Source organism: Aplidium turbinatum, chromosome 2 (assembly GCF_918807975.1).
Source record: "Aplidium turbinatum chromosome 2, kaAplTurb1.1, whole genome shotgun sequence".
In the NCBI taxonomy this organism is placed as follows: Eukaryota; Metazoa; Chordata; class Ascidiacea; order Aplousobranchia; family Polyclinidae; genus Aplidium; species Aplidium turbinatum.
In genome coordinates, this window is record NC_137473.1 from 48,505,341 (window position 1) to 48,569,708 (window position 64,368).

General features: G+C 37.0%; 3 protein-coding genes, 1 non-coding gene and 1 pseudogene across 6 annotated transcripts; 2 read left to right on the forward strand and 3 right to left on the reverse strand.

Annotated features, from left to right (window-relative positions):
- The first annotated feature begins 3,114 nt into the window (after positions 1-3,114).
- Positions 3,115-29,929, forward strand: LOC145787901 (armadillo repeat-containing protein 8-like). 2 transcript variants are annotated; one of them, XM_082599742.1, is made up of 14 exons: positions 3,115-3,293; positions 9,976-10,124; positions 16,201-16,365; positions 16,587-16,752; positions 20,534-20,690; positions 21,012-21,166; positions 22,314-22,520; positions 23,284-23,439; positions 24,015-24,116; positions 24,410-24,616; positions 25,621-25,755; positions 27,874-28,137; positions 28,634-28,791; positions 29,312-29,929. In XM_082599742.1, the coding sequence occupies exons 1-14, from the start codon at positions 3,234-3,236 to the stop codon at positions 29,358-29,360; spliced, it is 2,130 nt and encodes a 709-aa protein (XP_082455868.1). In that variant the 5' UTR covers positions 3,115-3,233; the 3' UTR covers positions 29,361-29,929. The 2 variants fall into 2 exon arrangements, with proteins under 2 accessions (XP_082455868.1, XP_082455874.1); XM_082599748.1 differs by lacking the exon at positions 22,314-22,520.
- A 14,378-nt stretch (positions 29,930-44,307) lies between these two features.
- On the forward strand, positions 44,308-49,342 carry LOC145765335 (CCN family member 2-like). Its single transcript, XM_082577139.1, has 5 exons — positions 44,308-44,505; positions 44,935-45,441; positions 47,151-47,353; positions 47,832-47,953; positions 48,632-49,342. The coding sequence occupies exons 1-5, from the start codon at positions 44,334-44,336 to the stop codon at positions 48,822-48,824; spliced, it is 1,197 nt and encodes a 398-aa protein (XP_082433265.1). The 5' UTR covers positions 44,308-44,333; the 3' UTR covers positions 48,825-49,342.
- Positions 49,343-49,537: 195 nt separating this feature from the next.
- On the reverse strand, positions 49,538-49,678 carry LOC145765787 (U4 spliceosomal RNA). Its single transcript, XR_014288659.1, has one exon. It is a non-coding gene; the product is annotated as a U4 spliceosomal RNA (small nuclear RNA).
- Positions 49,679-50,377: 699 nt separating this feature from the next.
- On the reverse strand, positions 50,378-61,581 carry LOC145765371 (carbohydrate sulfotransferase 1-like). Of its 2 annotated transcripts, none has more exons than XM_082577185.1 (6): positions 61,470-61,581; positions 58,563-58,840; positions 56,891-57,151; positions 52,960-53,134; positions 52,025-52,173; positions 50,378-51,855 (listed from the first exon to the last, which is right to left on the reverse strand). In XM_082577185.1, exons 2-6 carry the CDS (start codon positions 58,820-58,822, stop codon positions 51,441-51,443), a joined length of 1,260 nt encoding a protein of 419 aa, XP_082433311.1. In that variant the 5' UTR covers positions 58,823-58,840; positions 61,470-61,581; the 3' UTR covers positions 50,378-51,440. The 2 variants fall into 2 exon arrangements, with proteins under 2 accessions (XP_082433311.1, XP_082433310.1); XM_082577184.1 differs by lacking the exon at positions 61,470-61,581 and adding an exon at positions 60,672-60,728.
- On the reverse strand, positions 56,017-56,112 carry LOC145765796 (U6 spliceosomal RNA; annotated as a pseudogene).
- Positions 61,582-64,368: the final 2,787 nt, after the last annotated feature.

The following is a 64,368-nucleotide window of genomic DNA, read 5'->3' on the forward strand; positions in this document are numbered from 1 at the left end:
TCTGAATGAGTGCTGTAAGGGTCACAATTGGACGGTGGCCTCTTATAACACGTTCTGATTGGTTGGCGGTTGCATTGTAGTCAATTTCAGTGGCAGAATTTCGACTTGTTAAAGTGGCTACCGCTTCATACAGCTGGTAAAAAACAACTGGACAGTGTTGCCACCAAAAAAGATCAATGATTAATTGAAAAACGATTAATCAACAAAACGTTTCCCTGTAGTACAAATAATGGTAAAAGTGTAAATTTTTGAAATTGTAACCTTTAAACTGTTCATCGTCTTGTGTTTCGATCGTCCAAACAAAATCGGAAGTCAAGCTTTCCAAATCCAATCTCCACTCAATTCAATTTTACTTTTTATTGCTGGCGCGAACATGTAGAGAACTACAGTATAAATAAACACACAAATTTGGCACCAACACTAGTAGAAGATGACAAACCAAAAGGTTCAAAAGTATCTCTACAACTGCACTGTAGTGAAAGAAAAATAACCTCCAAGCACAAGTTCGAAAGAGTTATCCTGTATGTCCTCTGTTTACACTTACAGTTAATTGGTGTAAAGTAAAGTACCGATAGTCCATTTATGTCATTTCGCTGCTTCCTGTCGTCTGTTGTATCGCAACTGTGTTCGCAGTGTACTGTATGTTTTCGCAATGGGCGCAAACAAAAACACGATTATTATTACGTTTTGTTTGTATAATTTTGAAGGGGTGAAGATGAAATTGCAACAATAAGCAACACTGATCCCATACATGACTTGTTGTGGTCTGCTGTTTATGCTTTTCTCTGCTACTATGCAGGCACGTTTCAAACCTTTCAAGGTTTTGCCACCTTTTTCCGTTCATTGACGTGCTGGTAGGCTTATATCGACTATTGTAGTTAGTACCGTAGTATCTTTTACGTCCCGGACGCGCTAACAGGCTTGCCAGATTGGCCTTTTCACGGCCAACTTTGTCAAATTTGGCCTTTTTTGAAGTGGTTTGGCCTTTTGGCTTTTTTTTGGCCTTTTTTAAATTTCCTGATTGCCACAATCATTTTGTTTAGATTTTCTATGAAAACTGCAAGAAAAAATACTCAGGCAATAGGTGTGCTAGAGAAAGGCACGTTGGCAGCCCACTGTGGTGCCATGACATAAAAAATGATAGCAAATAGGATTGTAACAGGTTCTATTTGATATGAATAATAACAAAAAAAACTATATTGTTGCAGTTTAAAATATATTAGCACTTTTGTCTTATACTTTGGTAGATTTTTACTTCAGCTAAACTTTTATATGAGATGCTGCCTAAAAAGTGGAAGACCAGTTATGACAGTGGCCGTAGGCAGGGGCGCCGAAACGATTTTTGACTGGGGGGCCAGGGTTATGAAAAAGGGCACTTTTGTAGCTGAAAGGCCAATTTTTTTAAGTTTTAAAATAAAGCGATAGGCCTAAATGTTCATTATCGAGTAATGTGACAAGTGTCAGTCAGTATACAAAGAACAATGGCACGGAAGGGCATCATGCTATGTTATAATGATGTCACTGACAATGATACAGAATTTTGTGTCGTGAATATTATTTTGAGGCAAAAATGAAAAATTATAATTAGGCTAAAAGCGAATAGCAGAAATTGTTTTATTGCAAAATGTGCAGTAGTTTACATGACCTCATAAGGGCACCATTGCTCCCCTGCCCTCCATCCTTAAGCTCCCGGTTCCGGTACCCCTGGCCGTAGGTATAATTCCAATTGGAATAAAACATATTTTTGGGTGAAGTTCAGTTCAGTTTATTTTTTGTTTTATTGGCGAAAAAGAAAGACACAAAAAGCAGAAACACAATAAACACAAATAATTCGCACAACAAGGATGGCAGCGAAAGACCAAAAGGTCACCAAAGTCAGCTACCACCCAAAGTCAGCTACCACCCAAAAGAAGAAAAGCTGCAGGTAGACCGGAAAATGCTTATTGCAGGCTTTGTCACATTACTATAGCACCAAAAGCGAGTAATCTTTTGAGTCATTAAAAATTCGAGAAGCACAAAAAAGAACATCTGATAATTTGCAGATGCTGGGTGTGAGTGGCTTATAATGTAGGGCTGTAGGCTAGGTTTCTTCGTTCTGCAAATGCTCTAATAACTTTTGTATAATTTTGCCAAAAAATCTTTGCTGATGATGTTACTGAATCTTTTCTTGTGCATGTTTGCAAATCTTTGATGATATGTGATAGGCTAATTACTGTTTTCAAACTGGGTTATTTGCCTCACAAATACTGTTACAATGTTTATTTTATCTTGTTTGAGTTTGGCTTTTTTGTAGCCTTTTTTTCTAACTATTTAGCCTGAAGTTGGCCTATTTTTTGTTGAGTTGTCTGTTTTTGCAAATTTCAATCTGGCAACCCTGCGCGCTAATAACGAAAAATAAAGCAAATAACTGAATGATTTCCAGTTCATTAGCAGCAGTGTTGCCAGATTGTGAAAGCTGTTGAAATTTCAAGGAGGGTGAGAGACTCTGAAAACTTTTCAACGGACAAAGGGAGTACTTACTTCAACAGGAGGTAACTTTTTAGAGAACACGTCACATTCAGCTGGGCAAAAAATAATTTAGAGTAGTTAAAACAAACTGAAAAAAAAACGAAGATAAATTGGTGAAATTTTGTTGTGTTCAGAAATTTGCTTGAAGGCAGCAGGAAAAATTTTTTGCGCTGTCCGGGAGTAGTAGGGTCGACATAATGGTGCACATACCGGTATCATATGTGGTGATATGGCGTTTCAACATTCTTTAAAAGTGTTATTACATTCACATGCGTGTACTGCATGTGACGACATTTTTATAGCATAGTCAAAACGTTTTTTTTTATTGATGTTAAATGTTGTATTGCTGCTCAGTTACCGGTAAGTCTGGTATGTCTGTTTTAATAATAAAGTGGGAGCTGGAAGCTGGTATACAAGTCCATTGGCAACTCATGACAAAGAGGAATTGACCAAAACATGTGGATTGAAATGTGTGAACAGTAAAGCAAAGGTAAAGTAGTTTTACCCTATATGTTTGGTTGAGTCCTGTCTTTGTCATGAGTTACCAAGAGGGGGGGACTTGTATACCACCTCCATAAAGTGTTACCCTGACTGTTTTCAGGTTACTTTTATAATAATCATTACGGTACTATTGAAACACAAATTTTAGGCTGCCACACTTGCAAAGTTTCTGTTTCCATTGTATTCCCACTAAATTTCCCAAGTTTAATTTTAGTTTCACGAGTATGGAAGTTGACCAACAAAATATTGTTGAAGTGTTTCCGCATATGCATGGAGTACTATCGGTGAGTTCAAGTTTTTGCTCTTTCCCTTTGTATCTAGCTTGTGTTTGCACGAAGTCATTTGCACAGCATATGTAACACCCTTGTTAGGAGCTGGTGTGCAAGTTTATGCTTTGGTCAAAATATTATGACCTATATATAGATAAGAATTGACCAAAAATATTGGGTGAAGTACCGGTAGCTGTTTTGTGTCTTGAATACTTTACCTTTGCTGAACTATCTTCTAACCCCAATCGAAACCATGATCTAACCCTGAAGGTTAGGGTTACAAACTAGTGAAGTAAATCGAAACTAGTAACGGCATAGACAACTTGAATGCTGTTTGTACACTTCACCCTAGAGGCATTCCACTATAATTCAACAAATCCAAATAACCACTAAGTCTTCAATTTTGATGACTAAAGCATATGTTATAGTATGTGAAAAATGAATCTCGGCAAAAAAAAATTTTGAATATTGGACAAGCGGTTTTTGAGATATCACGTTCTGAATTTTTGTGGCTGTCACTAGGTGGCGCTGTTGATGTGCCCAATGTTTTTTGATTTTAGGGTTATATTTGAGGTAGAAAGTCGGTTGAAGTGTCTATTCCAACATTTTTCATGATGCAGAATCGGGGACATGGTGAGTATCGGGAAAGAGAAGGGCGATTGTAGCAAACAACTATTTTTGCACAAATAGGTTGCTCGTAACCGTTCCACTGCATTTTAATGCGCAAAAAGCATACATGACTATTGTAGTTGAAAATATAAATTTATTGCAGGTTTGTAAACATATAATATTATACGGTGTTAATATATACGCGCACTAGTCCAGCACAACATTGAATGCACTAAAGCACGTACGTAGACTACTGTCATTGACACATTATAGTTACGCATGTTACCTAACACTATTAACAGCTACACAGTAATGAAAACGATAACATATCTATTTTCGTACGTTTTGTCAATCAATACAATTGACTTCTTCAAGAAGATACATCAGATTTTTTTTTTTTGTCGTATCCAAGCTTACGCCCGGTGGTTGAAGATTTAGATTAAGCGGACGGGAAGGCAAGGAAGCCAATCTTCGTGTCCACCTTCAGGCATGCCTTTAAGTGTCCTGCCACAGACACAGCTGCATGCTCTTGAGCGGTGTCGAACCGGCGCCCTCTCGATTGCTGTTCCAGGGTTCTCACCACTCGGCTATGCAGCCGACATATGCAGCCGCATACATCAGATGGTGTAACATGACAGAGCACAATACCATGCAATAGTGACAATCAAGGAAGCAAGTGATAAGATTGATGATACAAGCAATTTGAACAACGTAATTAATGCTTCTAACACCTTGATCAAATCTACCCAAGTCAAATATTCTACAGTGTAATTGTCTACTTTATATCGCCATTTAGATTACACTAACTTATGTTTCGTAATATAGACAAGTAGACGTAAATATACAACAGCAACTTCACCAATACTCACTTCATACGATTGGTTGTAAATAAATGTGAAGTAAGCATATAATAAACATTACAGTACAATACCAAGCAAGCTTGAAAAAACTGTTCAGGTGTTTGAGAGTAGCAACTCTATTGGCTGTGAGGTATAACAAATAAGAATAAAGTAGCAATAAAAACGTGTAAACAAAACATAACTAACTTTTGTGTGTGCCTTTTTAAAGTAAGTTTTCGAACCTTTTGATTAGTCACCATTGTGGAAGGTGCAATCTCCGGGGCATTAAATCGTTTCAGTTCATTTTTAGCGAAACAGTTAAATGCAGTGCACACAATTAAGTTAAAGTCGGAATGTCCATTACCACACTTTTGCTGAACTAAATCGCCAATACCACGAGACTCTTCGACATTCAAGATTGAAGAAGTAAAAATAAAACGCTAATTCAACAAACTAAACAGTTTAGACTTAGCCAAGTCATCACACATTATAGCAGTGTAATATTGAACAGCCAGCGCTGTCACTGCAAAGCAGTATTCTGTGGGAGCGGATAAACCACCACGGTCAGCTATTTCAAAAAGATGTGCACGATAATGTGGTACCGACTCAAGGAGACTCGGCCCATCAACATTTTTTACCAATAACATCTTACAAGCACTCGAGAGATACTGTGGCCAAAGTATCCGCTCACAAAATACGTCACATTAGCATCAGCATCGGAGAGGTCATTCACATTAACCGCAGAAAAAAAAAAAAGTAAACCGTCAAACATCTGTAAACGGAACAGTTGACATCGAAACGTCAAAGCCGAGTGGAAAAGCATCAAGGGTTGTGAGGTTGCCTACTGCAAGAAGATCATGTTGCTGCAACAAACTAAAAGTGCAAATTTTTTTTCAGCTTCCAGAACTTGTTTTAGAAACATGAAAAAATTACCACCATTGGCTTGCTGATACCACCCAAACCGTCCTTCTATTGAATTGGACAAAAATTTTCCAGTGAGAACATAGGTGAAATGATGGTTGGTTATCAATGTTGCGCCAACTCTGGAACAGCACCCATGGTCTAAATGCATGCAGTAAATGTCTGTGAAGTGAGCCCAGAAAGGTTTCTTTTTTCCAAAGTATAAATAGATCTCTAGCTTTTCCCAAGAAGGTCAAACTCGGTTGTTGTTTGGTTCCATCAGCTTCAATTGGAGAACACATCTCATCTCTTTATCGAAAAGCTGAAAAAATGCAGTGCACATTAGTAATTTCTGAGTAGTGTACTACTGTACACCCAACCCATTGGTACACAACATACAATTTAGACCTACTATCCTTGCCAGAACGAACCTTTTTTGCCTCGAATCAAAGTCAGAAGACGGTGAATAAATGAGAAAAAAACTTATTTGCTGGGCCGTAATAAGTACTGTTGTCACCAGGGTTGAGAAAAACCCGTTTTTTTTTTTAAAAGCCCAACCCGCCCGGGTTTTTAAAAAAAAACGGGTTTTTTTGTTTTTTATTTAAAAAGATGCAAAAAAGGTAGATTCAGGCTTATTTCACCTCAAAACTACTTTTTACCAATGAAGTGCCTTTCACTCACAGTACATGCTTGCATAACTCAATAAAATAATGTACTAGGACTGTTGTTGCTTGAATGTTGCATCATCCATTAATTTCAAGATCAAGTTGGATGGTGTATCACCCACTGATTTCTATACCAAGTTGATGCTACCTTAGTAGAAATCACATTATTGCATCATTTGCTTTAGATTTGGAGGCAAGGAGCATTGATGCCATCATGTTTAAATATTTTTTTATCATTTATATATAAGTTATATATATTTATATATATATATAATTTTATCATTTATATACAGTAGAATAGTACTTTCACCAGTTTAACTATAAGGCCTTCTTGCATAAATGAGTTTTAGTGTAGTATACACAAAGTGGCATTATTTGATTTTTGTGAACTGTATCATACAATATCCACTGCGCTTTCAGTTTATTCTTGGAAATTTACTTCACAATCACATCCTTAAGTCATAATTTAAAGTTTGTTTTAAGTGCCTTCTAATGTTTTTGTTCAATTTTTTAATTTTCTAATAAAATCTGGACAAATATGATGCTCTGGGTTTTTTTTGGGTTTTTTTGGGTCGGGTAAAATACCGACAACCCTGGTTGTCACTCTACACAATTTCAACCTAATTAAATAAATTTAACAACCAAACTAAAGCCATTCTTTTGATCTTATTCTTACCTTTTGTAGGTGTTGTAACAGACATGATTTTCCACACATTGCAATTAAATTTATGAAACAAGCATCTTGCTCATCTTCTTTTCAATTCTTCATCTTTCGGAAATCAGAACATTGGTACTTTTACTACAGTCTTGCAAGACTTGTACCACTTTTACAGCTTGTTACACAACACACAAACCCCATTTCACAAATATAGATTATTAAAGCATTGAATTTATCACAATAAAACCTAAATGAAAGATCAGATTAAAACCTTGGATTGCTACTAAAATTTAACATATGTATACTTTTGTTTATAAATAACTATCTGGACTACTAGCAAGCTAGCCCTTTAGTTAGCCTATACTGATGTACGGTACTTCATATTATAGCATAGGCCTACAGCTATATCCGTACAGAGCCACTTTAGGGGGTAAAAATGTGTGCAATTTTAATGAAAGTGCCCAAATACCAAAACAGCCATCGACTGAGTTTAAGAATATATAGGCCTAGCGCATATTATAACTACAGCTACTGTGAAACTGGCCAACTCTGCACTTTACGTTCACTCTGTCTGTTATGCAATAGACTACTAAGACCTTCGTCCTTTAGAATAAAAAAATAACTATGGTCAGGTCAGTATGATATTAACAAAGTATCATATTGTATTAGCTAGTATTAAGCTAACAAAGTATATATTCAAAACTGATGAGCAGAGCTGCATGTCAATTTTCTCTAAAACAAGGTCTTTCCATAATATATACATATTTCTTATTCCTAAACTGAAGAAATGTTTCTGTTTCATAAAGGAGTGATTGAAAGTTTTTAACATTTTTAATCAAGTAAACAATTCTTCAGGTGGACATGAAGTAGCAAAAAGTGTAGGCCTATTCAGTATGTTTACAGGTTTTTGCAATTTCTATTTTGGGCAGATGCACAAAGGTTTACAAATGATTTTATGTCTGTGGGTACAAATATTGCTATCCTGTTGTGGAGTTGTAGCCTACAAACAACAAATTAACATAGCCTACTTTATCAGATTGTGCTAGTTTTGTAGTTTCCCAAACATTGCTTAATTACATACATTTTTGCCAAAATTAGTGACTTTGTTGATGATAGAGCCCTGGGCATTGGGCAACTGCTTCACCTGCCTATGGCCTAGCACAACTTAATATGCACAAAGCTGCATTGGATTAGTCAATGATACTAGTCAGTGTATGGATGGTGTGATGTATTGAAATCAACCCATACTCTTACTTACTACTAGCTCTTGTTCTGACAAATTAACTCTTGAAAGCTCTCACTACAATGACAAGGTTACATATCCAATGTACCGTAGGCCCACAAACTAATCATTTGTATAAAAAGTACCCTCAGACCTCAGTCATGTTTTTAATACAAAAAAGAAACCTTAATAATCTCAGAACTGCCTGTTTTGTTTCTTATTATTCCACTTTGCACATAAAACAACACTGATCACACAAATTTACTTCAATGGACATTACAAAATACCGTAATGTTTTATAAACCTAGTCTAAATCCACTTGTAAAGTAAATAAATCAATAGCTTTTTTTCCTTGGTCTGAACCTTAAAACATTCGACCAGGCTAACACACACAATAGTATTTCAATAAGATTTGATTTATGTTATGGAACCAGTTTTCTTCCATTAGGAATCGTCAGCATAACTGAGTCGAAATAAAAATTAGCCTACATCAATAGATGTCAGCACAACTGAGTCAAAATAAGAATTAGCCTACAATATCAATAGATGTCAGCACAACTGGACCAAAAACAAACGAAAAATTACAAATTAATTAAATAAATAAAAATGTTCATGACCTCCAATCCTTCATATTCATTTGTTTATTTCTGCCTTTTCTTCTCTTCATAGTTTTAGCAAAACGCAACTATCGAATATTATAATTTCAATTTGACCTAGCTTGAGCAAGTATAATGGCAAACACTTGAAAATTCAAATAAAATTTACTAAGCAGAGGATTATAGAAATACTACGTCGGTGAAATCTAGAATAAATGCTTCTATTACATCATCATGCTAAACTTGCAATTGTGCAAAAATTTAAAGCAATCAATGCGGCAGAATAGGTGACAAGGTTTGGAAAAACTAGAAAAACCATATCTATGATCAAAAATTAAATGAATTAAATCTTAAATAAATTAAAAAAATTAAATAAATTAAATGTTATTGAAATACTATTGTGTGTGTTAGCCTGGTCAAATGTTTTAAGGTTCAGACCAAGGAAAAAAAGCTATTGATTTATTTTCTTAGTGATATTGCTTTCTGTATTAGGTAGATCGCCCATTTGAGGAAGTGTCATAGTACCAGATCACCTTTTTCAGTTGGTTTTCCCATTTTTGATCATAGATATGGTTTTTCTAGTTTTTCCAAACCTTGTCACCTATTCTGCCGCATTGATTGCTTTCAATTTTTGCACAATTGCAAAATTTCAAAACGCGATATCTCAAAAACCGCTTGTCCGATTTTCAAAAATTTTTTTTTGCCCAAGTTCAAATTTTTAAAAGAACAAAATGTATCAAAACCAACACCTTTTGAAACCTAGTGGTTACATTTCTTTCTAATATTTGTTGAATTATAATGGAATGCCTCCCTATATATCTCGGTCGATTCCAATCTTTGGGTGGAGACTTGTACAACAGCTCCCTTGTTATTATTTACCATATTGCTGCTGTTTAAGACCCCAAACTTTTTTAACACCAAGCCAAAATAGTGATTGCAGGGCTTGTAGGTTGTATGTGAATGCACTTATACTAAATGCTATTCTTGCTTCAATGTTTCGATTGGAGTGTTCACTGTTCAGTCAATGGCGTTTGAAAAAAGGCGCTGCTATATAAACGATTGACTTGCTTTGCAGAGTATTTTCATTTAGCTCGTCTACTCTCAGACAACTGTATCATGCTGATGTGACTCACAATGATTTTTTTGTAGACCAGTGTAATTAATTTAATCTTAAAGATTCTAAACAGCCTTTTGATTTGTTGTTTCAGGAGCTATCAGCTATGTATCAGCCGTATGTGAAAAAATTATTTGATGACGATATCAACGTTGTTATAGAGGGATTGAAACAAATAAAAAACTTTGTCATTGGCAACAACAAGCAGAAGACAAACTTTATAGTGTTAGGTGCAGTTCCCAGGTATTTCTAAGTGGAGATATTAATAGATTATATGAGGGTGCATCATTTCCCCTTCATTTTGGAAATTCAACTTGTGCCACTGAGGAATGGCGACCATTCCAGGTCAAATTCAACCAAAAAATATGGGGTCACTGGACCACCTCCTCAGCCCTGAATTTGGTTTAGTAAAATCGCTATAACTTAAAAACTAAACAAGATAAAGTTTGGTGCTAAATTTATAGTGTTTGGTGCTAAATTTATTTCAGCTAGGCCTACTAGATTTAGTTCAAATATATATGCAAAGAATCATTCTGATTCAGTCGTTCTAGCAAGCGGACGTATTTTTCTTCTCTGATCAAGCGACCGCATGGTTTGCTAGCTTCTCTAACAGCACGACAGGGAAAACAACTAGAAAGCTACAAGCATTGTGCCATGTCGCAGAAAAGCAGGAAAACTAACACAGAGCAAGGCTCATTTGAAAGTATTGTTAAAATGCTGGAGAATTTTGAGAACAAGTTCACCAAAAAACTTGAAGAAATCGAAAGTAGACTTTCGGAACAGGTTAGGATTCAAATGGAGTCTATAGAGAAACTGAACAGAACTACTACTGCCCTAGAAGTTAGAATTTCCGGCCAAGATTCACAAATTAAAGCGTTAGAAAACTCAAATCAAGCTCTAGAACTCGAACTCAATCAATTTAAAGAAAAAAGTCGAAAAGAAACTTTAGCTAAGGAGCATTACGAAAAACGGCTGAACATCTTAATCCACGGAATCGAAGGAGATAAAGACGAAAAGAAACACCAAACAACAGAAATCGTCAAACAACTTTTAGAAAACACCCTTGATTGTAATAATATTGAACTGCTGGACTGCCACAGACTGGGCTCTAAACAAACTTCAAGTAAGTCTAACCAACGACCAATCATATTCAAAATTTCTAGTGTGTTGGTAAAAGATAAAATCTTTAAGTCACTGAAAGTTCTCAAGAGTTATAATCAACGACATAACTGTAAAATATTCTTCACTGACCATCTTCCGAAACAAATATACATAAAAAAAAAAAAATTGCTCCCACGATTAAAGGAAGCTAAAGAAAATAATGAAAGCTTCAAGTGGGTTACCTCCCCCGGTGATATAAATCTTTATATCAACGGTAAGCTTGTTGATGTTTAGTGTACCTAAGATATGTGTTTAGTGTATATGCAACATTCACTCAATTGCATCCCATAGCAAAATCAGTTTGTGAAACTAAGCAGGTGTGTTTCGCTTTGGTTTTAGAACCCTTCCGGCGCTTGCAAGCACTGATTGTTTCCTTCGGTGCCGTAGGCATTGTTGGATTCCTTCGGTGCTCCGGGCACTAGTTTTCGTTCGGTGTTTGTGGGCACTGGTTGATTCTGTTTTGCTTTAAGTGTAGAAGCAATGAAAATCATTGACATTATGTTTTTAAAATAGTTTCCCTTGAATACTCCGGACATTCATTCAACGGCCTAGTTTTGTAGACACGAATGTGTACTATACTTCTTTATGTTCCATTACCCTGGCATGAATAGCCTATGCATACTTGCCTGCGAACTGTGATTAACTTCTGCTCTCTCTGTGTTGATTTTTGTTAATAGTAACATTTAATTTTTTACAAAACCTTATCATTTGTTTGCTTGTTATTTGTCTAATGTCTTTCACTCATGCATCTGCGTGGATTATTAGTGATGATTCAATGTTTTTTTAGTGCTGAATTGATGTCTGGCTACATCACATTTGGCCTTCCGCGATGCCACGTGATGCTATTCTTTTGCGTGCTCTACATATCTTGAATAAACCCTGCGTGCTGATTACCGCGTCAAACTGTGCTGATCCACATATCTCGTAATTAACTGTACCAATAATGACATTTCAGAGACCCATGTGTCCTCGAGTCAGGCTGCTGCTCTTGATTCAGACGCAGAAAATGCGTTCTACCTATGCGATTCTCTTAATCGGTCACTAACTCGCAACTTCAATAACTGCGAATACCACAACATCAACTCTCCTACTTTTGAGACAATTCGTAGTGCATCATTATTTGTTATTCATGTAAATATCAGGTCATTACAAAAAAATTTTGACTCTTTGTACGATTTTCTTGCTAACTTCGACAAACTTCCTGATGTTATTTGCATAACTGAAACTCGTATTAAAGTCACTCCTCTGTCAAATATTACTCTACCTGGGTACGAGTATAAATACGTTAACTCCATTACTTCTGCAGGTGGAGTTTTGATTTACGCATTAGAAAAATATAATATCACACCCCTGAAACCTTTTGAAGTGCCTTGTGTTGACTGTGAAAGCTTATTTGTTAATATAAGTAACACCACAACAAGCGCTAACATGAAAATTGGCGTAGTATACCGTCACCCAAACACCAATATCCAACGTTTTGTTGATGCTCTGGACAGTGTGCTAAGTAACTTAAACAAAATGAATCAAACCTACTATATATTAGGTGATTTCAATATCAATATTTTAAATGACATTCTCCCTTCGCCGGTCACAAATTATCTAAATATGCTAAACAGCAATGGTACTTGCCCTATAATTACTCAGCCAACAAGAGTTACTGATAAATCGTCAACACTAATTGATCACATTTTATCGAACGATGTCTCTCATTCCGTATTACCGGGAATAATTAAGTCTGACATCTCTGATCATTACCCTACCTTTTGTATAATTTCCCACGTTGACAACCCGCATCAACACAAACCTCGTTTCTACAGAGACAAGCGTAACCTTGATTCGGGTTCTTTCATTGAGGACTTGAACTCCCAACTAGGCACGTTTCTATTGGGTATTAAATCATTACAACCTCAGGAACTGAATTATAAATATAGCGAACTATTACAGATTTTAAAAAACGCAATTGACAAATACGCTCCACTGAAAAAAATGTCAAGGAAAATGTGCAAGTTAAAAAGGAAGCCGTGGATTACCAGTGGGTTGTTTACTTCAATTAAAAATAAGCAAAAAATGTACCAATCGCACTACCTGAAAGGGAATCAAACAGACAGGCTAGAGTACAAAAAATACGCAAATAAGCTCACCAAATTGAAATACATTTCCAAGCAAAATTATATACATTCGGAAATTGAACTGAACAAATCTTCTCCACGTAAAGTTTGGGAAGTCATTAACTCACTGCTGCCAAATAAACAAAAATCAAAGCAAACAATCAATTCCATTAATATTGATGGAGTGTCATCAAACAAACCCATCGAAATGGCGAACCAATTCAATAAATTCTTCTGCAACGTTGGAAAAGAGATCTCTGACAGCGTTCCGCTTGCCAAAGATAACAACTTCACATCCTACCTTACAAACCACGTTCCTTCTTCTATTTTTCTTGAACCAACGACTGGCGATGAGGTACTCAAAGAAATCCGAGCCCTAAAACCCAACAAAGCAACTGGCTACGATGACATTTCAGCATATTTCATACAGATCGCCTCCGTGATTATTGCCCTGCCCTTCTCAAATCTTATTAACTATTCCTTTCAGTTCGGTATTTTCCCAGATACATTTAAACTTGCCAAAGTTGTACCCGTCTTCAAATCTGGAGACAAACTTGAGGTAAATAATTATAGACCTATCTCCCTTTTATCGTCTTTCGAAAAAATCTTGGAAAAGCTCTTATATAAAAGGGTCTCTTCCTTTCTAGACAAACATTCTGTCCTTGCTCCTACGCAATTTGGATTTCGGTCTGGCTCCTCTACTTCATATGCCGCTATTGATATTATTAGTGCCACCTATGAACACGTAAAAAGCAACCTGTACACAGGTTTGGTTCTCTTGGATCTTAAAAAAGCCTTTGACACGGTATACCATCCCATTCTACTATACAAACTCAACCACTATGGAATCCGAGGTACAGCAAACGAATTATTCTCCTCCTACCTAAAAGACAGAATGCAGTATGTCGCGATTAATGAACAGGAATCTGAACAGAGATGCATAACACACGGTGTACCTCAGGGTTCAACGCTGGGTCCATTGCTGTTTTTATTGTACGTAAACGACTTACCAAACTGCACGTCTTCTGTTCCAAGACTTTTCGCAGACGATACCTGCCTGGTAATTAATGCTCCGAATCCAACCTACTTAGAAAAAGAAATATCGTCTGAATTACTTAACATCAAGAACTGGATTAATGCCAATAAATTAGTTATCAATCCTTCCAAATCAAATGTCATTGTGATCCCTCCTAAAAAATGCAGCTACCCAGAAGATATCAATGTACTTTATAATTGTGCTCAGATCGAACAAGTTAAGTTTGCCAAATACCTTGGCATTATTTTTGACAATGGTCTAAATTTTGAACCTCACATTAATATGCTCCACAAGAAACTTTCTATATCTGTAGGGATATTGTCGAAACTCAAATACATTCTTCCAAACAAAACATTATTACAATTATACTACGCACTGGTACATTCTCATATCGTATATGGGATAACGATTTGGGGTTCATGCTGCAAGACACAAATGAACAAGCTTAGCACCTTACAAAATAAGGCTGTCAGAATAGTAGCAGGTGGCAGGTGGTCTGATCATGTCACACCTTTCTATAAGAAACTTAACATACTCAAGCTTAAAGATTTGTACGAACACGAAATTGCTAAATTCATGTTTAAATTTGATACGGATGTATTGCCTCTGCCTTTCGCACACTACTTTGAAAAAACCAAACTCATGTATAATGCACGTCTTACTAGACACTCTTCCAACGATTGTTACTTTGTCCCACGTTACGCCTCATCCCGACTCCAGCGCAGCATTAAATATGCCGGAGTGAAAGTCTGGAACTCCTTACCAACGAGCTTGCGTAAACTGTCATTTTATTCTTTTAAAAAACAACACAAAAATTCACTCATCGCCAAATACTAGCACGTTTAATTTTGTATTACCTTTATGCTACCGATAGACTACTAAATATACTTCTCTGTGACCATCTTCTAACCCTTGTTCCAATTTTCGTTTTTGAATTATTCTTATCGCAATTTTAGAACTTCTTTTGAATCTGGGGTATCTGCTTGACTCGAAGACCCATGGTCTCTTCGCAGATTCCCGTTGCTGGAAAATTCCTTTTTATTGCTGTATTTATTGTATTATATTTACCTACAACGAAATAAAATCAATCAATCAATCAACTAAGCACGTGAATTTTTTTTAACTTGGACAATTGAAAAATACTATTCAGGTGATTGAGGGAAGCAAATGTGGCATGCCCAAGTTTTCAAGTATGAATATATACTTAGTTGTTGATGCAGTTTGCAGTTGTTTTTGCTTATTATTTTGGTACATGGCAAACTTTCAATTTCGTTATTTGTCCTTGCTTTCTATAGCATTTCTTACACCTTTTTTGTATATATAAAGTATATAGCCTATGCAAAAAAATTTGAAACATTATTTTCTGTATTATACATATTTGAGCTAAATCTAGTAGTTGAAATAAATTTAATACCAAACACTATGTGGTTATCTTGTTCAATTTTTAAGTTATAGCGATTTTACTAAACTGAATTCAGGGGATAAGGAGGTAATGGCAGAGGGGGTCCAGTGACCCCGTATTTTTTGGTTGAATCTGACCTGGAATGGTCGCCAGTTTTCAATGGCACAAGCTGAATTTTCAAAATGAGGGGGAAAATATATATGTGTATTGTGTAAGTGTAATTGTGTATTCTATTGTACATTGTATTATATATTTTTGCATTTTTTTAAGTTTTTTTGTACCTGTACACTACAGTATTACAAACACTATCCGTTTCCTTAATTTCATCTGTAGTGGCATTCTCTCATTGTGACACCTTTTCAAAGCGTTTCTTCAGACTTCACTATAGGTGAATTCTACTGTAGATTACAATCAAAACCAGCTTAATTTTTAAAGCAACTTGCTTCTCTCAATAACGAATTCATGTCTTTTTTAATGTAGAGATTTAAAAACAAAGTTTGTATGCAGCGTTTAACTATTCCACTGCATTGTTTTAACGAGATTTTTTATTTAATTAGTTTAAAAATGTTGTTTAAAAAAAAAAACGCAGTGAGAATATCGTATTTGATTAAGATTGGTCTATTTGCTGCAACAAGAAACTAGTGATGCATCATTGAAAAATCACTGTGCTGTTATACTGGGAAGCCTTGCCAAGGGAATGAATGCCAATGTGAAAAGTCTGCTTGACTATGGATTATTGGATGTGATGCTATATGGTTTGCGCCAATCGGATTTAAGGTTTCAGGGAGTGTAATATTATTTTTGAAAGAATTCTTTTTAGTAGATTTTAAGTCTTGCTGTGGTTTTATATTCTAGAACATAGCCTAGTTTCATTTCCAATGTTTTATCAACTGCATGGAACCGCGGTTAAAGATTTTCTTGTTTTTTTGCTTTTTACTGCTTTTCATCATGTCTATTCTTGAGTATTTTATCAGTTACATAACTATTGTTTCCAACAGGTTTTATGAAGCATGCTTGCGTTGTGTTCGCACCATTGTAACTTCTCCTGAAAATCATGACTTAATCTTTGTGGATGTTTCGATCATTCCTGTGCTGTTAGATTCCATAAATCGCTCGATGTGTACTCAAGAAGCCACTTGTGAAATCCTTATTCACTGTTGCAATGTATGTTTATAACTCAACTTTTATAACACATATGAATTAATGAGCATTAAAGTACCAAACCTGAGAGGTTCCAGAGTAGAATAAGTTTATCAAAAACCAATATAGATTATTACCCAGGTAAATGAAAGGAAACACCTATCAGTCGACCACTGTTATAATAATAATAATAACAATATTTATATAGCGCCACATCCACAGTCAAACTATGCTCCTGGGCGCTGTACATGACAATGGTGATAATTAATACGGTACTTTCAGTCATAATGTTCATTGAAATAGAACGTTTTCAAGCGAGCTTTGAATTCATTTAAATTTTTAGCTTCTTTCACACAAATAGGCAAACAATTCCAGCAACTGGCAGCAACAACTGGGAAGGTACGATTTCCATATTGTGTCTTACATGAAGGGTTGCACAAGAGCAATTGATGCTGAGAACGCAAAGTTCTGGCAGGTTTATAATGAACAAGCAAAGTGTCCAGATAGTTCGGAGCAAAACCATGGAAAACTTTATAAATTAATAGACATATTTTGAAGCGAATACGATACAATACTGGAAGCCAATGCAGGGATTTTCTTGTTTATTTGATTAAACGTATTATTATTTTATTATTATAGTATTATTATTTTTATTATTATTATATAGTATTAGTAATATTTTTTTCTTGTTTGATTCTTATGGGTTACTGCAGAGTACTTTTATTGTGGGTCCACGTCTTTTAGGCACAGACAGTTAGGCGCCGGTCAAATAGGCGCACACTGTGGCGTCCAGGATATTTAGGTGCGGAGCACTGTGGCGCCCATTCATTTAGGTGCTATTCCTAGTAAAATCTGCTGACTGTATGAGCTCAGCTTTGGCAAAACCTAGTCGGGGTTTTGACGGAAAACTAAGTTACTCTTCACTGAAGCCTACCACCAGCTTGAATATAGGCTACAGTATATTTTTTACTGATGTTTATTATTTAGTGTAGTTATTATTTGACTTATATAACTAAAAGTGAACTCAGTCATGTTCTGAAACTGGAATAATTTATCGATAAAGCTTTCGCCGACACAAACCTGCACTAACAACAGATAAATGCCGAACAGCAACACGCCCATTAAAAAAAAACAATATACGTATTTTTCTGTTCAGTATAACATTTTGTGTGAAAAGCATTGGCGGTTTAAGCAGTTTCACTCACCGAAGCCATGACATATTTTTCTGTTTAATGCAACATTTCGTCTGAAAAGCATGGCCGGTTTAAGCAGCTTCACTCACTGAAGCCCTGATTAACAACAAATAAATGCACGCGCATTACGGTAACAAAACAACATATTTTTCTATTTAATATAACATTTTGTGTGAAAAGAATTGCCCTACCTGCCAAGCTGATACAATCTGCAGACTTTACTAGGAATAGCACCTAAATGAACGGGCGCCACAGTGCCCCGCACCTAAATATCCAGACGCTACAGTGTGCGCGCCTATTTGACCAGCGCCTAACTGTCTGCGCCTAAAAGACTTGCTCCCCTTATTGTTACATTGGTGCATTTTGTATACTGTTTTACTGTATTCTATTTTACATAAGCAGTAGCAAGTAGCCACACTTGTCTATGTTATAAATTATCCAAAATTTCACTCACTGTACTGATGAGACTATAAGGTTTGAAACAGTGTGACTGCAGTTAGAATATCATATAGATAGATTTGTGTGTTCAACTGTTCATACCTTTTCGAAATCTCCTAATTTTTTTGTATAGTTTAAAGTAGTGAATTTATTGAGTTCCATTAAGGATCTCCTGACTAAGAAGCGGCAGGCCAGCGATTCTCCATCAAGTATCAGTTCAGTATTTTTTTTTATTAAAAGTGCATGGAGAATCAGCAGAGCTCTATTTATGGCATAATGGCATATGCATTTCGCTCTACTACTGTAGAGCATCATTACTAGTGCCTTATTCAAAGAGATAAGTAGTATTGAAGTTAAATTTTTTTGCCATAAATTTATACAAATTTGCGACAGAACGTTTGGATTTTTTGCCAATAAACGGAATTGTACAATGCACATTGCACAATGACCGTTTTAATATTATTCAATCAATAAATTACGTTCATAATTTTGTGCCAATCATTATCCTTTAACCACTTGGTTTTCAGTAAGGTTCTTTAAGGGTTTCTGAATTCGAGTTTCACTACGGTTCTGGTTGAGGAGCCTTATTTCAATAAGCGGCATCTAGTGGATGGAATAGTTCCCCGGCAACAAGACTTCAACAATCGGAAACTTCACTCTGTCAATCTCGGTGACCGGGCCTGTGTCAATGATTCAAAGCCTCTACAACAGAGGCGGGCAACATACGGCCCGCGGGCCGGACCCGGCCCGCGACGGGATTTTAAGCGGCCCGCAGACAGTTTCCGGTCTTAACATGATAATGTGGCCCACGGCCACACTCTGCCGCAATCCCCCACTACTTGCTTCCTACGTCAAATAATAGTGACTGTTAGTTATTCTTTGGTTCTTTGATTTTTTGTTTTCGGTTTTTAGTCAAGTGACAAGCATGTTGTGTTTCGACCTGACAACGGATATATTATGGTTTTTGGAGATAACAGAGAAAGATACAGACCATTCTCAACTCAGAAATTCAGAATGGCTATCAGATCTGGCGTTTTTAGTTGATCTCTTTGAACATAATTATGAATGAATTGAACGCCAGACTTCAAGGGAAGGGCACTTTTACTCACGAAATGTACTCAACAGTGAAGGCATTCAGGGTGAAGCTAAAACTGTTTTCTCGCCTGCTTAATCAGAATATCACAACACACTTTCCAACACTCGAAACTATGGTACCCCAGATGATGACAATTGAGAAGTACACCAATATGATATCTGCACCAGACAATAAATTTGGTCGTCGTTTTGAGGACTTCCAGAAACTTTCTGCTGAGTTTGATCTCTTGTCATCACCCATTACAACTGACTTTGAAAAGGTGCCGGATGCTCTACAGCTGGAATTAATTGATTTGCAATGTGACTCACCCCTGAAAGAGATATTCCAATCTAAAAGCATTGACAAATTTTATGCGTCACTGAATGAGTCCAAGTTTACCAAACTGAGAAAGATGGCCATGAAACTATTGTTCTGTTCGGGTCTACATACATTTGCGAGCAAACACTTTCGATCATGAACATTAACAAGACAAAGCTGCGACCCAATTTCACTGATGTTCATGATGTGCAGTCTTTACTGAGGTTTCTACATCCGACATGCAGCCAGAATTCAAAGAACTTGTTGACAACTTTGATCGACCACAAATGTTTCATTGACTTCAGCAGCTATTGAAGTAGGCCTACATTACGTTAATTGTTAATAAATTCTTTAATACTGTTTTTGGTCTCTATGCTTTAAACTTAAAGTTTACATTACATTAAATACAATTTATTCCTTGTCTGGGTAGATGAATACGCGATTAATGTAGCGATTCATGAATCCGGCCCGCCAAGCACTTCATTTTCCCATATCAGGCCCGCCGATTGGAGAAGTTGCCCGCCCCTGCTCTACAAGTATGCGAAACTGCCAGGATTAAGCTCTGCAAGAAGCTTTCCGAGGATAAAGATTCAATCAATCAATAACTTTCTAACAATCCCGTTTTTGGCAAGGAATCCAAACATTTTCCACAGATTTGTTTAGATTTATTGCAATGAAATTTAACGTCAAGATTTTTCCCGTCTTTAAATTAAAGTAGTATTGGTGTTTGTCGCAAAAAAACTTGTCTATTTTTGCACCAAAGTGAACATATGCATTGCAGAATAAAGAACGTCAAGACTTACTGTATGACTTAAATGCCGTCCAAGCTGTATCACGTGTTCTTCTCTCAAACGTTTACCGAGTCAAGACCAAAGCATTACAGGCTATTTCTGTTTTATGCCATAAAAATTTGTTTGTCTGCCGAAGTATTACAACAGGTTTGGGTCATGTCTTTGACAAATGCAATTACTAATTTTATTTTTTGTTACAAAGACCTTTTCATTAACGTAGTGTAGTTTTTTTGTGAGGTTGTGCCGAAGAAAATCCTCTGAAGTTGTTATGATTTTGAAAGAACATGAACACTTGCAAAATTTGTAGTACCGAAACACTAGAGCATCAATTCCGGTGAATGTATCATTGTGCGTACTGGCACAAGTCAAAATTTTATCCATTGTAATGTCATTTACAAGACATTGAATAACAAATACATAAGATTTATGTTTTAAGTGCTAATTTTTATGTTGAGCTTCTGTATTCAGTTGAAGTTGGTGACGAAAAACTGATTCATATTCTTTCCCAATTGCTGTCGCGAGGCCAACTCACGGAAATCCAGGTAAATGCCGCTAAGTGCCTTGCTTACGTTCACCGCAGTGGGATCGAAGATGGTTTGGACAAGCAACTGATCAATAAGAAGGTACACGAGTATTTTATAAAAATATAGAGACAACTACGTGAAGATATAGGCCGAATAAATTGAACAAAGAGAGGAAATGGTTTGTCATTGTTCGAAACTGCAGCAATTTTCGTCTGACTCTCTTCAGGGGCTTGTCGTCAGAATAGGTTTTCTTCTAGCTTGTTCTGACAACAAGCTCTTGAAGAGAGTCAGTCGAAAAGCACCGCACTACTGCTTCGAGTGGGTCTGCTACTATTCGTTGAGTCCGATTCGGTGAGAGCCTTTTCGGTGAGAGCCTTTTTTGGTGAGAGCCCTATTCGGTGATTTTCTTGAAAATTTTTTTGAAAATTTTTGGGTACCGTAGCCTAATTATCATTGCCGCTTTTACATCGTTTTAACGTCGCTAAACGTTGAAATAAGACCCTAAACCCCAACCCCCTAACCCTATAACGGCAATGATAATTAGGCTACGGTACCCAATAATTTTAAAAAAAATTACCGAATAGGGCTCTCACCGAAAAAGGCTCTCACCGAATAGGGAACTCACCGAATCGGACTCACTGAAACGGGCCATTCCGGCTTCGAGTAGTGGCGAACTTTGCCTGTATCTTCATGTAAGACCCTAGTTTTTCATGACAGTTGCTGAAATGTATGTTTATGTAACTTTTTAATTTGGTTAAAGCGTGCGGCATTGTAAGCTTGCGAACGTTGTACGCACTCTTTGTGAGACGATATGCAAACACAACAGTATGCTATTGGAAAGTTCAGTAACATCTGACATACGTGAACTTAATAACACTCAAACAGTGAAAATTTTCCACACACATGTGTTGGCTTTTACATGTTTGCCTAAACTTTTTAGTTCAGTGCATGTCAATGTTGCACATTCTTATACGAGCGTATGTTTCCTGTAATTATACGCGTTAATAATCATATTTTTATTTACATTGGATTGAGTAGAAACTGAATTGAAATGTGCAGTTAGCACAACTGTTTTTTCTGCTTGAAGTCGGTATCCATTGGCCACTATTTAGCCTCCTCAGCAGTTTAATGAGCAGCCGTTTTGGAGCATATAGTACCGCTCGTGGTTGATTTCTCTGCTAATAGTGAAATATTCTGCAAAGTCTCGATCGAATGTAAGACACCCTCACTGAAAACTTTCTTTAAGGTACTACCTTGTTTGATCCGAATGTGTTATTCGTCTCACGATATCGACGAACGAGTTGTCGGAGCAAAAACTGTTGCCTATCTCATTGAAGCCGATCCTGGGCTGCAACGACTCGCTGTAACTTGTGAGCAATTTCCCAAGTTGCTTTCGGAATTCTTTCGCCATCCGACTGTGGTCGATGCAAAAAACATTGCTGACATGCGAAGAGTGAGTTATGTCGGTTGCAATACGATAGCTTTTATGTGTCTATGGATAACATGGCGATTTATATGCTGATGGCTATAGTGCAAACGTATAATGCCAGATTTAATTTATTAAATTCATTTCCCGATTTTAAATGAAGCAGTCAAATCTGACTGAAGAGTGAAAAGCAAAAGTTGAGACATGGGATTTTCAGCCCAGTTTAATGAACACCAACCTGAATATGAGAAAAATTAATGATGTGGCCTTTCAAGGTATTACACCTAAATGAATAATTAGATACGAATGTGTTCAAAAATGGCCTCGGAGTCGAAATAAATTGGACAACTTCAAAGCGTTTATTATGTTGCCTTATCAGACAATTGCAAGACAAAAAATATGATATTTTTTTACCAACAAAAGTGTTTTATAACGGAATGGCCCGTTTCGGTGAGTCCGATTCGGTGAGTCTGATTCGGTGAGTCTGATTCGGTGAGTTTGATTCGGTGAGTCCGATTCGGTGAGTCCGATCCCTTAACGGGGGATTTTTTCAATTTTTTTTTAAATTATCGGGTACCGTAGCCTAATTATCATTGCCGTTTTAGGGTTAGGGGTTTAGGGTTAGAGGTTAGGAACTCACCGAATCAGACTCACCGAATCGGACTCACCGAATAGTAGCAGACCCGTTTTATAAGCACATTGTATGTTGATCTAAAATGTCAAAAGGTATAAACTTCATTTGGTCATAACGGATGTCAAATGCGCTGCTATAAATGCGTGGATTTTGCAGTTCAAGCGAGAGCTGGGTCGTGAAAATGACATGTATGAGGCTGTATTCCTCGCTTATGCTGCTCTACTTGCCGACGACGAAGACATTCGTCGCAGTATTGCCTCAGACGTCTTGGTGGATCGTCTTCTAAAAGGACTTGCCAATTCAAGTGAAAATGTAAGTTTCTTTCAGTTCTTTTTTACTTTTAGTTAAATAGTCAAAATTAAAAGAGTAAATTGGTTTGTTTTGATGTGAAAGCACTTATCACGTTCTAAGATTTTATTGCTTTTTTACTTCGAACTAATTTGAGGGGTGTACAAAAAGGAATGTGCTTAGCAAAAAGAATTTACCGAAGAGATTACGGATACATGTACCAGGTATAGAGAGTGTGTGATAAGTGTGTGATTGCATTGCAAGAAGAAAATTATACACAAAATTGAATTTGAAACGAAGTAAAAATATCGTAGCTTATCCGGGATTAATTGCACTTTAAATCACGTTTTGATTAGAAAATTATATCACTTTTGATAAACATTTTTGGTGTATTTTATAATTAGAATAAACGTAAAATATATAGATATTTCTTTATTCACCGTGCCACACTGTTGATTTGTGTAATTAATGATGCAAGCTGTTGTGCTTTAGCCAATGTGCAAAGTCATTCCTTTTTAAATTGCTTTAACGTACAGTATATATACAAAAAAAAAGATCTTGTTTATGCACTGGATAGTTAGTAAAATTTGCTACAACAGGTACGAATCAGTGCTTTGCAAGTTTTGCTCAGTCTGTCACGTTCAATTCAAGTTGTCAGAACAATTTTTGAAGACTTAGAAGTCTGGAAACCTATTGTAAAGGTTAGTGTCTGACTTAGTCTTCGCGGGAAGCGCTTTTTTTTTAAAGATTAGTCATGTTGATTGCAATATATTTATCACTGATAGCCAAAAACTTTAACTAACTCTTTAAAACGTATGTTATGAGATGTGCGGTAAAGTGATTTGCAGTGAGTAAAATCGACAAATATTCAATTTATACCAAAACTGTTTTCAGTTGTTTAAGTTTTCTCTTTAACTGTAATGTTATTCGCCAGTTTTACTGTAATTGTATTATTGTTTCAGCATCAGTTTACTAAATCTATGATTGGGTTTAGATTGTGCGAAGCAAAAACGGAAATGCATCTGAGAGAGAGAAAGTCGCAGCCAGTGCTGTGATATGCAATTTGTTAATTGAATTTTGCCCTTGCAAGCCAAAGCTCCTTACTGGCAACTTTTTGAGCATAGTCAAATCATGGTGTGAAGATTCTTGCATCAATTTGAAACGAAATGCAATTTGGGGTCTTCTAAACGTGACATTTCAGGTACTGTCATATCCCTTTAAACTGAATCAAAAGTGTTTGAGACTTTATGCATAAACAGACATGACTCAGCAACAACACTACATTTAACATTAAAAAACAAAACAGAAAAACAACAAGTGAGCGATTTTCATATTTTTCTTATTGGCTTGAAAAGGGCTGTATGCCGAAAACGTCCGCTTATTGTTTTTTTTTTATATAACGTTAAATGTAGTGTTGTTGCCGACTTATGTCTGTTTATGGTTTAAAAAAGTTCCCTCTCTACTTAAATTGTACTTTAAGCATTGAGTTTTAAAAGACGTTTAAACAGTTATTATTTTGATTCTGTATACATTTATATGTTTGGTTCTCTCATAACTAAGGCGTGTTATTGGAAAAGATGTTTCAAAAGCAGTGCACGTGCAGTGTAGTTTTTTATCAGGACTATTCCTGTAACAGTTCAAGCTCGTTAGCTCAGTGGTTACGCTCCCGGCTCAAGATCACGCGGCGCTGGTTCGGCTCTCGGGGTGTGCGCTTGAGCAGCGCATTTCAGGACTGCTCTCCATTCACTGGATGCAGCTGAATAGTGAATGGTGAATGGAATAATTTCCCGGCAAGAACACTTCAACAATCGAAAAACTTCACTCAGCCAGTCTCGGTAACCGGCCCTGCGTCAAGAGCCTCTACAGAGGCTACAAGTGTGTGAAACTACCAGGAATAACCCATTAAGGCCTTGTCAGTCCGAGGATAAAGATTACAAAACCAAACCAAACACATTTTGTTCGATCAAAGTAGTTATCTCGGTTTTCATTTTATCCTTATTTTCACCGTTATACACTGTCACTTATTCTTCTACATACATTCATATACATTATAATCGACATTCATTTATTTTTTAAATTTCACTGTATCAAACTCACGAATTTTACCAAAATATATACTGCACTTTAACGCTATTTGAATGTTAGCTTGCGTTATAGTGATGACATCACTCTGGATGGATGTTTTGTTGACAATCTTACTTCTAGGCCGACATGGATTTGAAAACCGAAGTGATGAAACTATTGACACCCGATCTACTGTTCATGTTGGTAACCAGCACAGACTACGAGGTGGTGGTAAAAACTTTTGGTATTCTCAGCAACGTTCTTTCCCCGTCAGAGGTAGGTAGTTCAAAGACGTATTTTGATTTTAGCAACACGGAAAAGTGTATTTTGTTTCAGTGTTGCAGGGCTTGCTCGGTAAGTATTATTGTTACTCAACACGAGGTATTTGCTGTTACTCCTGTAACACATTGCTTAAGAACTAATTCTCAGCAACGTTCTTTCCCCGTCAGAGGTAGGTAGTTTAAAGACGTATTTTGATTTTAGCAACACGAAAAAATGTATCTTGTTTCAATGTTGCACGGCTTGCTCGATGAGTTCTCTATGAAGACATGAATCAACACATAGCTTAAGCCAGGGGTTCTTAACCTTTTTTGTCTCGTTTACCCCTTGCCGAATGAAAAAAGCAAAATTTACCCCCACCGTTTTGGTGGCCCTTTGTGATGTCATTGTGTCCAGTCAACCATGCGAAGAAATGCAAAACATCATTTTTTTGTCTGGATTTACATTGGCAAATATCAAAAACAAGCTGTTTATTTGCCGAAGACACGATTGTTCTTGACGGGGTCCTGTGAAAAATAATGTCTACTCAAATGATTTTTGTGCTTGCTTTTCACGAACACTTTTGGAGATTCTTGGAACAGTCGTTGAAAGAGCTACTCGCATGTCGTCTTTGGGAACAAAGCGAGATCGATGTTTTGTTTTAATAGTTAACAATGAAGAGAACCCTGCTTCACACAGATAAGTAGTTGGAAAAGGTATAACAACTTCAAATGTACGCTTAGTCAGCGTAGGAAACTCTTTGACTAATTCACACCAAAACTTGGAAAAGTCACCATTGCACGATAAGAATTTGAAACAAAGCGTTGTTGAACATTGAAGATCAATCAATTCATCTTTGCAAAGATCATCGTCAGCAATACTTTCTAACTTGGCTTCGAAGGGATGAGTTATCCAAAGAGCAGTAGCCTACTGTTAAAACTTTCACCTTCGAAGTAACCGTCAAACTAAAGTTCTTTTTAAGGCGGCAAGGTGCCGGCATATTTCGACTTCGAGGTCAGAAATCTCGTTGCGACTTCTATTGACTTTTTAATCATCAAATGTTGGAGAATTTGCGTAAATTCCTTTTTGAACTCTTCTACTCCACAGATCTAATTTTGTCTGAAAGCCTGAATTTTATTATGTACATCTATAATGGTAACACTTGTTCCTTGCATTTGCATATTGCGCTGGTTCAAACTTGAAAAAATGCCTGTCAAGTAAGCCAATGCACCAATAAATTTGTTGTCGCCAAAGTGCTTACTCAACGGGGATTTGCGTTCTCGAAGAAAAACTTCAATTTCACCATGTAGTTCGAAAACTCGAGACAAAACAAGACCCCTATAGAGAGACACCGAACTTCGGTGTGGTAAAGGAGAACAGAGTGTTCTGTCTGACCCCATCTGCTCACAAACCACTTTGAAAAGACGATGATTAAGAGCACGTGCCCTGATAAAATTCACACATTCAACCACATGCTTCAATACTGCTTTCAAATATTCTGGAAGGGTTTTACTTGCCAGTGCATGTTGATGAAGGGCACAGTAAGTAGAAATGGTGTTCGGTGCGCGTTCTTTCACCAGAGTTGTGAAGCCAGACTTAGCATCGAGCATAGATGGGGCACCGTCTGTGCAAAGTGAACCCACATTATTCCAGGATATATTATTTTGTTAAAAGAAATTATCAATTTTTTCCAATTTGCCAGTATCCATTTTTCCAAAAATGTAGCACACATACGCTGCTGAAATGAAACTGGTAGTCTACTTGCGTGGAGATAAAAGAAAAAGACGAAAACTTACATTAAGCATTAATTTTGAATCAAAATCGAGTGCAACACTACCAGTTTTTTAATAACTAAAAAAATGAAGTTTGCTTTAATTTATGATTCAGTAAATTTACCCCCTCAGTAGGTGAAATTTACCCCCAGGGGGTAAATTTACCCCCGGTTAAGAACCCCTGGCTTAAGCACTGATTGAAATTCTTAGGTTAAGTTTCAATTTTCAAATATTAATTTCCGGACTGTTAAAATTATGTTACGCGTGTGTGCCAGAAAGATTTTGTAACCTAGTTTAAAATTCTGTAAAAATTATTGGCATGTAAAATAAAGAAGTTATGTCAATAAAAGTCTTTTTTTCGTAGCATGCGGATGCGATAATGTCCATGTATGGTGACACCATCATGCAAGTATGTACCATAGCAATCGAATCAACATCCCTTCCCGTTTCTTCACCCTGCACCAACCTAAAGTTCAAAAGCGTTACTTCCGGCGTCCACTTTCATGCACTATACGTATTGCGCGGTGTGGCTGCCGGTGACAGCGTCAAGACAGTTGGAAAGTATCTCCACAGTAACGACAACTTCCTGCGAAAGCTGGTGCACTTTCTTTGCCAACCTGACATCGAGGTATTTGCTGTTTTTCATGACTTCCTTCTTTCAATTTTGAGCGAAGGTTTTGACTGCATATCCGACAATCGGATTACTTCATGTTTTGAAATTAAAAAGAGAAATTTCCCATTAACAGTTAAAGTGCTACTTACACAAACATTATTTGACGTTTCAGCGTTCTGTAGTGATTTTTCTTGAAAGAAGGGCTATTTTGAGAAATGTGCAATTGAAAAAAATGTTTGCGATAAGAACTTCTTTACAAGCGATATCTGTTGCTAGTTTTTTGAAAGGATAAAACAAAACAAAGTTACCAGGCACTCAAGTGAACTTTCATTGTTCAACAACTTGGCTGCCTGCGAAAACAGCATTTTAAAATGGGTGGAGCCACAATTTTATAAAAACCTGACACCTGTGAGAAAAAAAACCTAACCTCAAAGACCTGAAATATACGAGAAATTTACTACAAAAACGGTATAATTGCTTTGCATTTTCAATGTATGTCGTCTTTATGCAGTTACACAAGGTCGTTGTAGCCATTCTTCGTATCCTCTGTTGTGGAGACGATCAAAGCACGTCGGAACGACGTGAAAAATTCAAGAAGTTTGGAGCGATTGAGGCTCTTCAGAATATATCCTTGCAGAACGAAGGAAAGACGTCCGTTATGCTAGACAGGTGCAGATATTTAATGTATTGTTGTCGTACTGATTTAATTTTGTCTCTCAGTGATGGTGATGATATTTCAAAGGTTCGAAAACTTTGTTGTTTGTCGTATCCAGGCTTACACCTGGTGATTGAAGAGCTAGATTAAGTGAACGGGAAGGCAAGGAAGCCAATCTTCGTGGCCACCCTCAGGCATGCCTTTAGGTGTCTTACCAAAGACACAGCCGCATGCTCTTGAACGGTATCGAACCGGCGCCCTTTCGATTGCCGTTCCTGGGCTCTCACTTCTAACAAGCCAGACCAGCGTCTGATTATAGGTGTGAACGTTACACAATGCAGTTATCATCGCATGAAAGCATTGAACAACGCTGTAATAATACCACAATCGTTTAAACTTAGCGACTTTCCCATACTGTTCTTTGTGGTTGAAAATGTATGTTGGTATATGATAACAAGACGTTAGTTTCTGGTTGAAGAAAACATTTTTCTGTTCTATAACTTGTTATCCGCAACTCGCATGCTTATATTTCAGGACGAAGATTATTCTAAACCATCTTGGACAGACAACTGACATGCAATGAAGTTTCATATATTTGGACACTCCAATTCGTCTTACGATCGGAGATGACGATTGATGGACAGTAGCGTTGACAAGGGGTTCAGGGAGAAATTTTGGACCCGGGCTCGGGATAATTTTAGGGGCCCGTTGCCAGGGGCGTTGACAGGGGGGTCTAGGTGGTACTTTTGGACCCGGGCCCGGGATGATTTTAGGGGCCCGTAACCAGGGGCGTTGACAGGGGGGTCTAGGTGGTACTTTTGGACCCGGGCCCGGGATGATTTTAGAGGCCCGTAACCTTTCCAAGAGTCCTGTAACCTGACGCAGACGATCTTGATTTGGGGCACGAGGATCTCATTGGTACCGGGCTCAAATTATCTTCTCAACGGACCTGTTAATGGAGCTGCTTCTGATGCAGCATTTCGTCATTTTGTGCCGAGCAGTAGACTGTTTATTATTTTATTGATATTAAGGAACATGACCTAGAATTTTGTGTATGCACTTGTTTTGTTGTAATTCATTCAATGAGGCGCAGCCTGTGAGGAATGCGTGGAGAGAGACTAAAGCAAATACACTTGTCTGCCGAGTCTTCAATGATCTTTCATAATATATTAGGCTGCATTAAGGTCCGTAAGTAGGATATTTCATGGCTTTTTTCAGTGTGACAAATTGAATGCTTTTACCGGTCCGGTGAATAAACTATTTCATACGCAACCACGATAGTTAACACAACAAAACTTAAACCTGCGTATTGCTTTGTTGTATGAAAACGACAATGTTGAATAATACAATTATGTAGAACTCGGTTAATCCGGATTCAATTTGACCGGCGATTCCATCCGGATTTGGCGAAGATCCGGATTAACCGATGACGATTCTATCAAGCCTGACTCATTTGCACTTCCAATTTCATCCGGATTAGGCGAAGATCCGGATTAACCGAGTTCTACTGTATATTCAATTATTCATCCTTCTTTATGCAAACCAAGATTGTCAGAGGCCTTTGACACGCGGGCAGTTCGGATTATCAAATCTGGCCCGCCTGGGAAAAAGTGTGGACTCCCCTGGCCTAAGCAGTGCTTGGTCAACTTTGGCAGTGTACGCTTGTGTAACGCGAACGCCTTGTAAGGACTGCTTTACATTCAGACCATAGTGAATGTGAAGATAGTGAATGAAATAGTTCAAAGGGAAGCCGAATCTTTACTCTGTCAATCTCACAGACCGTGCCTGCTACTGCTACGTCAGTAGCCTATGGTTCAAAGCCTTTACAGTTTACAAGTAGCCCACAACATGGAAGTGCCAGAATTAAACTTTCAAAAAATCTTTCCCAGTCCACGGATAAAGATTTCCTCAATCAGAATTCAAGATGAGCATTTTCGATTTCCAATTCATTCATGCAAACCAGCTCAAAAATTGCCTTTTCTCTGTATCGTAGATCTTTTTCACTAACGTGTCTCCAGTCGTTTACCTGGAATGCATCCACCATAAAACGTTGCTTATCGAAATGCTAAGAGCCAGAGTAGGCTGCTTCACTTCGTCCTAATTAGAATAGGCCTACGGAAATGTAGATTAAAAGAGTAAAGTTTTTACCGAATTTCTCAAAGACTTCTCAGAGTCTTTGAAACTCCACGACATATTCGCAACACTTCAGGAGTTTTATGTCTAAAGGAAATAATTTGGCCTCATTTCAAATAACGGTCTATTGTAGGCTATAACATGACATAATCAACAATGCTATAGGCCTAAGCTACCTTTGAAAAAACTAGGGAACGTTCAAATATTACGTAACGTCTGGGAGGGGGGGGGTTTATGCAAAGCGTTACGTTAGCGTCACATCGGGGGAGAGGAGGTTCAAGCAAAACGTTACGTAACGCTTTCGAGTACGGAATGGTAGTTTTTTGTGCTGAATTCGTAGTGAAAAAGCGTTACATGGGGGAGGGGGGGATTAAAAAAAGCGTTACGTTGGCGTTACATGGAGGAGGGGGGGGTCAAAAATTCGGAAAAAAAGCGTTACGTAATATTTGAACGTTCCTCTACCTAATCTTGACTCACTTTACAAAGTCGTCCAGATCGGTTCACCGTAAAATATCCGGCAATAAGTTTGGCAAAAAGAAATATTTTCATAGATTTTTTCCCCCAAGCTTGCCGAAACACCTTTTTTGAAGACTTGCAGATTTTCGTTTGTTGACCGTGTTGCGGCAACTGTTCGCGGCTATTTGAGATCTGAAAAATCAAGAGCCACTCTTAAAAGGTTTACTTGAAAGAAAACCATATTTTTTCCTTACGTAAATATAACCTATTGCCCACATTTAATTTCGTATCATATTTAGGATGTTATTACGGTACCCGACTTGTTCTCATTGCGTTATGCAAGAAAGAATACAATCGGTGCCGATTTTAAAGTCTCTGGTTTGACCAGACGTGGAATCAATATCAGATCTACCAGAGTCGAAAGCGATAACCACTGAGCTGTTTTTGCTCTCGTAGGCTATCACTAACAGTAAAAGCACTGTGCGAGTTTCTGCTCTTAATATAATAAAACAAACTTAGGCTACATCTTTTCTGGGGCTGTTTGTGACAAAAAAATTTGGAATTCCAAAATAATTTGTTTTGAGGCAAAGTTCTTTATCTTGTTTTTGTTTCTAGTTTTCTCATATAGCCTAGCTAATTTTGTATACCGTATTTTTAAACCTTCAATTTTTGAGTGGCATTCAGTGACGCTAACGGAATGCAGATGTTATCTGTAAAAATTGGCCTCTAAAAAATTAGACTGCGATACGTCAATACATGACCAATTGACCATACTAGTAGAGTAGCCATAGGTGGCCATGGTCAATATCATTATTTATCCCAGTTGTCATCAAAACTTTTATGTCCATCATCTTTAAAATGTTTTTTTTGAATAGGGCTTCTATGACTATAGGCCTAGCTTACTGTAGACTAGGCTACAAAAAAGTGTGGCAATTTTTAGACTACACACAGTGTTGCGACCCTGCCAAAATTTTTTTTCAACTTAATAACTTACTTCGGTCACAAGCACATTTTAACGTTCGCGTTTTGTCGCTTCTAACTTTTTCTCGACCTTTGCGATGTAGACGTGTATTGTTTTTGCTTTGGTGATCAGAAATAAAAACGACTGAACTGAACAGTTAAGAGGTCTAAAAACGTTGTTCTAGTTTGTCACCTGTGCGTACGCAGCTTCGATGTTCGTGTCTTCTGTAGTCGTCATGGTGAGGTCTTGCCACAAGATTCGAGACATGCTTCGAGACTGAAGAGCCTCCAATACGCTGTTCACACTAAAAGTAAGAAAAATTCTATGAATACTTTGGTGAGCTAAATTGATTTAAAGTAAATATTCAGTTACTATTGTAAGCTTTTAAGCAGTGACGTAACTCATGATGTGCGTTAGAATAAACATAAGTTACATAAAGCAAACTTGTTGAACAACCCATAACTGGCAAGTGAAGTGTGAACATCTGACAACTTTTGGATACCGTAGTCCGTAGGATACATTTTGCATTTAAACTGTGTAACTGCGATACAAAATGCAGCATGGTGGGCTTTTTTCAGTTAGACTAATGCGTGACATATTCTTAAATTTTATTGTTGCAAATTTTGAATTATAAATCCCTAAATCAATTAACTAGGCTACAGTCCAGGGGTCCGCAAACAGCGGGTCTTGGGTCGCGAGACCATCCACTATGAGTCGCAAAACAGTTCAAACGTACTATAAATACAACTTGTTTATCAAAAATAAAATAATTACAATCATATACTCTTTGATGGTATAAGTTTCATACAATTTTGTAGAGGAAAATTTATACTTTCAATGGTAGCACAGTATTCCCCGCTTATTTAAGGCCTCGGTTCATAAGTCATCCCTTTATTAAACACAATTTGGTCCGTTCCGCAAGTATTGAATGCATTGAAGCGGCAGAGAATTGCCCCCCGCTCAATTAGTCCAAAATTGTCAGGTCCCGAACCGATGTGGGTTTAATAAGCGGGGACTAGGCTACTGTGTTGAAATTGATATTAAATTGCAAAGTATTTTACACAAAATTAAATGCTTCCAAAACGTTTGGGTCGCGAAGATTTAGAAATATTGTTTTTGGGTCGTGCTGACAAGTATTTCATACAGATACAATGTCTTCTAGTACACAAACGCTGTTCTAAATGGCTTAGTTTAGTATTCTCAGCTACGGTAATTCACTATAAGTCTTACCTATTGGAATTGTTTTTCGTGGCTGATTTCAAATGATTTCTGACTGGTATATGTTGCTTGTTAACGAAATGCTTTGTTAAGCGAGTGCTTATCTGTAATTTAAATAAATTTAGACATTATTAGATCAATTTTATGTATTGTACTGTAGCCTATCTTGGATTTCAAGCAGAAGTTTTTCGTTTTTTTTTTGTCATATTGCAGAATCGTACAAATTTAATAAGCGTGTTGGCCCAGATAAAATCTCAGCTTGTGATTCGGTAGATTTGAACTCGATATTCGGTGGTGCCATACCCAAGGCTGTGGAATCGAGTGAAAAACATACGTCTCCGGCTCCTCAGTTTATAACTGGCCGACTCCGGCATCAGTGTTGCCAGATTTTTAGGGTTGCCAGATGTTTTTAAAATTATTGGTAGTTTTAATTTTTTTAAAGCTTAGTTTCACTTAAGTTGTGGTCAAAATTGAAGCGATAACTTTTCCAAAAACTGGCAAGTACAAGCACTTCTATTTTCTGGTAAATTTTTAGGGCGCAACACAAAACAAACAACAAAAAATAATGATTTTAAAAAACATTTGCAAACAAAATCTTATTATTTATCGTTTTGTATCAAGCAGGAGTCGGCCCGTTTTGAACGACCCCGACTCTATACACGCCAAAATCCTGTCGACAACAAATTTTATGTCTGTCATTTATTGATAAACTTGTGGTAGGCTGATATTGTGCTCAACTGGGCACCCACATGGCTGCTTTGAAAGCATCGCATATCTGTACTTGCGTTGGATACAGCGCTGTATAAAAAAAACTTGTGTCATCATCATTAGCCTTCATTAAAGATTATTATATATGTTTGATAAAACCTGAAAGCGGTGGTGGTATACAAGCAAGTGACAATAGAGTTATTACAGTTCCACATTTTTTTAATCACTACAACAGTATTTTGTACGTTGTTTGATGAAGTCGATTTTGTCTGATATTTTGTGTGATGGTTGTTAAAAATTTGAATTCTATGGACGTTATGTCTGATGCAAATAAATAATAATAATAATTACTGCACTGATCGGCGAAATATATTAGTGAAAGAAAATGAATAAGGGCAAGTTCATTGCAAACCCAATGACAGTGAGCAATCATCATCATCATCGGATTTTTTAAAATTGTAAGTTGGAAGCAATGAAGCATAAAATTTACTATCAAAATTTAATTGCCTTGCATATTTGCCGAAGCTCAGAACAATTGACAAAAGTTCGATCATCGAGGTTGACAGTGTGAAATTTACGCTTTGTTTTGATGTCCTTATAAGCGCTGTGGAGCAGGGCAAAACATATACGACTCCTCTATTATTATGGTTGTCAATGAAGCATGACACATTGTCTGAATTTAATTCTTCAGCTTCGCTAAAAAACAAAAGTTCACAGTGTTCGTTTCTACAATGGCAACAAAATTTTGCGTAAGTATGCTATTTAGGTACGAGCAATTTGTGCGATCGCTACAACTGACAAAGTAATTTTGTTTCATACAAACTGCAAATCTTCGCTGTTTTCTTCGCAAAAAGAGATATCTTGATCGTGACTGTGTGCTGGAGAGGTACGTGCAGAAACAGGAAATTCATTCACATTTGTGATCTCTCTTTTCAGAGTCAATGTTACATTTTTTTCTTTTCGTACGACATATTGAGATATTCTGCAAAACATCAACCAATCAAAACGTTTTGTTAAAATTGCTTCAACTGTAGTAGATCCAAGCGGCGCTGGTCCCGTTCTCGAAGCGGGTAACCACTTAAACATAACAATTTTTGTGAGAGCCAGGGAAGCTTCAAAGCAATCAACCAATCAGAAATAGAGGTAGAATAGCGTTTCAACCAATCAGAAGTTAGAGGTAGAACAGAGAAAAAAATGCAAACGCTTCTAATACAGAGTAAATCAATTGAACGTTCTGTCGTAGCCAGCGTAGCCTAGAGGGTTAGGGATAAAGAATACATTTCGATTACGTGTGTTCGATTTCCACCCCTGTCATAACTATTTTTTCGTTTATAATTACCAAACAAAGTTGAAAGCACGGATCCACTCTCTGGCTGAGCGCTAGAAGGGTCACAATTGGACGGTAGCTACTCATGTTCTAATTGGTTGACGGTGTCATTGGGTCTTACTGAGAATGAGAATTGATATGTTAAAGTGGCTACCCTCGGAGTGAGCGCTTGAGAGACGTATTTTAGGACTGCTCTCCATTCAACGGCACCTAGTGGATAGAATAATTCACAGACAACAAAAAGTCAATCTCTGTAACCTGGCCTGCGACAAGCCTCTACAAGTTATGCGAAACTTCCAGGAATAACCTTTCAGAGGCTTTGTCAGTCTGAGGATAAAGATTTAAACCAAACAAAGATTATTATAAAACTAAACGAATCATAAACAAAATAATAAAAGCGAAACACTTCTAAATTATGTCAGCACTTGTTAAAAAACTCACCGATTACCGGGACAAATACTCAACATTCGACAAGTCCACGCAACGGAAGTAATAAGCAAAAGTGTTAGCAATGAACCTACTCCTACCCAAACCCACATAACTTGAGCCTGGTTGCGGCAGATGTAGCATTCCCTAAAGCTACTCTCAATCTGAATTATTTTGAAACAGAAATTCACTACTATTCAAAGTTTATCACCTTTAACCGATAACCTACAGCCTACAGTAAGAGAAACAGCAACCAACTAATATTAATGAACTCAACAACCACCCTCTCTAAAATAGCACATGAAATGAACATTTAATCTTTCATTTCAGTATATGTCCAACACTGCGCGGTGGTTACTGCCCTATAAGCAAAGTCTTCGACAAAGACCAGATTTAAAATAAGGACTTTCAACCTACTCATTGAAGATTATTTGGACAATGATTGATACCTATTCGACATAATAGATTTTTCTATCTTGGCTACACTCAGCCAAATTGTTTTTCTTTTTTTACAATCTTATATGATCAACTTGTACCCAAAAATTCAACTGAAGCTATTACTTTTCAAGTAGGCCGGCCCAGGAGCGTAGTCAGGGGGAGAAAAAAAGGGGGCAATTGCCCCCCACAAAATATTTTAAATAAACATTTTACACTCTGTTACAATATGATTTGATAAAGTTTAAAAATTAATTTAGGCTGAAAGTACTCTTAGAATGCGCAATTTTAAAGTTTTTTTTTTTTTTTAATTTTTCGAGGAGGCCTCCCAGACCCCTCCTCTGTGTACTTTGCCTTCGGTAACTCCTTGCCTGTGCTCACTACATGTGCAAAAAATACTTATTTTCCCGTCTCTGAAATTTTCTGCTGGCTTCACCTCTGGCCGGCCTATCCGTGTGCCTAACTTATTTAAAAAATATCTAACTTACAAATATATCAGCAGTCATATTGATAGCGAGTGCGTTTTGGCAGGGCCTCTGAAAGAAATCAGGACAATACTAAAAGTGAGCCCCCAAAAAAACAATTTTTAACAAAACTAAAAGCAACGAATTTTTATCATGGGTTGCATCAATGCATCATGTCTTAAACAAAAGTTGGCCTACTTTTCTCAGCGTGAAATTAAATTTCTTTGAAGTTTCGATTTAAATAACGTAGGCTATCGTTATAACAAAAAAACTTTTTTCAATATGAAAATCAACAAAAATCACTCGATTACATTTGCAGCAAACTTGCTATTGTTGTTCACTATTTTGTCTGGAAAAAATGTAGTAGGCCTAGGCCTAGAGTCGTATGGTGTGCACAACTGCACATCTCATCTGCGATCGCCTTTGGTGCTTTAACCAGTGTTTAAAAAAACCTCACATGAGTGTAGGCTATACTGCTCCATATCCGCTACTGATTTGGTGGTTGGGCAATCCTTGACCATGTGATCGACGTCTTAAATGCTGGATTCGCAGTGTGGGTATCCAAGGCTGCTGAGAGTACCAGTATCTATTGTTTGGGCAGTGCGAGCGTGTTTGCTGATGATCCTGTTAGCTGTTACTCATTCTTGTCAGTTTGCTGTGTGTGATCCTGGAAAAGCCATTGTTGGGTCGTTCATAACGTTTCCTCCCCTTGACAAGTCTGTGGACCACAAGATAGACATGTGGACCTAACAACGCTCGATGAATACACAATCCATTGGCTGCTGCGCCTGGATGTAACAACGCGATCTGTGGCAGTCTCAAACGCAAGAAGACGAAGACAAGTCTGCGTGCCAGTATTGGTTTCATTCATGATGAGAATCTAATTTGTTGTAGCTGGTAATTTTAGTATCGCCTACTATAAATGAAAACAAATTGTAAGCACCCAATACAGGCAATGGAAAATAGCTCAAAAAAACATTCAATCCGTTCCAGACCTTTTGCAATGCGAAGTTACGGTTCAGAGCATCAAATACGGTAATGAAAAAATTTCAACATCTGATTTGATGCACAACATGCATAGGCTGTTCAGTAGGTTTTAAGGCATGGTAGAACGTAAACAATTCTTTATAAATTTCTGTAAAACCATGTTTTCAACTCTAAATCGTTGTAGGCTATAACCAGTGTTGTACGTTGACGCCGTCAATTTGACGGCGTCAAATGACGGCGTGAACTTTTTGTTGACGCTGAGGCTAGCGCCATCAGTTTATTTTTTAGTTGACGGAAGTGATAGCGCCGTCAACTATTTTGCCGAATTTAAGCGTCAAGCGTTATGCGTCATTTTTCGTTTTCATGGAAAATCTCGTTTCACTATGAGAGTAAAACTTTGTTTGACGTTTTGACTGTCAGACTGATAGCAAGGAACAATCTTTTTTGTGGCAGCTGTTCGTCTATCCAATTATGCAGTTTCAAGTTTGTTTATCGTGTCCTGGGTTAATCTGAGTCGAGAAAAGACAAAAGCGTCTTTCACAGCTCGAAACAGTCTCAAAAACCAAACTCGTTAGAAGTCGAATACTTCCGTTTTGTGAGACCCTGGCTAAAATAGCGCTAGAAATTAGCGCTGACGCTGACGCCGTCAATTTCTTTAAGAGCTTACGCAGTACTTTACGCCGTAAAGTTTTTAGGCAATTCGCGCTGACGCTAACGCCGTCAATTTATTTCATTGACGCGTACAACACTGGCTATAACTGGTTACGTAAAAGATCCTCAAAGCAACAAAAAATCTTGAAAAGTGTTTCGAAAGTTGCAATCAATGGTTTCCTTGATTAGAGACTATGGCGTGGTGCGTTCTGGTTTGCAGCTCAAGTTTGCTGGGTAGCTTTCCTTTAAAAGTACTCTACCAACTCATCCAAAATGTCATTGTTGTACAGCTTGTTTAAATTTGTTTCACATGCCTGCAACTGCACATTAGACATGATAAAATTTCCGTAGATCTTCCTTCAAACTCATTGATGATATGTTTTTAATTGATACATTTATTAATAGACTATCTCAACCGCTAGCGAATTCTTTGCAACACACAATAGAATAAGTTTCGTTTGTATGATTGAGCTGGTGAAGCGGAATTGTTGGATCGTTCGGCTTCCAGAAAAATAAGATCTTTTTTTCGTCGGCGGCATAGTCGAGTGGTGAGAGCTTTGGAACAGCAATCGAAAGGTCGCCGGTTCGACACCGCTCAAAAGCATGCGGCTGTGTCTTTGGCAGGACACCTAAAAGACATGCCCGAAGGTGGACACGAAGATTAGCTTCCTTGCCTTCCCGTCCACTTAATCTAAATCTTCAACCACCGGGCGTAAGCCTGGATACGACAAACAAAGATCTTTTTCTTTTTTAGTTCATAGTTTCTACAACAACTTAAGCTTGCGAGTAGCCTACTCTTCCCAGCTTTGTTTAACTTTGATTTCATCTTCCTGTAATTTTATCAGCTGATTGTCAATTGAACAATTCTTTATCGCTGTATGAATACAGGGTCATCATTAATTAACGTTACAAGAGATCCAATTCAAAAACTGGCAAAGTAGGCGAGTCGAACGTGGCCTATGGAACCATGTTCACAGTTCTCAAGAAGGATTTGAAGATGAGCCCATTCAAACACATGAAGAAACAGTTGCTAAATGCCAATACCATTGAGGAACGTCTCTCCAGAGCCAGAATTCTGCTCTCACGCATTGAAGGAGGAGGCACACTGCCAAACCTCGTGTTCAGCAATGAGAAGAATTTTGATGCCCAGCCTCATTTTAACTGTCAGAAGGAGTGTGTTTGGTCAAGAGATGGTGACGTGGAACTCCGGGTAGTCACTCGGAAACAAGAGTAAAACTTGTTTTTCTCAAATATTTATTTATTTGACCATAATATTATATGTTTATTACTCAAAAATGGTCTACTATGTGTTAAATAGAATAGACCTATTTTTCAGGGAATCTCAAAACAAATAAAACACTGCGTATTCTTTAAAAGTTTTATTGCGTTTTGAATAATAAGGCTTTTTTTTTGGACTGGGTATAAATTATTCTCTCAATAGCCTTGTACACCAGTGCTAAGAATTTCTATTTGTTGTTCTTAGTGAGCGCTAAGCACCACGGTGTTTCCAATTCAGTAGTCTGATCTTTAAGCTTGGAATGGATCCACAACGTTCTCTGGTCAAACATGTAACCAAATGATTGTCGAGTGCTTAAAAGTTCCAAAACAACTACAATGCTGTATTTGTGTTAATTCTCGGGTCCAAGAATAACATTTTCTGATTCAAATCTAAAGTTTAGCATCTTTCTCAGGCTTCTTACCACTGTAACTTAGCTAAATAGCAGGTGAAGGAGTAGCCTTGTCTACATATAGGCTACATTAGCATTTTTCAAGGTTGGGTCACCAATATTTGCAGCCCATTTTATATGCGCACTACAGTATGCGTTTATGTTACAGGTAATATATGTTTTGCATATGAAATAACTACACCATTATGTAAAGACTGTAGTGCACAGTTTTTTAAACTAAATCGTTATGAAAAAATCGTAGTTTGCTCACAATTGACTTAGACCTCATATTGACCAATTTTAATTTACAAAACGATATTAATCCCAGAAATAATCTTATCACAATGCTTTGAAAAACAATCAAATTATAATTTTTTTATACTTTTGGTTATTTTGACACTGATGCAGCGAATCGCTTTTTAACAGCAATTTGTTTGGCTTGAGCTTAATTTAAAATCATTACTTTAAAATATTTATAGAAATCGAAAACGTTTTTGCTTTTTCATACTTTAAAACTTGACTAGTGACCTTAAATTGTAACCTTTCGCCAAAGCACATTGATATAATGATACTTTGAGCTCTCAGTAGACCTTTGCGGAGCAGGTTGACTGCATTTAGATGAGAGCTGGCATTGTAGTGTGTGCAACTGTCTTAACCATTTGCTGCGATAAGCCGAAGGTAAACAGTTTACTAAATAGGGTTGTTGTCTATATGTGACTGACAGCAGTGACTTGACAGTCAGAAGACTTCTCTGTTTTATTACATGTCACCCACACAATGGGTGGTAGCTGCATCACAGTCACGTATCAGAGTTAACCATTAAAAGAGTTGATGAAATAAGATGAATTGTGAGTGAAATAGAAAGCATCTGTTCTTTGAAATCAATGAAGTCATTTCTTTATACCATCATGTCACGTCTAGTTGCCATGCCTCTTCAATCAATTACAGAAACAGATCTGTTGGAATTTTAAAAAAAGATCAAAATTTCGAAACACTTTTACAGATATTTTTCACCTTGTTCTGCTGCGTTCAATTCTTGTAGAATAGACCAACTTCTAGATAGAACCAGTACAACAATAGACCAAGAGAACCAACAGACCAATGGAATAGACCAATAGACCAACTTCTGGATTGCCTTTTGATCTGCTAACATCTTTGATTAGATAAAAAATAATATCCCAATACTCAGTGAATTATATAATCTCTAATTCCTCGATTCCAATGGTTCAACAAAAAACGTCACGTCGAGTTGACAATGCTTCTTCGATCGAATGCATCAACAGACCTGTCGAGATTTAAGTGAAAACTGAGATTTCCGAAACACTTTTTTCTTAATTAGCTTGCATGTTTGATTAGTTAAACTAATGCTGTCTTTCTGGTACATTTTGTAATCGCTAATACAAGGAATGGTTCTTGGCCCCACAAATTCAAAGACGGAGAAAAGCTTCATTTGAATGTTTCTTGATTTGCAATAAAACGCATTTTTTTTAAATGATCAAACAAAAATAAACAAACTTATCAAAGGATTTCATCGCAAAGGCCATTTTTGTTGAAAAAACAAAATGCCGATTCAAAGCAACAAAGCAGTTTTATTTGACGGCGTAACCCTTTGTGTTCTGATTCTATATATGGACAATTTCGTCACTTGTATTTACTGGATACCTGCAAGATGTCTCAAAAGAGCAACCGAACCGAACCGTTTGCAGAACATATCGAGAATGACGTCATTGTCTTTCGAACCATCAAAGTTCATTCAGAAAGAACGTCATCGCAAAATGGCCTCTAATCGTGAGAAACTGTCAGGTCAGCGCTAATCACACATCATGCAAGAAAAAAGCTCTCAAACAAACTTTTAAAACTGGAAAGCCTACGTCAATTTAACCTGAATTACTGATTTTTATGGAAGTAGAAAAGGGTAGTAAACTCTCTCCATGTTGACATAGTTGTGGAGTAATGATTATGTAAGGCTTAACTGCTTGCCAACTTTTTCTGTGGTGTAAAACAAAAATGAACTTTTTTGTTGCAAAAAGTAAACAATTTGCAGCCCTTGTGGTTACACTGTGGAACGTGAAAGTGTTTTTTTCAAAAAATGAAAGCGTGCGTAACTGAAGTTTCTGCTTTGCAAATGCTGACTGGCCACTAATTTTTTTTCAAAGATCTAATTGAGTTTATATCAAAACACTGTTTGATCACTGATTATGGCCCATGAGATGGTCTCAAATTGCACATACATGGCCTATAACGGCGATGATACAAGAAAAGACAAACAAAAGATGGCGTATGGATGCAGTGCAGACATACTTTTCTTTGTCGAAAAATTCAATGCAATTAAAAAATATTTATTGGGCTAACTCTTTAAGCTAGTTGAATAAAAATAATGGGCCTAATGAAATTTTCATAACAACTTTAAATAATTCCGTGCACAGTTTTACAAGCGAATTACCGAAAAGGCCTGTAGTGTCATTTATGAACTCGAAATAATGGTGACCGTAGCGCAACTCCGTGCTTGTGTACGCCATTAACTTTAGTGCCATAGCCTACATCAAATTATAATACCTATGAAGCTTAATTTTGCAATAATTTGAAAAGTACACAGACAAGTGTGTGATATGCACACATAAAAAGAATATACCATTTGGGTCCAAGTGAGTTTTCTCAAAAATGGAAACTACTTGCCATCTACAAGGCGTTGCTTGAAAATGTTAGCTGGTTAGGAAGTTTTATGTAGGCTGTATCAAAATGTCATTGTCTTACATCACCTTATTTAACAAATCGAACATTAGAGAAAAGGTGTGGCGATAATTGGGCCACCTGACAGTCGACAATTTGTAGAAAATTACATCATAGCCTTCACAGTCACCAAAATCAACCGACCATGACGTGAAAAAGCACTTAGCGTCAGCTACGCAATGAAAACTAAATTGGAAAAAAAGTCTTCATGAAAAATGTTTTTTTAAAACAGAACTTCTTTGTTGTTGAACACCATAAATACGAGGACACATATTAAAGTCTTTGCAGATTACAAAATTGATGATTTATCTTGGTGTAACCGACGGGGCAAAATAGACGAAATGCCATTTTATTTGAAGAGTTGCGATAAAAAGTTTTAGGTTGCGGTATTTATGTTAAAACGCCTTTAATAAATTAAAGATGCGTAATGTGTTGATAAAAACGTGATTTATCAAACCAATGATTTCTAAACTGCATTTCTATGTTGTAGCGTTAAAATCAAAATGTAACCTGAGTGCTTGTGATACTATTATGCTTATTTATTTTTATAGCTAAAGCTACTGAATAATTTATTTTTTGCAAAATTGAGCTTTAAAATATGCAACTGTTTCCACTTAACTGTCTTGCTTTCATTATTACAATGCTGTGGCTAACCAAGGTAAAACTATTAATTGTTTTGTAAAGTTTTAATTAAAGCAGCAACAAATGTTTGCTAAAGACTGGCTTAATCGGATTTTAATGTTGTTTAAAATAAAAGTTGTAGTATGTTTTTTATGAGACAATTATAATAGAGTGAATGCTGGCAGGTGACATTATACCCACAGAATTAGTGCAAAAAAAGTAGCCCACAGTTGCCAGTTCCATTGAACCTGCACGAGCCTGGATTTGTTTTAGGTCTTTGGCTGTCGCAGCATACAGTGAACACATTCAACAATAAAATTTACTCTCTTCCAACATTTAAAATTATCTTGCGTGTGTAATAATTGACGATGGATCAAGGTCGGGTATTTTAAATGACCGATTAAGCTAACCGTCTGATTAGTTTAGCAAGAATCAGTTTATAGGCTACGGCGTTTATCCGTGGATTAGTAATTGGCACGTTAATCAGTCGATTGCGGCTGATGCATAAGAAAACAGTCCACAAATTAAACTTTTTAAAGGGGTTGATTTTATTAATCCGTAAATGATCTACTGTCGGTACATCCAAACCTAAGGATTCTTTTCTTTCTCTGCACTCGTAGGCCTGCATACTGTAATTCATGTTTTCTCAGAAATATGTTAACGACGCATAAAATAAGGTTCTACAAAATACAATTTTGCATAAATTTCTTATTGATTTTTTATTCAGGCTCAAGGGTTATGCAACAACGAATGCGATTGTCAGCACGAACCGATGGGGTGCCCTGCAGGGATCAGTTTGGTGACCGATGGATGTAACTGCTGCAAAGTTTGTGCCAAGCAACTTGGTCAACGATGTAATGGCGACACAGACGTCTGTGATCCCCACAAAAATCTATTTTGTAATTTTTCTATGTCGCAAAGTTCTGGCTGGGGAGAGTGTTCAAGTGAGAGCTTTGATTTTTTGTATTAAACAAGTTGACAAACTTGTTGACTTAGCTGCCATGCCATAGAGAAATATTATAAACTTAATCAATACCTTTACAAGTAGTAAAAATTGAATAGGCTACAAACAAGTTGTTCATTTTCAGTTGTTCTTACTTTGATAAAATAATGTGACGCAGCTAAAAAAATTTTTTTAAGAAGGCCTAGCCCTAGATTATGGTTGGAGGCAAACTTTATTTAACATGAATTACAATGGTATTAAAACGTTGCAGTAGTATTAAAATTTTTTTGTTGGTGTGAAAGATAAAATTTTGGAGGGTGACTGTCCCCCCATAGCTACATCTCTGAAAATAGCAGTTTATTTGTTTGAATTTCAAAGTTTTGCAATGAATACCAATGTCTATAAATCTTAACTACGTTTGTTTCTTCAGCTCAAACAGGACTTTCTTGCGTCTACGAAGATATGAGAATGGCCAGTGGTTATATGTTTGAGCCATCGTGCAAGAAGAGATGCTGGTGCATGGATGGGGACATCGGATGCATCGCTCTTTGTTCTCACGAGACCCAGCCTCCCCGGGAAGAAATTTGCCGAAACGCTCGGCTTCAAAGTGTCCCAGGGCAGTGTTGTGATGAATGGGTGTGTGACACACCAGAAGGTCCTAAAATTTTATCATTGGCTAAGTTTTGGAGTGATTATGTCAAAGAAAGCGACGAGCCGAGCCCATCCAGTGACGACATGCTACCAACTGCTCGCGACACCGATCTGGTGTCCTTGACCACTAATCGGGCGGAAAGTGATGTTATTTACGACACAGACGGCGGGAGCGATGAAAATGAGTTAGATTACCAAATGGCTTATGCAGATCTCTTGGCAACTATCAATGCAGAGGAAACTTACCAAGAGAATTGGCATAGGACAAATCTTATACCAGGGGATCGTAAGTATTGTATTGCTTATTGCTGCAATATTAAACAAAGAATATTTTATTATCCTAATAGGCTCACATCTAGAGTAGACCCTAAATCTAGTCTCTACGGAGAGAATAATATCATGTATTCAATTACGGGCCTTATTGTTTGAATTAAAAGGTTACCAATTTGATACGTCGAAAAGGTTTGTTCATTAAAAAAAAATGACGTAAAGTATTGGAAGCTAAGTTTAAAATATTCAAAGTGTCCAGCGGTGACTCTTAAAGTTTTTCTCTATGCCGTTGTTTGCAGTAGCAGACCGGTGGAGGGGGGTGGTGATGGCCCCCTTAAAACACAGAAAAGTAGGTTTATTCACGTGTATTTCCTAGGTTGGATTAATGTAGACTTTGCTGCCCCCCCCCCCTTAAGTCTACTTACTGGATTCGCTCCTGGTTGTCTGCCGTTAAAACACGTTAATTAAAACAAAAGACTATTATTTTGTAAAATGGTTTTTTAAGATTTATGGCACCTATATCTCGCAAAAACTTTGCTGCTAGGTTCTCAATTTCGATATATTTTAATTTAAATTTTAAGGTGTTGCGACCGTGCCATATTTTAAACTGATTGTTCTGCTTTGGTATCAAGCACGTTATAGCGTCCGCGTTTTGTCGCTTCTACCTTTTTCTTGACTTCAGCTATGTTTCGCATATATTGTTTTTTTCGTTGTGATAGTCACAAATAAAAACAAACTGAACTGAACTTACGCTACGTAGGTGTTTCGAAATCTGAATGAATTTGCTAAACATTGCAAACGATAAATAATAGTTCTTATTGTTTAATTATGCGAATAATTAATTTACTGCCAAGTGCCAAGTAATAATAGAACGTTTAAAACATCTAGGCTAAAAGCCGAAAACTTTCTATTTTATTTCTTGCAATAAATTTTTAGAGTTATTGCCGTAGGTGATATGTTTAATGGCATCTATAACAACACAAGTATTTAAAAACTTTGCCCAAAGCAGTGCCTAGTTTGTGCTACGACTGTAAGATAGAGCTCGTTCTCATTAGTACTTTTTGAGGCTTGTAAACGATAAAACGTCAGCTGGCAATTTTACGACTTTTTGTTACACCCAGGCAAACAATACCCATCGTTTTTACATTAATTCAACGTCTGTAGGTGTTGAATCAATGTGAAATGTTTTTCTTCTTCTCAGTAGTTGGCGTTTGAACGAAAGGTTCTATAGTTGTATGAGGTGCTGTGGGAGATGCAAGCATATTTGAGTTTAAAGTTGGCTAATTAGATAGTGGTCGGATTGAAAACAGGTTAAAATTTTGTGAATGAATTTTACTGAAACGCTGCATAACATGTGGAAGTGGTTTTTACGAATGTCCGCCGACATGTAGCTACAAAGCCGAAAATAAATTGTCAGCTTGCTCCTCTTATGCAGGATATTTGCAACTCATTTAATATAATGTAGCCTACATGTACAGTATAAGCATTGAGAATATGTTGACAGACATTTGACTGTTGTATTGTATAAAAATACAGTAGCCTACCAGTAATTCAGTTAATGTAATAACAAAGAAGGACAAATTATTATTAGGCTATCTTAGTTTGTTAAAATTCTATTTTGTTTTCAAAAATAGACCATGACTTTAAAAAATCAGTTAAGATTGGTGGTAATAGGGTTTATGATATGGCTTGGTTTTTCGTCAACTTTTTATCATCGATCCACAGCACATGCACTGGCGTCTCTCCGAGCTTCATATGAGTGGGAATCGAAGTGTGATGTTCTATCGTCGTCCTGGGGTCATTGTTCGAAAACATGTGGACTTGGCATATCGACCAGAGTCAGTAATAAAAACAAGAAATGTCAACTTATGAGAGAAGTGAGATTATGCATAGTGCGTCAGTGCACCGAACAGCCACCAACACCAAAGGTATTAATAAGGCTTGAAATGATTGAAACTTTTTATTTTAAATTTGTGATGCAATGATGTAAAGTTTTTATAAGAACTAAATAAAAAGTTGCTAAAGAATCTGTTTTATAAATGTGAAAAAACTTTCCGTTCATCATTACGATTTGAAACAGGTGCTTTATAGGGACGCCCATGTAGAGAAAACACTTCAAAACATGTTCCTTTTAGTTTTACTCACTTTCAACGTAATTGTTTTATGTGACAGTAAGTAAGCATTTTTCGGAAGATTTTTAAAGCAGAAATTTTCGACTACAGATGAAGAATCAATTTTTTAAGACCTCGCTTAAAATTTTCTTTATAATGGTTTTAAATTAACTTTTCTAAATACAATTTCGTATATAGGCTGTACAATTATAATACTGCATAGCATAACTGCATTGCTTTTAACTTTTAAGTAATTATGACAAAACTAACCGTAGTTGTTTGTTGTTATTCACAGTATGGAAGAAAATGTACTCGACAAAAACGAGCAGCAAAAAGATTTCATTTCTCTTATGCCGGTTGCAAAAGCCTAAGAAGCTTTAAACCTCGCTTTTGCGGAACTTGCGAAGACTCAAAAAGGTGAAAATATAGTGATGGCAATTTTTTAGCCTGAAAAGCCCTGTTACCTATATCAGCTTATAGCCAATAATCGAAACATTTTACTCAAGAAGAAAGTAAAACATCTTAAAATTAACAATTAAAATGCGTGAGTGACATGAGACGTTGGTGAGACGGTATAGCAAGTATGGGCTTTAAATTAAATTGGTTTGATAAATACTGTACTTTTATAAATACGGCTGTTTGAAAATATACAGTGGCGTAGCTAGGGGGGGTGGACCGCCCCGGGCGGCACGTCTGGGGGCAGCACTTTCAGACTACGATTTTTGATTTTTATCTGAAAAAAAAAAACACATTTTATTTTCACATGATTTTTCTTGAAGGGGCGGCAAAATCTGAATCCGCCCCGGGCGGCACGTTCCCTAGCTACGCCACTGAAAATATAATACAGCATTGAGATTGCAATAAAAATATTTTAGTTTTGTGTTACAACCGATATTATTGCATTCTTAAGCACTTAAGCAGTATAATTGCAGCATTCGCAGAACACTTCCAATCACCTCAATAAAAGCAACTAATTTGGGGTGCTATTGACTGTTCGAAAATAAAGAAATAGGCCTACCCACAACTACAGTACTTCAAATCAGTTAGTCGTAATTAAATGCATGTTTTGAAATTTTATTTGAATTTCTTCTCCAGGTGCTGCACCCCTCGTGAAACGAGGACTTCCAAAGTTAGATTTCGTTGTCCGACTGGACGATTTTTTTACAAGAACGTTATGGTTGTTCGGAAATGTCGTTGCCACAGACGGTGCTCTGACGTCAGACCTGTCAACAGCTATCCAGAAAGTTTCGCAATTCGTCGTCATGACAACAGGCCCGTAGACAGCTAGCTATTATGAGAATCAATGATAGTGCAATTCATTTTACGCAAACAATGAAACTGTGTTTGTTAAACTGCAACGGCTCATAAAGACGACACCAGCGCAAGATTGACTACTTTAGGTCTAAATTTTTGTCTCGTTGTCTTTTTCACTGGTTCCTGTTGACGAGGTTCAATGGGATTACACTTTCTGCTTCTTTAAACGAATAACTGATTATTATCTGTCTAAAATTGACAATGACAATCGGTTGTACTGATACTGACAGAATGCAAAGATGTTTAATATACAATATATATTTTTAATAGAGTATAACCATTTGGTTCGTCTGTCTGTCCATACTACTTCAATGATATTTCTAGCACAACCAAAACATAAATAATATATTAAAATTCAGTTATTTTCTGATTTACAAGAATCTTTGCAACATACGTTTTATTTATTTGTTATTTATTATAAATGTTTGTGTTTTGATTTATTAAAGCTGTAAATAAAATGTGAACATGAAATTTGTTGTTGAAATAGGCTACACTCGCATTTGCAATAAAATACCTTCGTTACGCTGATTAAAAAATAAAGAGCCCAAAATGTAGATACTAAACTCATGTTCCGCAAACCTTTCGAAGACTATACTTTCACGCGCAAGTTAGAATCGTTTATCAAATTAATCAGGCGTTTCAATCATCCTGCTTCCTACACTTGGTTACAAATTATGAGAATTAAGAGTTCCGGAGAACCCTTCAGAAATTGCCACAGCCGACGGTTTTTCACGTCGTCAGGGCGGGGTATTGGGAATAGTTTTCAACTAGCAATAATCGCGTCTCGGATAAACCTCATTGACTACGATATCGCCTCTGCGCAAAGCTGATTATAAAATCTTTTAATTTTGAATATAAATTGTCAAAATAGTTTTGTATTTGTGGTACGTATGGTATGCGTTATCCGAATTCAACATGCGCAGCAATACAAACTCACCAGTTGCTGCTAAGCCGTAACAACAATTTTAAATGTCTACGGCCCGTTTAAAAGTGAAAGGTATACAGTACAGAAACATAGTCTTACACAAAGTGCAGAAAAATAACTTGAAGGCTTAGACTAGGCTACTAGAAAGAATTGAATATGAAGTAGACCTTTCGAATCTCAAAGAATGTTCTCAACTGCCGACTGTACAATGGTTAATGAAGAAAAACGAGCAATAATAGCAATAGATATATTGAAGTATCGAGCATAAAGAACGCATTCCATCTAAGAGACATTTTCAATACTGCAACTTGCGCATGTTGCTGAATGCTGATACTAATGTAATTTTGTCTTAATTTAATTATTTTTTTCCTTAGATACTGCAACCTTAGGATGTTCATTAGGATTATATACGCTCCTATCCTGGTAATAATTACAATGTTCATCCGATGAACAAGAAATTAAAAGCAGAAACATACAAACTGTCTTTATAGATTAACTAACGTTTCACGCACTATTACAATGCGCATCCTCAGAGCAAATTACGTGCAACTTATCGATAGCATAAAAACCAAAACCAATTCAAGGAGAGAGGATGTTGTTTTCAGACGCAGCCTACTGTTCAGTTTTTAGACTGTACCTACTGTTCGATTTGATGGTCATCAATAGCCGTGAACGCCTGTTGCGTCATGAATGCTTGAACTCTCCTATCCGGAGTTAATATAAATAAGCTATGGGCAATGGGCATGGCACAATAATGGAGCCTACATTAAATAATCTAAAAGTTCTCGTAAATTTTATCATGTCATCTTAATTCTTGTCAACTTAAGTGAGTTACTCGAGTACAATCTGCATCTGGAAGACTTCCGCGTAGCCTACCACTAATGGTACGGTACAGGCGTGCTACCACTGCCATAATATTCTACTGTAGTTGTAGTTTCTTGATTTCATTTACGACTTGATTAAAGAATTAGAACACATTAATCAACTATACTTTGTAAGCTACTGTTCAACATGTTTTGCATTGGATTGTGTCACCTTCACTCTTCAGTAGCACAATATTTTATTACAGGTCGGAAATTGGCATTGCAAGTGGCAGAAAATTGCTTTGTTTGAAATCAAGCATATTTTTAGCGAACATTGGGATATAAAAAAAATCCACCCACTTCCACTGAGAATGAGCAGTTATAGCATGCTTGAAATAAAGCAACTAAGGGTGTCCTATCCTACTCAACCCTAAAACACGGTAGCGTAAACAAGGGGCTAAGGGGTACTTTGGAACCCGAGCCCAGGATAAATTGAGTGGCCCGTTACCATTCCAAAGGACCCAAGGACTTGGGAAAACCACATAGGTATAGTGCACGTTTCTTAGAAGTGTCTTGGTTTAGGGTTCGAGAATTTCATTGATAAGGGCTCAAATTATCCTCTCAGCGGCCTGCCTATGCAAAGTTATTCGGTAACAGTCCAATGGTGTCAGCTTGGATTGTTACTATATACTGGCGGGTGGTCCATTAGGTTCAACTGTAGACTATCAAACACTTAACTACGGATGCTTTGTTTCTATAGTTCACCTGTTTTCGTCATCGGTCGTGAGCAGCGTTGAATAAAGCAAGGTAGAATTGTGAAAGCTCTAGCCATCAACGCCTTTTCAGCAATGTCTTGAAATACTTAAGGCGCGTGTGAGGCAAAGTGAGAAATGTTGAGATTTCGCTGTTGTTCGTTATTTCGCAATTTAAGATAGCCTAATTGTTCCATCGAGCGTTTACAATACTTCTGCATGAGATCTGTTGCCCAAAATGGAAGCTTTTTTCGCCAGAGAAAAACCGTGTCAATTGGTCGCCTGGAAGTCTTCTGCAACATAATTGAAGAGCTACTGGGCCGAGCGGCAACAGTCTTCAGCCACTGCAGAATATGGTTGTTCCTGGTCAGATTGAGAAAGTTATAAATACTTTGTGTCCAAGCCAGTGGGTCTTTTGCAATATCTTCATGTCGGATTCTCATATATCTGTTTGTATCGACAAACTTTTGATCGCTATACTCAACTAAAGTAGATAGCTGTGTGCACATGTCTTCCATGGATTTCCTATAAAACAGTGAACTATTTGTTACCTTTCAGTTATTGTTATTATTTCTAGTTTATCCCCAGACAGCAAAATGTGTCATTTTTACATTGATTCAAGTTTTGCAGACGTTGAATCAATGCAAAAAGACGGATTTGTTCTATCTGGGTCACTGTTGCACCCACAGCCTACCTGGTTTGGGCAGTATCGTCAGAATCATCAACTGCAATTCGCTTGGCGCTTAGTACAGCTCGAGGGTCTCGTACAAGATGTAGGATTTTGATATTTGGTAAAACGCTCAGCAGAGACTCAATCCATTCTGGTTCACATATTCTTACAACCTAAACGTGAAGTATAGATTGGCTATGTATCATAAAAAGCTTAACATATCGAGAAATGGGTCTCGAAATAGGGTCCACGGCAACTGTGGTTTATAGGTTACATAGCGATGTGGACTTTGACAGGTAGCAGACGAAAAAATGATTCTACGTAATTAATTAAAATTTTAACTTTCTCAAGCAAATGACTTTATTGACGATAAGCTGTCGTTAATTTGCCTACATTGGAAAGAACCTTGGTAGCCTGGTAGGTAGGCTAATCTAACGGTGAAAAACTTTTTAAACTGCTTTTCACAAAAAGCTTTCAAATTTCATTTGGCCCAAATAAAATTCGTTTCATACTCCTCCAGTACGCCTTAGCCTAATTACTCCGTATTTGCTTTTTTACTCATAATAATCAAGACACTGCATATACGCTACGATAGCTCAGTTGGTTAGCGCGTGACTTCATGAACGAGAAAGCTTCAAGATCAAGCGGCGATGGTTCGACTCTTGGGTTGTGCGCTTGAGCAACTTACGTTGAGGACTGCTCTCCATTCAGCGGAACCTAGTGGATGGAATAATTTCCCGGCAACAAGATATCAACTTATTTACAATCGGAAGCTTCACTCTGTCAATCTCGGTAACCTGGCCTGCGTCAAAAGCCTCTACAAATATGCGAAACTACCAGGAATAACCTATCAAGGCTTTGTCAGTTTGACGATGTAGATTCAAAACAAACCAACCAAATACTGTACAACAATTAACAACACTGGAGCTGAATCACTGAAATAAACTATTTCAACCAACCTTCAATGCCACAAGTTGGCTTTGTGTTACGACTTCAGTCAATGCCGTCAAATTGAAGGGCACAGTGCAACCTTGCACAAAAGAATGCAACCGACATATGTTTGCATCTCGAGATAAAAACTTGGCACATTTAATGCACCCGGGAAAACAAACTGCGTTTGTGGCACAGATTTTGCTGAACAGTGTAATACAGACGGAACTGGTTAGTTGCATGACTACAGTAATTGAACAGGCTTCTTTTATGCATCGACTCGAAAAAGTAACACTTGTAGCCAAACAAAAGTGTTCCACACATGATAAATCGCCGTTGACATTTGGGCTTTTGCGGTCATGAGTCAATCTTTTTACTGCTCTTGTTTATCAGCATTTCCTGGGCAACGTTGATAGAGGTTATCTTATAATATAACCTATATATTAGATTAGAGTGTTCCGGCGACTTTTCAGGAAAAATAGGCTCGGGTTGTATTCTGAATAGATTTTCAATGCTGAATTCAAAAATGATATTGTTTTTCCATTATGACGTCATCTTGAGGTGCCACAAAGCAATTTTTTTGCAATGTTGGCCGTATTTCGAGAATAGTAGCCTAAGAGATAGAGAGCTGAAACTTATACCAAATAACCGGAAGTAGCGGTTTCCATCTGCTTTCAATACATTATTCAGTGCTAAATGCAACAGAAAACGAGTCATTTAAAAAAACGTGTTGTCTGGTTTGCGTCACGCAAACAACTAAACTTATACACAACATTCGCAGAAAGAGCAAAGGGGGTGGGCGACTTCAATTGAATACTTGAATATTTACATTGGTATGTCAACCAGACATTTATTGACAAGGGTCGGGGAGCACTTAAACCCAAACTCAGCAGCCAAAAGTGGAAGAGCTCATCGCCTCTTGTGTAACGTACACTGACAATGTCTCGATCGACCAATTTAAAATCATCTCTCGAGGCTGATCTGAATTTCAGACTAAGATCATGGAAGCCTTAAGAATCAAACGTAATAATCCGTCTCTCAACAGTCAGTTAGTTATTCGCCTGTGGCTTATCGTTCCTTTTGTGCGTGTTTTAATAATGTTTGTCATATGCCTGTAGTTTACACTTCATGTGATCTGTTTCCCGCCGTATAATTTGCACGTAACCATTCTTGTATCACTTCTTCAGTTTGTGCTTTTCAGATCGGATTAGTGTTGAAACTTCATTCAGAATATGACCCAAGCTTATTTTTCTAGAAAACTTTCCCAAAATGGGAAACTCTACATAGGCTCTAGGCAGCCAAACTTTAGTCTCATTATCTAAGTCTGCTCAGATTTCAGCCCCATTTCGATGGGGTGTGCAGGTGTGCAGGAACGATGGATAGTGCAGCAGTCGTTGATGACATAGTCTGCGGTATATTCTTTGGTGTTAGGGTCAGTCAAAGCAGTGTAGCAGCAGTGTAGGCGGGAAATAGCCTACCATAAATCTTGTTGGTTAAGATAAATAAGCAGTGACTAACAGAAAATTATTTCAATTCAAAACATATCAAACAACATATCGGAAAGGCCGCCAATAACAAATGGTCTTTAGAATTTTTACTTTTGATTCCATCAGTATTAGTGACAATTACCCTAAACCAGGGGTCACCAACTGGCGGCCCGCGGGCCGCATGCGGCCCGCCACGCTGTATCGCTGCGGCCCACGGAAGGTATCAGCGTACAAGTATAACCAAAAATACTTTTCTCGAGGAGTTAAAGAGCACAAAGGCAAAAAATAATTTCCGGGAAGCATATTTTCGCTTTGCATACGATTCCACCGACCGACCAATCCGATTATAGTTCTAGGTGGGGGGTTGGTTAAAGCTATACCAATGCGATGTCCATTGAATGTCCAGCCACACTGTCCCAGTGGTTAATTAAAATGTCTGTTTTCGAAATTCGGAAATGTCTGTGAGCATAGGGTTGCTTATTTTAAGTTTGCAAATGTCATGTAAACACTAGTGTGGGTTTCATCGTTATGGTGTTTCACGAGCAGTGTCCTCTTTATGCAAGTTTTTGTTGGCATAATAGATCGGTGTGCCAACTCGATTATAATTATTATTATTATTTATTTGCAATCAGACTCAAAGTCCATAGAATTCAAATTTTTAACAGTCATCACACAAAATATCAGACTAACACAACATCAAGCAGGCTACATCAAACAACGTACAAAATACTGTTGTAGTGAATATAAAATGTAGAATTAAAGTAGTAATCAGAAGACATAACATTGCGCAAAAGTGGATTAATTGATCTTTTGCAACGTTCTACAAATGCATAGCAATTTTTTCTTAATAGAGCATCAAATGTTAACACGTCGTTCTGTACCTGATACACTCTTGCACTGACGCATCTCGACAAATTGTGGAGAATTCTGTACGAGTCGTTGTAAGCAACTCGTATGCGATTTAAAGTAGAAGTTTTATAGTTACACCATAGTTGCGAACCATACATTGGCATACAATATGATTGGTGCATTACATTTTTAACTTCGGTAGAGCAATTTCCAAACTTGGACCTAAGCTGATTGGCAGCGACATAAAGAGATCGCACTTGCCTTTTAATATCTGCGTCATCACTGATGGTATCATCAATCAGTATACCTAAATATTTCACTTGTCCAACAAATTTAATTTGTGTATTGTACAGCCGCATGCATGGAGAAGTCAAAACTTTAAATTTGCGACATTGATGGACCAATCCAACAGTTAAGTTACAGTTGAAAAGAATGTCATGTCTAGAAGCATAGGATTCACACACATCAATGAGTTTTTGGTACCTTTAGCACTTGGACTAAATACCCACAAGTCATCTGCAAACATTAGGTGATTCAAGTGAGATGAACCAGTATTACATCCGACATCTAGGGAATTCAATTCAGTCGATAAGTCATCTATATACAAAGAAAACAGGTAAGGACTTAAAACCCCTCCCTGCCTTACTCCGTTGGTGACATGGAAAAATATTGTATATAAATTTAAAGACTTTTTCTGATTGTATTATGAAAATGTTTAGCTTAGTACTGCAAAATGTTTTTTTTTTTTTAAGAAATATGAAACGCTTCACGATTTTGCGTGTCATCCTTGGGCAGGGACCATGCTAATCTTCTCTGTATCGTTCCAATTTTAGTATTGCCGAAGCATGTAGCCTACTGCCGAAGCAAGTACTGCAAAATGTTGTTAATCAACAAATTCTTGCCACGCTGATAAGCATCGCAAGTGACAGTTGTCTATAATAAAAGAAAGAAGGTTTTATAGACTCTCACAAAAAGGATGAAAAACCAACTCATTGCTTTTTTAGAGGGAAGACTGTTCATGAATTACGATAGAATTACGATTTTTCGATGATTTCCACAAGCGTTTGTTTCATGGTGCCTGGTTTCTTTCTCCTTGTTATTGGAGCCTGTTTTTCGCTGATATGTTTGCAGATCACTATTGTTGCCTGTATTGCAATGTGTCAAACATTTCCTTGTTTACTGAAACTGTTAATTGCAAGATATCTTTTGTGAAGCGAAGTGACAACACCACTCTTGCTTGGCGATGAGTATTCTGATGAAACTGCTCGCCTCGCTATAAGTGCGCAAAACAAGTAGCCTTGTTTATTAGGCTTGTTAAAAAAGTCAAACGTGTTGTAAAAGGAGCTTGGCCTGGCAGTAGCGTTGTTCGATTAATTTTGTTGCTGCGGTATTCTAACATAAATATGAACAACATGTAACGCTGGATACTGGGTACGAAATGCGTTCTTTTCTAGCATATAAGAGTCAACCTACCTAAAATTTTATTAGTGCGCCCGCCACAGCTCCCCTTAGTGCCAAAGTGGCCCGCATGCAAAAAAGGTTGGTGACCCCTGCCCTAAACTGTTTGAAAATATAATTATACAAATTGGGGATAGTATATCATTATCCATCTCTTGTAGCTTACCTCCTGATACTGTGAATATTGTACTGCTTTGGGTTTAGTTGGGATATAACACGTGCGTATACTTTTGTAGACTCTACAACGTTTCCTTGCAAAATCTCAAGAAGATAGTCCAAGGCATCAGTACGGTTAACATTAGGACAAGATCCAAATGGATAAAGTGGCTCAAAGAAATAGGCCACACCTTTTCGCTGGTTGAAGATTTCACCGACAAAGCTCGAACCGGACTTTGTTTGAGAAATTAATATGACCGCCTTGAGCAACCTGTAAAAGAAAGTGATTCATTTAGACTGGCAACTGAATTAAAAGTAGCACAAGTGATTTTGGATTGTAGTCAAGTTATTTTGTTTTAACAGCGCCATTTTAAACAATTAGAGTAAATGGAATTGTCAAAACAATGCATTATACAACTGTTGGTTAGATTATGGCGCATTGTGGTTGTATTCATTTTTCTAAAAAAAAATTCTTTTTGAGCTTATACGGTTTGGCGAGGCACATGACTAAGCTCCAATACGTTGTTAATCTGTCCTAAAGCCACAAGAATTCCTGCAATAGGCTATTGCTACAAATACAGACAAAGAAAGTCTGAAATGTCTAAATTAAGCTCACTAACTAAACGATTTATTACCAAAGATTTGTAAAGCTAAATCCCAGATAAAATATAGGCTGCCCTGAATAGGCTAAAGAAAAATTGTGTGACAAGCCAGCAGTCTGCGGGCCTTCTGCTGCGGGGCCGTATGCAGCTTTTTCATTCCTCTGCTCTGGCGACTGAACAGACAGCGAGCTCATATGTGAACAGATAGGCTTTATGGTCGCTTAGTTTTATTTTTTAAAGCTTTTCGTTATGAGATAGGTTACACCATGGCCACCTAAAGATATGGCCTGATTTGTCACATTTTGCAGAAATTTCCAGGTTTTTCTAACTTTGGACGAACGTTTAAATAAAATTTTCTAAAAATTAGATTTTTACGCTTTCTTTATTCTTTTCTCCAGACAACACAATAGGTTTTAACATTCTCACATGTTGAAAAACAAAGAAAATTTGATTTCGAAGATTTTAGTCAGACTGTTAATTTTCAATAACAGTCTGATTTTGCGTTTTTCAACTCACTTTTTCTCATTTGCTTTTGCTTCCCCAAGGCAACAAAAAGTTTTATGTCATTAGGAAACCGCAAAAAGTAAAAACATCTCAAAAAATGTCAGTCAAGCACTAGCAGTAGCTGTAATCAAAATCTGCAAAATGTGACAAATCAGGCCGCATCTCCAGGTGGCCATGGTTACACAAAGGGAGGTTCATGAAGAGTATTTTTTTAAATATCAATAGCACAAAACACTATGGGCTACTAGCATTTAGCACAGGGGTGAACAAATTATGGTCCGCAGACCAAATGTGATTCCGGATAGATCCGAGACGACTTAAGTGCCACGACGATTTTTATTGTTAGCTACATGAAATTTGTAACCCGACAAATTCAAGTGTAAATTAAAAAAAAACAAAAAACGATATAACTTACTTCAACATTTCATAATACCGTTAAACTTTGTTTTTTCGCTGTTAGTTGTAGCTCTTTGTCGAATTAATTTTATTAAGTCGGGGCCACATAGTTCTTTGATGAAAGTTGCCGACCATTTAGCCTCCATACCAGTAGTAAGCAAAATATTGACGCAGTCTTACTTGTTGGAATTTTCCGCCTCTTGGTACTTGATAGGAATGAGTTTTGAATTTGCCATAGGTTTAGTAGTACCAAAACGTTTCAAGAAAGCGAAGGATGTTTTCCGAATAGTTTTCAATAGTTCTGTTCCCATTTCAGACGTACGATGCGTTGGAGTCAGGAAAGCCAAAATAATAGTCGTTATACAGAATACGCTCACAGTAACAAAAAAGATGCGTTTTCCCGAAGCATTTGTCATTACAGGAAATTTGAAATGCTTCATGAGGATGGAACCACACACCTGAAAGACAGTGATAAAAATACAGTACACTATAGCTTGTACAAATTTCATATATTAAACAAATATTAATGTAGTGAAAACAAAAAATCGGCAACACTTCTCAAGCACATGTAGTTCCAAACGCAAGGAAAATTACATGGCTTGACAACTTTTTTTTATGATTTGAAAGAAAATGCCTCATGACCAGCGGATGCCCACCTCTGCACACAGCCAAGGAAGTGGTGGAACAGAGTTTATACTATGAATGTGGCACTGGAGCCCTAAACGCTACTATCATTAATCAACCTTAACAGTTGGTGATCTAATAACCAGTTAACCACGGCTGTAGAGTCGGAGGAATTTTGGTGTGTCCGGAGTCGGAGTTGTTGGAAGCAAGCCTGACTCCGATTCCGGCTTGATACAAAATATAAACAAAATTTTTTTAAAACAAAACTTCGTTATTAAACTTTTCATCAAATTTTCTTATGAATTAACTGATAATACGATTAGGATGCGTAGTGTGACAAAACATCAGAGATGTACGTATACGCCGCATACTTACGGCGTAGACTTTTTGTTTACGCTAACGCTTGCGGCCACATTTTTTTGGATAGTTTGCGCTTGAGGCTACGCCGTAAAGTTTTCGCTGTTTTTTAGCGCATAGCGTCAACGCACACTTTTTAATGTCTTTTTTTCGCTACAACACGCCAATACCTCCCAGCGCTGCAGTTGAAAGAATGTTTTCAATTGGCAAAGACATAGGCGTATTGAAACCAAAACGCAGCAAAATGTTAGATGAACACTTTCAGATGCTTGTGTTTCTTCGTGGAAATTCAAAATAAAACTTGTTTGTTTCGAGTGGTTTATACCGTGTGAATGTTTGGCACCTAGCAAACAAAATGGGTTTACGCTACTGTATGCGCTGACGTCGCCAACTTTTTTTACAAGTTGCGTTGACGCATACGGCGTATGGTTTTTCGAACGTTTGCGTTAACGCTGACGGCGTCAATATTTTTTCTATGCGCGTACATCACTGCAAAACCTTTAAAACAAAAGTAGACAATATACAATACATACATCTACAGTACCGTACATAAATGAGACAGAAAGTATCTAAATCAGAAAATTCAGTTTATTTTAGATCTTTCGCCACACAAGTGTGGCCTCTTCAGTAGCCTATATTCTAATTGAAATAGAAAAACTGCGCAGAGGTTGTTCTATTTGATTAGGAATATATGTACTGAAGAAACCACACTTGTGTAGCAAAAGCTCTACAAAAGCACTGATTTTTCTAATTTAGTGTTATACTGTTTACTTTTGTTAAAAAAAATTGTTTGCGGTCTTTTTTTTCAAATTATTGTTTCTTGTTCTCCACATTGCATTCTAAATCTTTTCCAGAAAATAGAAGTAGGCTATTAATTCTTGCTAGTTTTTGTAAAATTCGGATTTTAATTTTTAATTTAATTTATTTTTACTTTGCTGGCGCGAACATGTTGAAAACTTCATAGTAAACACACGAATTTGGCACCAACAAAAAAAAAATGGCAAAACCAAAAGAGTTAAAATATGCATAAACCAGCGCTTGAAAATCACTATCTAGTACACGGTTCACTATCACAAGTCACTATTTATCAAGTACAACAAGGGCGAGTTAAACTTTACTACACAGAAAAGAAATTCAAAAAGTGAAAAGTTCCTAAACTCTTCACTTTGCAAACCTTTTAAAAAATTAAATGTGATGTCATAAAAGACTCAGCAAGGTTAAATTTACAGGAGGCCGGTTCTTCAGTGTGACCACACAATTTAGAAAAAATAAGTAAATATAAAAGGATAGAATTAAATACAGACATACCGTAGCCTCCTACTTCTTTAGATAAATTTTAATTAATCAATTTCAGCTTAAATTTCTAAAGGATTTACAAAAATTAAATAAATTTTTGGCAAAAGGTCAGGCAGCACTGCTTCTTAGATATGCAGCTAAAGGCTGATGCACAGATTCACAAATTCGGGACAATAAGATAAACTTTAACAAAAAACAGTTCCAACATACAAAAAATTACAGTCCTGTACTGATTCTTTTTCTTCTAAATTTTGGGTTCAAATAAATAAGTTTCTTGACTTGAGTAGAGCATCAAGCCTGGGCTTCAACTGAATATCTTTTGGGGCTTGGTTGAGGTGCAAAATGAAGATTGGGCCAACCACTGTGGTTAAAAAAACTAGGTGGGGAAAAATACTGTCTTGCAAATTTTCTTTGCTTTCTTTACCAATTCGCCTCTACCATTTCGATCAAAACTTAAGTGAAGTTGAATTTTAAATCAAAAAGGGCAAAAATATAAACAATCTGGCAACAGTGAAGCAGGAGTCTGAGTAGGGCGGTTATAGGCTAAACTTAGAAGTCGGATCGGAATCGTAAATTTTCTCCGACTGCACAACCCTGCCAATAACTCCAACTGATTGTCTAAAAAAACTGCGGATTAATTTAAAATCTAGTTTCTTTTTTATCATAAACATTTTAGTAATTGCACAAAACATCCAAACCTTGCGCAGTACTGTAACTACAGCAATGAGTGCGTAGTGAAAACCTGCTGCAGCTACGCCGTAGGCCAGCAAACGGACGAAAAAAAATTTAAGTAGCCTAGTCTATACCCACTCGTGAAAAACCTCCTCAGTCCCTTCACGCTTGCATAAGTTTCACTTGGAAAAAGTTTATCAATATTCAATTCATTAATGTAATGACATTTAATCAAATATAGTTATTAGTCTCTAAACCCTTAACAGCCTGTTTCACCCTAAAAGAAGAATCATCAGAAGGTCCTTATTCAAAGATTTATAAATTTTAGCTAGTTTGTATTTGGATTGTGGGCTGATGCCAAAATAACACTAAAAAACTACGAGCCTATTTAATGTTTTTGGCAACCTGTAGGGTAGCCACAACAACTCAAAACTTGTGAGAAAGTTACAGACAGTGTTGCCAGACTCCAGTTTGCTCATGACACCACTTCAACCTCCACATTACACCATTTCACCAAGAATTACATCTACGCCCTAAATTTTCACCTTAAAATACAGAAGTGTTAGAAAAGTATTATAAATAACAGAAATTTACATAACAAAGAACAAAAATTACACAGTTACATGTACAACACAGCCAATACAGTATGATAGTTAGGTGGAGAAGCTAGAAGGTTAAAACAAATTTAGGCTTACATTCAATTGTTCTTCCTATAAATACAGTGCAAGTGTGCAAGAGCCAAAAAGTCATGTCTAGAACCTTAACTTTTTGCATAAAGAATGTTATGATTAATTAATTGGTTTTGAATCCTTATCCTCGGACTGACTAGATGACAGCTTATGGTTTTTCGCTACTATCCTGATAGCGCCATTATCTAACCAACAACTGTAACTTACGATGCATTATTTTTACTTTTTATTTACGGTACTTTGCTTGTTTGTTTATATATCTCGCTATTGAAACAAAATATCTTAAATTGACTTGACTTTTCAGATCAATCAATCAAGTTTATTTCGGCATAGCTCCACATTCATTTTTAATGTACACATCAGGAGATATAACAAATAGCTTTTTTATATGGAAACTACACCATGGAGGCACCGAAAAAACCCATGCGGTTATCTAAGTCAAGGTGCCCCCACATGGGATGTTTTACTGGATACAATATTTAATTAATTTAGAATTGCAATACAAAATGAATTGCAATACAAAATGAAACTGTTCCCAAGCCTTTCTCCCATTGCCTTGTGCCCTGTGCGTTTGATGATATATTTGTTAATTTAGAACATTAGAAGTTGAAACCCTAGAATCAGTAAGGCAATTCGCGAATTCGCGTGCGATTCGATTGCGGAAGCGGTAGAGGTAGAGTTAGAAATAATAGAATGACTTGGGATAATTGAGGAAGTTTGGGAAACGAAGAAATGGAAGAATGTGTAGTGTAATAGTGTTGGTTTGCAGCTGACTTTGTGGGAAAATGTTGGGAAGGCAGGCTGAGAAAAGAACTTTTTTGGCTCACAGTCATAGATGAACTTGAAAACAAAAACAAGCTGATTTTGCATTGTAGGCTAGGCCTATAGATATTAGATAAGGTATGGTGGGGTAGATTCGATTGGACACAGAATGAGGTAAGCCTACATTCGCATGAGTGACACTAACAAGTCCGGCTGCTGCAAAAAATATTTTGAATCTTTTTTAATACAAAATTGATCTGTTTTCTTTAACCTTGAAGTCGTTTTCTGATTGAAGAATTGAATGTACTTTAGCCTGGTTTATTTTTGTTTTAAAATTCAGGCAATAAGATATTATTGTCACACATTTGTAAGTAACATACACAAAGTTGCAAAAAGCTCTGGGAAGCAGCTGACTCGATGACTAATATAGTCTTTTGCTGCTTCCTGTCTGTTGTAGATTCTAGTGATGGTGCTATTTTATTTGCATTGTCTATATTTTGTACCGTATACTTTCTCGCAACAGACAAAATAAAAGGTTTCTCTCTCCTTGTGTGAGGTTTTTATTTTGCATAGATAAACATCAGCCTCAGTTTATGACTCTTAGATATCACCGTAGTGGTCAGTTTGGCTCAGCTCAGTTGGTTAAGCTCACAATTTTATGAACGAGGAAATGGCAAAATTCAACGGAGCTGGTTTAACTCATAAGGTGTCTACTTGCGCAACATATGTCAAGGACAGGTCTCCATTCAGCAACACCTTGTGAATGGAATAGGCTAGCCTACTGCACAGGCAACAAGACTTTAACAAACAGGCAATTTACTTTGTCTATCTCAATGATTGGAGCTGCATCAGTCTCAAAGTCTTCACAAGTATTGCTATGCAAAACTGCCAAGAATAAGTTTCCAAAAAGGCTTTCTAGGTTTGAGAATAAAGATTCCTACAATCAGTGTTTAAAACAAAAAGAGTATATGTTAACAAAGAGAGTATAGTCAAGTGGGGTAAAAAAAAATAGTGGGGTTATTGGGGTAAAAAAAAACACTTACCATCTCACATCTAAAATGAGTAGATATTCACTCAACGTTTTTAGTGTCTGTTTAAGTGGTCTTTGGAGATTACTTTGAGGGGTAGAGGAAAAAAATTGGATTTGACAAAGAAGAGCTATGTTAAATAGAGTAAATATGGCCAGCGAAGGGTGCAAAAAAAGGTTCGGAAGAGTTTATTAAAGGTTTTTGCTAAAATTTGGTGATAGGTAGTATGAATGTTTTAATGTTATATTGTGAGTACTATGTTGTGAGGCTACTAGATGCAACAAAAACTGGGGCCTACAAATGTTTGTGGAAATTATTATTGAGGTGTTTTTTTTTACCCCAATAAAATTCGTTGATTTGGGGTAAAAAAAAACAGTGCATTTTATGGAATGTTTTGGCTTTGTATTGGTGTTATGTCAACTGCCAAGCAGTATATCACCAAAAAATACAAAAACAAACTTCTGGATGCATCAGTGCCAATGTATGCATGTGTTATGCACAATCAATTGATGTTTTCTGAAGTTGGGGGTCGGAGGTTAAGGTTAGTGTTGCGGGTTA

Excerpts from the sequence above, each read along its gene's own strand:
- LOC145765335 (XM_082577139.1), top strand. The coding sequence starts at position 44,334 with ATGGGGTGCCCTGCAGGGATCAGTTTGGTGACCGATGGATGTAACTGC. Across the intron at positions 45,442-47,150 it reads AAATCTTATACCAGGGGATC|CACATGCACTGGCGTCTCTC; the intron begins GTAAGTATTGTA and ends ATCGATCCACAG. Across the intron at positions 47,354-47,831 it reads AACAGCCACCAACACCAAAG|TATGGAAGAAAATGTACTCG; the intron begins GTATTAATAAGG and ends TGTTATTCACAG.
- LOC145787901 (XM_082599742.1), top strand. The coding sequence starts at position 3,234 with ATGGAAGTTGACCAACAAAATATTGTTGAAGTGTTTCCGCATATGCAT. Across the intron at positions 10,125-16,200 it reads GTGTTAGGTGCAGTTCCCAG|ATTGGTCTATTTGCTGCAAC; the intron begins GTATTTCTAAGT and ends TATTTGATTAAG. Across the intron at positions 24,117-24,409 it reads TCTGGAAACCTATTGTAAAG|ATTGTGCGAAGCAAAAACGG; the intron begins GTTAGTGTCTGA and ends GATTGGGTTTAG.
- LOC145765371 (XM_082577185.1), bottom strand. The coding sequence starts at position 58,822 with ATGAAGCATTTCAAATTTCCTGTAATGACAAATGCTTCGGGAAAACGC. Across the intron at positions 53,135-56,890 it reads AATATTCACAGTATCAGGAG|CAAAATCTGTGCCACAAACG; the intron begins GTAAGCTACAAG and ends TACACTGTTCAG. Across the intron at positions 52,174-52,959 it reads GCCAACTTGTGGCATTGAAG|GTTGTAAGAATATGTGAACC; the intron begins GTTGGTTGAAAT and ends CTTCACGTTTAG.